The following is a 72089-nucleotide window of genomic DNA, read 5'->3' as shown; positions in this document are numbered from 1 at the left end:
GAACGAGCTTGGCGAGAGGAAACATATTTTCGACTCTCTTCCATTGGTCAATCCTTCAATCATGCACATCAACAAACCGTTTCTACAGTCGTTGATCATTTGATGGTTTCCCACCAACAAATACTGCTCTCAGAACCTTATAATGCCCAAAATCTACATCAATTGTCATATAGTGAATGAACTAATTTTCTCTTTCTCACAACAACTATGATTTATTTCCATATTGAGAAAATCCTATAATAAATCATGAAATAAATATTTTAAACCAAGTTATATAACCCTATGATAACTATTATAAACACTAAAATAGAGGTGGTTACCATGGTTGATTTACATTACCATGATTTATTTCCATATGAGAAAATCCTATGATAAATCCTGAAATAAATATTATAAGTTATATAAACCCTATGATAAATATTATAAACACTAAAATAGAGATGGTTGGCCATGGTTGATTTACCTTCCTATAAATATCTCACACAATCCAAATGTAGTCTTACAAATAGTAAAATATCTTAGCATACATATACTTTTAATTATAATTTTTTTTGAATTTAAAAATACAAATCTGAAATTATTAAAAGATACTCCTCAAAATTTAAAAAAAAAAAAAAAAAAAAAAATCTTGATATTTTTTCAAGATATTTTAGTTTAGACTTTGTATAAATACTTCATCAATTGAAGTAATATGGGTTGGCTTTTGATGCCAAGAATATTCACTCTGTAATAAAGCTTCTGTTGTAGTTTTTCTAATGAAAGCTTTACGGCTCTAGTTTTGACATAATTTTGTGCTTCGAGTACGTTATTCCAGTTTTTCATATCTTATTTCTACATGTAATAAAAGTGTTTATAGGAAGGTCTGCAAAATCATTATCTTTGGAAAGAGATTTGTTTATTGGACTGTTTGTTCATCATAACTCCTCTTTAACTAGTTTTTGTTTTTTGCTTTCTGACAGCCATTAAAAGAGATTAGCTTATTAGGTTATTTGTCTGAAATAGATCCTCTTAGAATTGGTTTCAGTTTGGCCATTATGTTTCCCTTTAAATATGTTTTGTTGGGTTGTAGAAATCTTCTACACGCATCCAAATCTTCCTAGTGGTCAAGTAATCAGTCCGGCTACTCAATTATTAGGAATCTCCTTACATTCTTCTACCAAATTCTTATACAAATCAAGTCGTTCTATCAGGCTAGAAGTTGACACTTTCAAAAGGAACCTTGGGAGAGAGCCTTTAAATCATGAGCAGGGATTATCATTGATCGCCAACCACCCCCAATTAAAACCATAAATCTGGCCATTGTGCTTCAAAGGTTGTTGTTCAATGATAGGTGAACAACGTTAAGCAAAGTCTCGTAACAACTGAGAGAGACCCCTCTAGTTCAAGGGCCAGCTTGAACCTAAAGTTTGGTTGAGTTGGTTTCTTGGCGTAGTTTTTGCAGCCAAGGACTGCCTACAGGGAAAAAATACAACAAGACATAGACCAACAGGTAGCTTTATTGAATTTTTTATTTGATTGTAATTAAGGGGGAGTGTTGGAGAATCTAATTCCAACCACCTATTAGGTGTCAAAACTCTCCCTCCAGGTGTCCCAGTTCAGTTTGAGTTAAGTCTAGTTTAGTCGACTTTAACTCCAGTCATTTATTACTAATGTTTCCAATGTAATCTTATTTAAGTGATTTGTAATATTGAGAAGAGCAAGTCCTCTCCTCCACATTTTGTTCTCTTCAATCTTTGTCAATTCATGTGTAGTTTTAAGAATATTGTAAGATCTGAAAGGAGTAGTCTCTGATCAACTACAGATCAACCTAAAGGAGATAATAACTCATCATCATGACATATTGTTTCAATGTAGAAAATTTGTGATGAGTTTGACAATGGATCAGTGAAGGCTTCATTGGGCATGCACATAATGCATTTTTGATGGGTGTGGAAGTGGGCCAGTGCCAAAAAGACCCATCTATGCATAACATCTACAATGGATGATATGGATGTCTTATTGTGAGGATGCTGCAAAAGAATAAGTCGGAAGCATGTATTCTGGAAAATCAAGGCAGACTGAAGAAAATTGATAAAACCCACATCAACATCACATACCTCATTCAAATATGATTCTCTATGTTATTCTCTTAACTTTGATGATGGATTTGATCTAGCTTATTGTTAATTTTAGGTATGTTCTATGCTTAGAGCAATTTATTTCAATTTTCACAGTTAGATCAATATCGTTTCCAGATTAGCAATCACATCAGCATTAAAGTAAACTGCAAATAGAACATAAACATAAATCGCAGAAGACAAGCCAAGATAAGAGGACACAAGATGTGGCACTAGCCAAGGACAAACCCCAATGTGGGGAAACCCTTGATCAATTCTTCTTATATGTTCTTCAATAGTTCAGCAGAGAGAGAGAGAGATAGTGCGTTTACAACGGAAATCAACACTTTGACTTAGCTAGATAAAAGCATAGATCATCTCTAAGAAGATTATACATGAGATCAGTTGAAGACATGCTGCTTCAACTGATTCTCCAAGGTGACTCCTTCAGCTATTGTTGTGTTGCATTTCGTCATCATGCTGCACCTCACCGTGCTGCACCATGTTGCACCCATCATCACTATGCTACATCTCATCATGCTCCATTAATCATGACTGTACCCATCACTGTACTGCATTATGTGCAATTGCTACACCATGTTTCCATACTAACCTATGTGCTGGCTACATCTTGCTTGCTTGTTTTCCCTAGCTTTCTTGTTGTCCCTAGCATTCTTGTTGTCCCCAGCTTTCTTATTGTCCCTACCATGCTTGTTGTCCTTTGCATGCTTGCTGTTGCATGTAGTTAGAAAGTTCCCGGCAGTTCCGGCTTTTGCCCTCTGCGTCAACTTTCCCGCTTGTTTCGGTAGTTCCGGTTGTTCCCGGAAATTCCGGCTATTCCCAACAGTTCCAAAAATTCCGACTATTCCAAGAAATTCCGGTAGTTCCGACAATTCCAGATTTTCCCAACAGTTTTGGCTTTTCCTGGCAGTTCTGACAATTCCCGGCAGTTCTGGTTTTTGTCGGCAATTCCGGCAGTTCCGGCTTTTCCCGACAGATCCGACTTCTGCCCTCTGGATTAGGACAGCGTTATCCCTTAAGATCTCCCCTCCAACTAAAACCCAAAGACAATTAGAGAGGAAGATATCCCAAGTGTGTTGAAATGACTTGAAGGCCACCTCTATTTATACTAAAACGTTGAGCACAACTAGGGTTTAGTTGGTTGCTGGCCGACCTTGACGAATTGTCCCATAACACAAATGAATTCATATCTCCATGAATACTTATCGGAATCAGATGATCTTTAGATCAATCCGACACCTCTCGATGAGAGGGATCCAAGAAAAATATCAGCTTCCATTAATAAGATGACCCACATTGAGTCTGGCCCTAGTTGGCAATTTTAATAGTCCCTCTCAACTAGGGAGAACTCCATCCACTGATCCATATGTCTGATTGTACTATCTTTGCCATTAGTGCCCTACACTGCTCTTCTTTTCTCTACTGAACCATGAAGAAGAAGAATTAATTGAGAATGTCTCATACCTTTCTCTACAGAACCGAAGTCAATTTCATTTGAAGAGAGTGTGTCACATCACTCTTACTGACCCAAAGTCAGTTTTATTGATCCTAGATCAATATCAGAAGAGAGTGTCTCAAACCACTCATACTGATCCTAGATCGGTTTCATTGATCCCAGATCAATGGAGGTCATCCTAGCATAGGGAGTATAGTAGATACATCGATGCATCCATCGATAGTACTACTATGGTACCTAACCCCATTTTCCTGCTCATTAATCAAATGAGAGGTACTTCCCATGAGTCACAGACTACATGGGTAGGATGCCTCAGCAGGAGAACTAAGTATCATATCCACAGGAGAATGAATCATCCTACCCCACAATTGCCACGGGAGAACTAATCGTCCCAGCCCACAGGAGAACTAATCATCTTGTTTCATAGTTTCCATGGGAGAACTAATCGTCCTGGCCCACAGGAGAACTAATCATCATGTTCCACAGTTACCACGGGAGAAATAATCATCATGTTCCATAGTTTCCACGAGAGAACTAATCATCCCGACCCGCATGAGAACTAATCACCATGTTTCATATTTGCCACGGGAGAACTAATCATCCCGGCCCACAGGAGAACTAATCATCTTGTTCCATAGTTTCCATGGGAGAACTAATCATCCCGAACCACAAGAGAACTAATCATCCTGTTCCACAGTTTCCATGGGAGAACTAATCATCCCGGCCCACAGGATAACTAATCTTCCTATTCCACAATTGCTACAGGAGAACTAATCATCCCGGCCCACAGGAGAACTAATCATCCTATTCCACAATCACCATGAGGTATCACAGGAGAAGGTTGAACCTGTCATCTTGTACATAGCGCACCACCAGGGGAGGGTGAGTCACCATGTGGTCATATGTTGCTCCAGTAAGTACCCCAAGCCCCCCAGGCTCCCAGAGCTCAATGCATGCAACATGCAGGACCCTTATAATAAGGTCTCTCAATGACTCCAAGTCGTTCGGGAAAGTCACAGATTTGACCTTTCCCCAGATCTTTAACAAAATGTTTGCGACCTGTAAATCAGTGTCAATACGATGGAGCCTCCTCATTCATCAACTTACCATATCCCAGATAATGCAATATCCGATGTCTATATGTTGGAGCAATCATCGAATACGGGATTCCTCAATAACGGAATCCCCCCTCTGGTTGTCACAAAGAATCACAGTGGTATTTATCATGTGTAAAAACAGCTCACTTAAGATATTTTGCAACCATGCAGCTTCACACGAGATCATACTCATAGCTATGTATTCGGTCTTGATGCTGCTTATAGCAACCGACTTCTGCTTCCTGCTCATCCATGAAATTGAAGAAGAATCCAAAGAGAATCAGCACTGAGAAGTGCTCTAATGATCCTCCACACTACCCGCCTAGTCAACATTCGAATAATCATGCAGTTTCATATTTCCGACAGTGTATCTCAATCCATGAGAGATTGTGCCACAAAGATATCTCAAAAGATTCTTCGCACCAATCTAGTGAGGCTCAACCAAATATGAGCTTAGCATGCTAACTGCAAAACATATATCCGGATGGAAATTCACAAAGAACATCAACGCGAATGAGTTTATGAAACTCATAGGCATTTCCCAAATCTAGTCCGAAATCACTACCATATAACTTCTGAAAGTTAAGATCCTCAAGGTAGTCACAGGCTTGCAGTTTATCATTCCACATCCGGAATCCAACTCCCTCTTACTTCTGCAAATGAGAGGGTCTGCACATGTCAGAAATAGGTCGTCCTCATAAGGTATTGGTATGAGAGGTCTATCATCCACAACCTTCAACCAATTGTTTGGATCGGCTTCACTCTTACTGAATCTCAGCTTCATCTGACAGCTATCAATCCTCTCATACTACGCCGAGGGAGTTTTGCTTCAAGCCATAGAGGGATTTCTTCCACCTGCATACGTGATATTCCTAATCATCAATCTCAAACCCCTCGGGTTGTTCCAAACCTGTGGACATGCTACATGAGGGGAATGGTCCCCTTGTAAGATTTTTCTTCGGTACATCTCAAACATGTACTTTCATGCTCTTTTTGATTTCAGGTATCCCTGTCACCATCTGACTCATAGACCTTCGGTGCTATGTGTCAATGGACATGGTCCCTAGTGGACTACTTGCAACTTGGTACAACCATGAACTCAAAAACATCTTTGAAAATTCTATTTTCAAACACGTACCTTTCCATCGATGAGTTCCACCTTGTAACCTTTGACTTCCATTGCTAAAATGGACACCAAGCTCTTCTTGCGATCAGGTACATAAAAGAGATTTTATAAATGAATCGAATTACCCTCATTCAATTGAGGGGTAACATTCCCTACACCCTTTTCGGGATAGGTGGCATCGGCTCCAAGTATAATCCCACGATTGTTTCCATCTCTACCAAATTAGAGAGTTCACCCTTCTATCCGATGAAGTTCCTTGAAGCACTACAATCAATAAGCTAGATTCCCAAAGAATCTGAAGGAGAGGGCCAATACAAGATAGCACTTCTTTATCTTATCAAAAACAACATTTGATTCTTCATACCTGGGGTTCCTTGCTTTCTTTGAAGAGTTGGCCATTTCCTTGATGACCTACATTGCCTGTCATTCCTTTGATCATTGAAGATGCCCGTGGAATGATTTTTATCTTCATCAAGAGATGCGTCTCTACCATTCAGACACTCCTTCGCATAATGGCCGAACATATTGCAACCAAGGCATATGTCTTTCCTTCCACCCTTAGATCCGGACTTCCCAATGAAGTGATCTTTAGGTAGGCCATCAGAAACTTTTGTTGTGCTATCCTAATAATATTCTCTACTTCGACTTCACCCTCAGTGAATTTGAAGAGGGATGAGGAATCCACTAATCCTTTTATCCTTTCCCAACTGTCTCCGGTGATTGCTCTTTCACTCTTGTTTGGGCATTTTCTTCACCTCATCTCTGATACCATGTTAATTTTAGATATGTTCTATGCTTAAAGCAATTTATTTCAATTTTCACAGTTAGCTCAATATCTTTTCTAGATTAGAAATCACATCAGCATTAAAGTAAACTGCAGATAGAACATAAACATAAATCGTAGAAGACAAGCCAAGACAAGAAGACACAAGATGTGGCGCTAACCAGGGACAAACCCCAATGTGGGAAAACCCTTGATCAATTCTTCTTATGTGTTCTTCAATAGTCCAGCAGAGAGAGAGAGAGATAGTACGTTTACAACGGAAGTCAACACGTTGACTTATCTAGATAAGAGAATAGATCATCTCTAAGAAGATGATACATGAGATCAGTTAAAGACATGCTACTTCAACTGATTCTCCAAGGTGACTCCTTCACCTATCGTTGTGCTGCATTTCGTCATCATGGTGCACCTCACTGTGTTGCACCATGCTACACCCATCATCACTATACTGCATGTCATCATGCTTCATTACTCATGACTGTACCCATCATTGTACTGCATTATGTGCCATTGTTGCACCATGTTTCCATACTAACCTATGTGTTGGTTGCATCTTGCTTGCTTGGTGTCCCTAGCTTGTTTTTTGTCCCTAGCATGCTTGTTTTCCTTTGCATGCTTGTTGTTGCATGCTAGTTTGGTAGTTCTGTCTTCTGCCCTCTACGTCAACTTTCCTAGATGTTCTGGTAGTCCCAGGTAGTTTTGGTTGTTCCCAGCAGTTCTGGTTGTTCCTGACAGTTCCGACAGTTCTGGCAATTCCGGCTATTCCCGGTAGTTCCGGCAGTTCCCAACAGTTTTGGCAATTTCGGCTGTTCCCGGAAGTTCCCGCTTTTCCCGACAGTTCCTACAGATCCCGACAGTTGCGGCAGTTCTGACTTTTCCTAGCTGTTCCCAATAGTTTCGCCTTTTCCCGACAGTTCTAGCAGTTCCAGCTTCTGCCCTCTGGATTAGGGTAGCATTATCCCTTTGGATATCTCCTCCTACTAAAACCCAAAGACAAGTAGAAAGGAAGAGATCCCAAGTGTGTTGAAATGACTTGAAGGCCACCTCTATTTCTACTAAAATGTTGAGCACAAGTGGGGTTTATTTGGTTGATGGCCGACCTTGATGAATTTTCCCATAACACAAATAAATTCACATCTCCATGAATACTTATCAGAATCGGATGATCTTTAGATCAATCCAACACCGCTCAATGAGAGGGATCCAAGAAAAATATCATCTTCCATTAATAATATGACCCACATGGAGTTTGGCCCTAGTTACCAATTTTAACACTCCCTCTCAACTAGGGAGAAATCCATCTGTGATCCATATGTCCGACTATACTATCTCTGCCATCAGTGCCCTGCACTACTCTGCTCTGCTGAGCTTTTCTTTGCTCTGCTCTACTCTACTAAACCATGAAGAAGAATAATTGATCGAGAATGTCTCATACCATTCTCTACTGACTCGAAGTCAGTTTCATCTGAAGAGAGTGTGTCACATCACTCTTACTTGCCTGAAGTCATTTTTATTGATCCCATATCAATATCACAAGAGAGTGTCTCAAACCACTCATACTGATCCCAGATCAATGGAGGCCATCCTAACATAGGGATTATGGTAGATACATCGATGCGTCCATTGCTAGTACTACTATGGTCCCTAACCCCATTTGCCTGCTCATTGATCAAATGAGAGGTACTTCAATGAGTCCTAGACTGCATGGGTAGGATGCCTCAATGGGAGAACTAATCATCCTATTCCACAATTGCCACGGGAGAACTAATCGTCTCGGCCCATAGGAGAACTAATCATCCTATTCCACAGTCACCACGGGAGAACTAATCATCTCAGCCCATAGGAGAACTAATCATCCTATTCCATAGTTGACACGGGAGAACTAATCATCCTATTCTACAGTCACCATGGGGTATCACAGGGGAAGGTTGAACCAATCATCTTGCACATAGCGCACCACCAGGGGAGGGTGAGTAGCCCTGTGGTCGTATGTTTCTCCAGTAAGTAACCAAAGCCCCCCAGAGCTCCCAGAGCTCAATGCATTGAACATGCAGGACCCTATTAAGAAGGTCTCTCAATGACTCCAAGTCATTCGAGAAAGTCATAGATATGACCTTTCCCTGGGTCATTGACAAAATGTCTGCAACTTGTACATCAGCCTCAATGCAATGGAGCCTCCTCACTCATCGACTTGCCATATCCCAGATAAGGCAGTATTTGATGTCTATCTACTGGAGCAATCATCGAATACGAGATTCCTCAATAATCAAATCCCCCCTCTGGTTGTCATAGAGAATCACAGTGGTACTCATCATGTATACAAAAAACTCACTTAAGAGCTTCTTCAACCATGTAGCTTCACACGAGATCATACTCGTAGCTATGTATTCGGTCTCGGCGGTGCTTATAGCAACCGACTTCTACTTCCTGCTCATCCATGATACCAAAGCAGAATCCAAAGAGAACCAACACTGAGAAGTGCTCTAGTGATCCTCCACATTGCTTGCCCAGTCAGCATTCGAATAATCATGCAGTTTCATATTTCCAGCAGTGTATCTCAATCCATGAGAGATTGTGCCCCAAAGATATCTTAGAAGATTCTTGGCACCAATCCAGTGAGGCTCAACCAAATATGAGCTCACCATGCTAACTGCAAAACATATATCCGGACGGAAGTTCACCAAGAATATCAACACGAATGAGTTTATGAAACTCATAGGCATTTCCCAAATCTGATCTGACATCACTACCATATAACTTCTGAAAGTTAAGATCCTCGAGGTAGTCACAGGCTTACAGTTTATCATTCCACATCCGAAATCCAACTCCCTCTTACTTCTGCAAATGAGAAGGTTTGCACCTGTCAGAAATAGCTTGTCCTCATAAGGTGCTGGTATGAGAGGTCTATCATCCACAACCTTCAAACAATGGTTTCGATCGGCTTCACTCTTAGTGAATCTCAAGTTTATCTAACAGCTATCAATCCTCTCATACTATGGCCGGGGAGTTTTGCTTCAAGCCATAGAGGGCTTTCTTCCACCTGCATACATGATATTCCTAATCATCAATCTCAAACCCCTCGAGTTGTTCCAAACCTGTGGACCTGCTACATGAGGGGAATGGTCCCCTTGTAAGATTTTCTTTCAGTACATCTCAAACATGTGCTTTCATGCTATTTTTGAATTCAAGTATCCCTGTCACCATCTGACTCACAAACCTCCGGTGCTATGTGTCAATGGACATGGTCCCCAGTGGACTTCCCGCAACTTGATACAAACCTGAACTCAAAAAATATTTGAAAATTCTATTTTCAAACACGTACCTTTCCATCAATGAGTGCCACCTCTCAACCTTTGACTTCCATTGCTGAAATGGACACCAGGTTGTTCTTGTGATTAGGTACATAAAAGAGATTTTGTAAATGAATCGAGTTACCCTCATTCAATTAAGGGGTAACATTCCCTACACCCTTTCCGAGATAGGTGGCATCGGCTCCAAGTATAATCCCACGATTGTTTCCATCTCTACCAAATTAGAGAGTGCACCCTTCTATCCAATGAAGTGCCTTGAAGCACTACAATCAATAAGCCAGATTCCCAAATAATCTGAAGGCGAGGGCCAATACAAGATAACGCTTCTTTATCTTAACAAAAACAACATTTGATTCTTCATACCTGGGGTTCCTTGCTTTCTTTTAAGAGTCGACCATTTCCTTGATGACCTGCATTACTTGTCATTCCTTTGATCATTGAAGATTCCCCTGGAATGATTTTTATTTTCATCAGTAGATGTGTCTCTGCCATTCAGACACTCCTTTGCATAATGGTTGAACTTAATAATTGCAACCAAGGCATCTGTCTTTCCTTCCACCCTTAGATATGGACCTCCCAGTGAAGTGATCTTTAGGTAGGCCATCAGAAACTTTTGTTGCACTATTATGATAATATTCTCTACTTCGACTTCACCCTCGGTGAATTTGAAGAGGGATGAGGAATCCACTGATCCTTTTATCCTTTCCCAACTGTCTTCAGTGATTGCTCTTTCACTCTTGATTGGGCATTGTCTTCACCTCAGCTCTGATACCATGCTAATTTTAGATATTTTCTATGCTTAGAGCAATTTATTTCAATTTTCATAGTTAGCTCAATATCTTTTCCAGATTAGCAATCACATAAGCATTAAAGTAAACTACAGTTAGAACATAAACATAAATCGTAGAAGACAAGCCAAGACAAGAGGATACAAGATGTGGTGCTAGCCAAGGACAAACCCCAATGTGGGGAAACCCTTGATCAATTCTTCTTATATTTTCTTCAATAGTTCAACAGAGAGAGAGAGAGATAGTACATTTACAATGGAAGTCAACACTTTGACTTATCTAGATAAGAGCATAGATCATCTCTAAGAAGATGATACATGAGATCAATTGAAGACATGTTGCTTCAACTAATTCTCCAAGGTGACTCCTTCACCTATCATTGTGTTGCATTTCGTCATCATGGTGCACCTCACTCTGCTTCACCATGATGCACCCATCATCACTTTGCTGCATCTCATCATGCTTCATTAATCATGACTATACCCATCATTGTACTGCATTATGTTCCATTGCTGCACCATGTTGCCATACTGACCTATGTGTTGGCTGCATCTTGTTTTCTTGTTGTCCCTAGCTTGCTTGTTGTCCCTAGCATGCGTTTGTCCTTTGCATGCTTGTTGTTGCATGATAGTTCGACAGTTCCGAGCAGTTCCGGCTTCTACCCTCTGCGTCATCTTTCCCAGCTGTTTCGACTATTCTCGGCAGTCCCAACAATTCTGGAAATTCTGGCTATTCCCGGAAGTTCCGGCAGTTCCCAGCAATTTCGGTAAATTCGACTATTCCTGACAGTTCTGGCAGTTCCAGCAATTTTGGCTATTCCCGACAGTTCCAACTTTTCCCAACAGTTGCAGGCAATTCTGGCTTTTGTCGGCAGTTTTGGCTTTTCCCGACAATTCTAGTAGTTCTCGGCAGTTCTGGCTTGTGCCCTCTAGATTAGGGCAGCGTTATCCCTTAGGATCGATCCTCCTACTAAAACCCAAAGACAAGTAGAGAGGAAGAGATCCCAAGTGTGATGAAATGACTTGAAGACCACCTATATTTATACTAAAACGTTGAGCGCAAGTGGGGTTTATTTGGTTGTTGGCCGACCTTGACGGATTGTCCCATAACACAAATAAATTCATATCTCCATGAATACTTATCAGAATCGGATGATCTTTAGATCAATCTGACACCTCTCGATGAGAGAGATCCAAGAAAAATATCAGCGTCCATTAATAAGATGACCCACATGGATTTTGGCCCTAGTTTCCAATTTTAACACTCCCTCTCAACTAGGGAGAACTCCATCCGCTGATCCATATGTCCGACTATACTATCTCTGCCATCAGTGCCCTACACTGCACTGCTTTGCTTTGCTCTGTTGAACCATGAAGAAGAATAATTGATCGAGAATGTCTCATACCATTCTCTACTAACCCAAAGTCAGTTTCATCTGAAGAGAGTGTGTCACATCACTCTTACTGGCCCGAAGTCAGTTTTCTTGATCCCAGATCAATATCACAAGAGAGTGTCTCAAACTACTCATACTGATACCAGATTAGTTTCATTGATCTCAGATCAATGGAGGTCATCCTAGCATAGGGAGTATGGTAGATACATCGATGTGTCCATCGATAGTACTACTATGGTCCCTAACCCCATTTCCCTGCTCATTGATCAAATGAGAGGTACTTCCCATGAGTCCCAGACTGCATGGGTAGGATGCCTCGACAGGAGAACTAATCATCCTATCCACAGGAGAACTAATCTTCCTGCCCCACAGTCGCCATGGGAGAACTAATCATCCTATTTCATAGTTTCCACAGTAGAACTAATCATCTCGACCCACATGAGAACTAATCATCTTGTTCCACAGTTTCTAGGGGAGAACTAATCATCCTGGCCCACATGAGAACTAATCATCCTATTCCACAGTTTCCACGAGAGAATTAATCATCCCAGCCCACAGGATAACTAATCATCATATTCCACAGTTGCCACGGGAGAACTAATCATCCCTGCCCACAGGAGAACTAATCATCCTGTTCCACAGTCACCATGGGAGAACTAATCATCCCGACCCACAGGAGAACTAATCATCCTATTCCACAATTGCCACGGGAGAACTAATAATGCTGGCCTACAAGAGAACTAATCATCCTATTCCACAGCACAGGGGCTTCATTGAATGAACCTCTAACATATCACGTGCGTTCGTGGCATACTAAACAATACCCTTAATTTGACAAAGTATTTGAAAATACCTCTAAAAATCACATTATTTAACCCCCTACCAATATGAACCCAATACAACTTCCCAATTTCAAAAACTCCTACTTTCACTAGATATTGTAGGTTTCCATTTTTTCATTAGCATTTTTTATACCCCTTTATATTTTTTCATTAACTTTGAGCTCCATTTTTTATACTTGCTAATATTAAAACCCTCTAACCCCTATTATATCCACAATATATTGTGTCATTTTTCCCTCAATATATATCCCCCAATATGAACCCACGTGGTATGGTATTGCTCCCCCAGTGAAGCCCCTGTGTTCCATAGTCACCACAGGGTATCACAGGGGAAGGTTGAACCTGTCATCTTGTACATAGCGCACCACCACGGGAGGGTGAGTCGCCCTGTGGTCGTATGTTGCTCTAGTAAGTACCCCAAGCCCCCCAGAGCTCCCAGAGCTCAATGCATGCAACATGCAGGACCCCTATAAGAAGGTCTCTCAATGACTCCAAGTCATTCGGGAAAGTCACAGATTTGACCTTTCCCCGGGGCTTTGACATAATGTCTACGACCTATACATCAGTCTCAATGCGATAGAGCCTCCTCGCTCATCGACATACCATATCCCAGATAAGGTAGTATCTGATGTCTATCTGTTGGAGTAATCATCGAATATGGGATTCCTCAATAATTGAATCCCCCTTCTGGTTGTCACAGAGAATCATAGTGGTATTCATCATGTGTACAATCAACTCACTTAAGAGCTTCTGCAACCATGCAGCTTCACATGACATCATACTCGTAGCTATGTATTCGGTCTCGATGGTGCTTATAGCAACCGACTTCTACTTCCTTCGCATCCATGATATCGAAGCAAAATCCAAAGAGAACCAACAATGAGAAGTGCTCTAGTGATCCTCCACACTGCCTGCCCAGTCAGCATTCGAATAATCATTCAGTTTCATATTTCCGGTAGTGTATCTCAATCCATGAGAGATTGTGCCCCGAAGATATCTTAGAAGATTCTTGGCACCAATCCAGTGAGACTCAACCAAATATGAGCTCACCATGCTAACTGCAAAACATATATCCGGACGGAACTTCACCAAGAACATCAACGTGAATTTGTTTATGAAACTTAGAGGCATTTCCCAAATCTAGTCCGACATCACTACCATATAACTTCTGAAATTTAAGATCCTTGAGGTAGTCACAGGCTTATAGTTTATCATTCCACATCCAGAATCGAACTCCCTCTTACTTCTCCAAATGAGAGGATCTGCGCATGTCAAAAATAGGTCGTCCTCATAAGGTGCTAGTATGAGAGGTCTATCATCCACAACCTTCAAACAATGGTTTGGATCGACTTCACTCTTAGTGAATCTTACCTTCATCTGATAACTATCAATCCTCTCATACTACACCTGGGGAGTTTTGCTTCAAGCCATAAAGGGCTTTCTTTCACCTGCATACGTGATCTTCCTGATCATCAATCTCAAACCCCTTGGGTTGTTCCAAACCTGTGGAATTGCTACATGAGGGGAATGGTCCCCTTGTAATATTTTCCTTCGGTACATCTCAAACATGTACTTTCATGCTCTTTTTGAATTCAGGTATCCCTGTCACCATCTGAATCACAGACCTCTAGTTCTATGTGTCAATGGACATGGTCCCCAGTGGACTTCTTGCAACTTGATACAACCCTGAACTCAAAAACATCTTTGAAAATTCTATTTTCAAACACGTACCTTTCCATCAATGAGTGCCACCTCGTAACCTTTGACTTCCATTGTTGAAATGGACACCAGGTTCTTCTTGCAATTAGGTACATAAAAGATATTTTGTAAATGAATCAAGTTACCCTCATTCAATTGAGGGGTAACATTCCCTACACCCTTTTCGAGATAGGTGGCATCAGCTCCAAGTATAATCCCACGATTGTTTCCATCTCTACCAAATTAGAAAGTGCACCCTTCTATCCGATGAAGTGCCTTGAAGCATTAAAATCAATAAGCCAGATTCCCAAATAATCTGAAGGAGAGGGCCAATACAAGATAACGCTTCTTTATCTTATCAGAAACAACATTTGATTCTTCATACCTAGGGTTCCTTGCTTTATTTGAAGAGTCGGACATTTCCTTGATGACCCGCATTACCTGTCATTCCTTTGATCATTGGAGATGTCCCTAGAATGATTGTTATCTTCATCAAGAGATGTGTCTCTGCCATTCAGACACTCATTCGCATAATGGCCAAACTTATTGCAACCAAGGCATCTACCTTTCCTTCCACCCTTAGATCTGGACTTCCCAATGAAGTGATCTTTAGGTAGGCCATCAGAAACTTTTGCTGCGCTATTCTGATAATATTCTCTACTTCGACTTCACCCTTGGTGAATTTGAAGAGGGATGAGGAATCCACTGATCCTTTAATCCTTTCCCAACTGTCTTCGGTGATTTCTCTTTCACTCTTGCTTGGGAATTGTCTTCTCCTCAGCTCTTATACCATGTTAATTTTAGATATGTTCTATGCTTAGAGCAATTTATTTCAATTTTCACAGTTAGCTCAATATCTTTTCCAAATTAGCAATCACATCAGCATTAAAAGTAAACTACAGATAGAACATAAACATAAATCGCAAAAGACAAGCCAAGACAAGAGGACACAAGATGTGGTGCTAGCTATGGACAAACCCCAACGTGGGGAAACCCTTGATCAATTCTACTTATATGTTCTTCAATAGTCCAGCAAAGAGAGAGAGAGAGAGATAGTATGTTTACAATGGAAGTGAACACTTTGGCTTATCTAGATAAGAGCATAGATCATCTCTAAGAATATGATACATGAGATTAGTTGAAGACATGCTGCTTCAACTGATACTCCAAGGTGACTCATTCAACTATCGTTGTGTTGTATTTCGTCATCATGTTGCACCTCACCGTGCTGCACCCATCATCACTATGTTGCATCTCATCATGCTTCATTAATCACGACTGTGCCCATCATTGTACTGCATTATGTGCCATTGCTGCACCATGCTTCCACACTAACCTATGTGTTGGCTTCATCTTACTTGCTTGTTTTCCCTAGCTTGCTTGTCGTCCCTAACATGATTGTTGTCCTTTGCATGCTTGTTGTTGCATGCTAGTTCAGCGGTTCCCTATAGTTTCAGCTTCTGCTCTCTGCGTCAGCTTTCTTGGCTGCTCCGGCTTTTCCCGGCAATTCCGGCTATTCCCGGAAGTTGTGATACTTCCGACAATTCTAGTTATTCCCGGCAGTTCCGATAGTTCTGGCAATTCTGGCTATTCCCGGAAGTTTCAGCTTTTCCCAGTAGTTCCAGCAGTTCGTGACAGTTCTGGAAGTTTTGAATTTTCCCGGTAGTTCCATATTTAGCCAACAGTTCTGGCATTTCCAACTTTTCCCGGCAGTTCCCAGCAATTCTGACTTTTTCTCTCTAGATTAGGGTAGCATTATCCCTTAGGATCTCTCCTCCTACTAAAACCCAAAGACAAGTAGAGAAGAAGAGATCCCACGTGTGTTGAAATGACTTGAATTCCACCTCTATTTATACTAAAACGTTAAGCACAAGTGGCATTTATTTGGTTGTTGGTTGACCTTGACGAATTGTCCCATAACACAAATAAATTCATATCTCCATGAATACTTATCGGAATCGGATGATCTTTAGATCAATCCAACACCTCTCGATGAGAGAGATCCAAGAAAAATATCAGCTTCCATTAATAAGATGACCCAAATGGAGTTTGGCCCTAGTTGCCAATTTTAACAATTATGCCCCGCGTTTAAGTGAAAGTCTTGGTGGAAAAACAATACAGGTCGTGAGATACCCCAAGCATGTTTTTAGTGTGTAGATCCATACTTGTTGCTATTCATTATTTTTTAATGTTTATGATGATGAAGGTTACTGCTCTCAGTTTTGTTCATGTATGGTATAGCCAGATGTAGACTATGTGATGGGATAGCTATTTTTTCATATAAGCATGTGGAAGTTAAATTTTAGTGCCTCTGGGGAACAAGGGTCATCTCCCTGAAAAAATACTTTGTACAAAATTTTGAGGATCCAGCCAGCGTAGTTTTTCCTGAAGAGATTTCCAATAATAAGCAAGAAGAAATAGTTGTGTTATATAACGCTTCAATAGGGAGAAAAAAATGCTTCATTTGGGTTTTTATCATCTTTTCAGTGCGTTGTTAGTGTAGAAAATACATCTACTACCTTATATTCATATCATTGTGCCATTTATTAAGGAGAAGATTAATATCATTAGAGATTCAACTTAACCTTTATGCACTGAGTTAATTAGGTATTGAATTAATTTGTGATGTATTAAGTTTTGGGAGAGTAGGCCCGTAGGGTTGAATTTTTATTTATGTTCATTATTGGTTAAAGACTACGTCTAGTTCAAACAACTTTCTGTGGGATTTTTTTTCTTAGAATTAGTCCAAGTTAGATGGATATGAAATTTATTTTAGTTTTTAAGATGGAATTTAAAATCATTTTTATTATAAATATTTTTTTAGTTTTGTTTAATTATTATATGCAAATTTATATTATGAATAAATTATAAATCTAATTTATATTAAGTTGTAAAAAAGGTAATAACATGAATCAAGATAATACAAAGAATTAGTTCATGGATTGCATCTATATTGGTGATTGATTGCATAGATTAAAGAAACTCATAATTCTTTCAAATATATGTAATCCTCTTCAACATATAATTTTTTTTATTGGAGTTACGATGATCTTAAATGGAGTTTCAAGAAGATGCTTGAGGTGTTCCTATTCTATTAGCCTTTAAACCATTTTCGAAGTACCCACTAATGCTCCATGACATCTCTACAATTTAAGGAGAATTATAGCATCTATTCATCCTTGAGGTCAAATTCGAAAATAAGAAATGTGTAGCATAAGTCTCACGTAGATGTTTGGAGTGAAGTTGTGGCTTTTCCATTGGTGCCCTAAATAAGAATGTGATCAATGTCTCCATTGCCAATGATTTAATAAATGGTGTCCTAAATAAGAATGTGACCAATGTCTTCCTTGCCAACGATCTAATAATGCTCTTTGCATAGAGGAATATATTAGAAAGTAGCTATTTTATGGAACTATGTGTCTCATGGATTCATAAACCTCTTCATTTAGATCAGTTTCTCAAGGAAGACATGACATTTTTATGGTACTCCCAAAACATCTAGTATAGGTCACCACACTTGAACCCATTCTGTAGAATGCTTCATGTTGGTATAGGTTGGTATTGTGGTGCAATCCAACATCAACTCAATTACAGGCTCTTTCTTCTTCATAGATTTCCTATAAGTCATATTGAAATATTGCTGATTATCCATAAAAACAATAACATAGATTAATAGTTTTACCCTAAAAACAAATAAAATGCATACATGGAAATAAACCTCAAATTTTGTTTTACCAAATCCAATGATGCTTTAAATGGACATGTTACAAGTTGTGTGTTAATGATGCATGATAGGCATATCTATGAGAAAAATCTCAAAGGTAATATTTTTGTTGTGATCATATGCATATTTCACTACATACTAATTAAAAAATTTAGATAGTGATTAATGTTATCACCTACAATTTGTGGAATGCATATATTCTAAAATAAGGATTAGCAATTATTTTGTCTATCATATTTTTTTGAAAATGATATTATAGGTTAAGTAGTAGCCATTGTATATGACAACATAACCATAATTTTTCAAGTTTGTATGTGAAGTTTTTTTCCAAACATGTTGAATTTAATCATTGTTAAATATTGTAGAATATATGCTTAAGTTGGAGAAACACAATTGTGAAACTTCTATAAGTGAAAGAAAAAGCTATGTTGGATCAATTTTGCGATTAGTTCAAAGATTGTAGTTCCAATTATTTGAGATGTGCAATTATTGAAAGTCTCATCCTTCAAAAAGAGCTTCAATAGATAATAGAAGAATGATCTAACTAATATAGTCAAATCTAAATTTTATAAGCGATAATTCCACTAATACCTCTCATATAAGAAAAGAAATATTTTTAAATTTATAAATGAGACATTTCATATACTTCTAATATAAGTATTTATGTTTTGTCATATTTATGTTCTTGTGTCATTCTCAAGATGTACTAATCTCTATATGTTTATTTTTGGTTCTTATTTTAGACTTTTAAAAGAGACAAATCACTAGTATTTTTGTTTCGTCATATTTATGTTCTTGTGTCATTCTCAAGATGTAGTGATATCTATATGCTTATTTTTGGTTCCTATTTTAGACTTTTAAAAGAGACAAATCACTAGTAAAGTTTGAAAAAGTTTGATCTTTTAGATCTCTCACAAGAAATGGGGTATATTTTGAATTTTTTCTATATGTAACAACTTTTTATTAACGCAAAGATTGCTATTTTTTTTTTCTTTTTGAAAATGAAATATAAAGATAATATATTATTTTCAATTGAAATACATTTTTTTAAGCTTTTCATTATGGAAGGGAAACATGAATATATGTCCTTCTAATTGAAATTAAGAACAACCCTTCAAATTTGATCATTGATCGTGGTACGTGTTTTTTTCAAAGAAGAAAAAGCACCATCATATATTATTCAAACAGAGGATGCTTGCAGAGCATGGATTTAGAATCCCTGAGTCAAAGAACATGAATAAGGATGATGGATTACATAGGAAAGATTATGTGGTATAGAAATAGCCAGAGGCAGCTAGCAAAAACTCCCAAAAATGGCAGCTATAGTAGAAAGGAAAAACAGAGATGAGTAGATTATCCATAGTATCAAAACTATCGATGCAATGAAATAACCAACTCCACATCCAATATCCGAACAAGAAGGAATTAAGCCTCTAGTGAACATGAAGCAAAAAGTAGCAGCAAGAGAAACCGCCAACAATTAAAAAATGTTAATGGCTAAAGAGCAGGAGATCCAATTCAAAAATGGAACAAAAGAAGAGATAGAAGGCGATCTATCCTGAGTGAAGAAGAGAATCTAAGATGAATTCCTGGGAGTGGATCAAACTCAGGGAGGCAAAACATCTGCTTTTGGACAAAATATCATCTTCCTTGGTGTATTCATGATAGATGTGAGAGGAGATCTGAAGGAATTATTATGACAGAGCTTTGATCCGTTGTTGCCAGGAGAGAAGATTCAAAGTTTGGAGATTACATCTGTTGTTGACCCAATAGATAATAAATTTAGAGTCCCCAAAGATGGGAATGCTTGTTAATACAATCCATGAATAATAGTAGAGAGTACCCCATAAGGCCAGAAGTTCGGCCCTAGTATTCAAACCCTTTCCACTGAACCAAAAGAATCTGAAGAGGTGATCGCAGTCTAGATAAATGATCATTTTGCAGCCGCATGATCCAAAGGAACTGGCTCCATCAAAGAAGCCAACAGGAAAGGAATACAAAATATTAAAGGAGGAGAGGGAGGAGTGAGGAGAAGGGGAGGGTTCAGGAGAAAATTCTTTAAAGTAGGCCACGATCGAAGAGTTGGTTCTATAGACAGTAGGCTAGGTGGAATCGAATATTAGTACATTACAAGCTCTCTAAATGCCGCACAAGAGAAAAAAGGGAAGGGCCCTGAGGGTTTTATGCATAGAAAATCAGTGATGCAGGTAGTCAAGGATGTGATCCCAGATCAAGACAGTTGAGGAATCCAGGATACTAAGCACCTCAAACCATACTGATCTATACAAAAGGAAAAGAAGAAAAATATGACAGACCTCCTCACTGTGTTCCCTGCATAGAAAACAATGTCACAGACCCTAGAACCCCCTCTTAGAAAGGTTATCCCAAGTCAATATTCGATTGTGTTCCGCCAACCATAGGAATCATTTGAGCTTTAGGGGAACTTGCTAGCACAAAGACCTGGGGAGCTATGAAAAGGGCAATGGCAACTCTGATTGTTGGCCAGTGATTTGATAGGCTTGTTTAACATTGATTTGTCCATTGTGGAAGCCTTCCTTCCAAATTAGTTTGTCCTCCTATTGAGATAGAGTGATCCCAGAAAGTTGGATATTATGAATATACGTTGACCATTCAAGAGATAGATGAGCTGGAATGTTCAGTGAATGGGCATCCAACCAATGTGATGTGAAGGAACCTACTTCCGTAAAAATTGTTATATATTTGAGCACCTGAATATTCACACCATGGAGAAAGGAAATCAATGGAAAAGAAAGAGTGAGAGGACCATCCATACCAAAGAAGATGTCAAGGCCGATTTTTGCAAAAGATCAGTTGCCAATGTTACAAGATAAATTTGCTAGGAACCAGTGTTTTGAAAGGAGCAGAATTCTCCATCATTGAGATATCTTTGTCGGCATAGGAGCACCATTTTAGATCCACCCCACCAGTTTCTTGTTATGAAGGTACTTTTCTTTAATAATCCTTCCCCAAATTTCATCACCATTGACAACCCTGCCAAGATTATTTACAAGAAGAGCCAGATTGAAATTTTATGTGTTTTTGAGGCCCCATCCACCATTATCAACCAGTCTAGACATCAAATCCAACATAAAAAGATGAATTTTATTATGGTCTCCACGAGATCCAACCCAAAGGAATTGAGAAAAAATGTTATTAATCTTATGGATGACGCCCTTGGGGATTTTATAAATGTGCATCCAATAGATTGATGTGGTCTGCAAGACTGATTTTATGAGGATGAGCCTTCCACTTAGGGAAAGCCATTTGTGTGACAAAATGAAGAGTCACCGCTCTAGTTTGTTAATCGGCCAGGACCAGTTTTTGTTCCCATATCCCAGTGGTTTCAAAGCAAAACCCAAGTAAGTGAAACCCCCATCCAAGGGGTTGGAATGGACTCCAAACATCGCTGCAATTTCTTTCAGTCTTTCCCCTTCATAGTCCAGCGATATTAGGATAGACTTATTCTTCTTCATGATAAATATTGTTGCCTATCCAAAAGTAAGGAGAATGTCATGCAATACCATCCACTCACTAATGTTTGATTTTCCGATGGCCAAGAAATCGTTAGCAAACATTAGGTGAGAAATTGCTATGTTTGTTGTGATACAACAACCAAAGAATCTTCCTTGTGTCTTAGCTACAACAATGCTTTTGCTCAGGCCATCGATAACCAAAAGGAAGAGAAGAGGAGATAAGGCACATTCATGTCAAAGTCCTATCGATGCAACAAAGAAATCTATGGGACTACCATTGATCAGGATGAAAAATTGGTCGAAGAGATACACGATTTTTCCAATCTGACATGATTGGCCCAATGCCAATCTTAAATAGAATCATCCATAATAATTCCTAATAAACACAGTTGAATTCTTTGGAGACATTGATCGTCATTAGGCAAGCATCAATATATCGAGATTTGATGGAATGGATGCACTCTTGTGCAATGCCATCTGCATCGTGGATCTGGAACTTCTCAAGGAAGCCAAACTATTCCAGAGAGATGTATAAAGAAAGAAGTGGTTTGATCTGGATGGAAATTATTTTGGAAATGAGTTTATATATCATGTTGCATAGAGAAATCGATCGAAAATCTGAGAAGGATTCCATATCTTTGGATTTTGGGATTAGGGTGATAAAATTTGTGTTCACCACCTAAGAGACCCTACCAAGTCCTCTATAATCCTCCACTAAGTCAGTGATTTAATCGATCATTATTTCCTAAAAATGTAAGAATAGTTCTATGGTCCAACCATCTGGGTCAGGGCTCTTGCCTCTAGCCATATTTAAGAGTTGGAAGAATTTTGTCTTTGATAACAAGGCATTCCAATAGAGAGGATGTCTCTGGATCAACCATTTGGGGGAATAGGTAAATGAAGTCCATATATTTTACTGAGAAAGAAGCATCTCTAGCTCACAAGGAAGTTTGGAAGTATCTGAATGCTTCTTTTTTAATCTCATTTTTCTCATGGAGTGTTTCCCCAGCGTCATTCTTGATTTTCGAGATTGAATTTTTCTATCAATTCCTAGAATTCAGCCTGTGAAAATGTATGGTGTTTTTATCCCCTTCATCGACCCACATCTCTCGACTCTTCAGTTTCCATTCCTCTGCTTGACACAAGAAGATTTGTCTATTTCCCTATCCAAATATGCTAATTTCTATTTGGAAGACTCGAAGAAGTAGTCAGTGGATTAAGGATCTTCCAAAGATTTTATTCGAGCATATATTTGAATTATTTTTCTAATCCTGGTGAATTTCTATTGATGGGCCCATCTTCAAACCACATGTTTAAGCTTTTTCATCTTGCGTCAATGGTTGTCCATGGCCGAATTGTCTACACCCTGATTGTATTTAGTCTAGAAATCCCTGACCAATGTGGTAGATTCTTGTTCTTTCAGACAAAAATGATTAAACGTAAAGGGAGTGGGATTCCCTTTTGTTATGTCTATCCAAAACAGGAAGATTGGAAAATGATCAAACGTTTGTGAGGAAAGACTCCATGTGTTCAGTGTAGTGAGGTGGGTTGCTAGACCTTTCTTCACCATGAAATGATCAAGTCTTTTTGAAATGCATTTTGAGCCCCATCTGTCATTCCTCCATTTCGAGCCAAATATGTCAGGCCTATTGTCTGAAAAAAAAAAAAAAATTCGAGAGAATAGAACCTTGAAAGTTGTTGTGAGAGAATATGGCATGCTCTAATCTCCCCATACCTCTTAATTATCTGTAGTGGGGTTAAAATCTCTCTGTGGTGCAAGTAAATTCTCAGTGCGGACACAAACAATTATTCTAGCCTAAAAGAGTGGGTCTAGCCACAAAAAAACAATTGATGGAAAATATCCTTAAGATAAAATCAATTAAGAGGGCCTACCTTTTAGAAAACTATTCTGCTTGGTAATGATCTTGCTTCCTCACTCCATCTATCTTCCATTTCCTTCCTTCGAATACCTGAAACAAGCAAACAACGACAACAAAAAATGTGATAGCATACAATATTGTATTCAGACTACTTAATAGGTTAAGGAACATTAAGCCATAAAGATGTCAAATGGCACTTCATGTAGGAAATCAATTAATAGTTGCATTCATATAAATTAGAAAGAGATTACAACAGGTGCTTTGACATTGCTAGTCTCCTCCGATGTATCTGGGTTCCCACACTTCTGCTAGCACTTCATGGATAGCCCCAACAATGGAAGTTTTAAGGCCTCTTCCATCTAGTCTCAAATCAAACCAAAACACACTATTCTCCCTCAAACATACACTAGAAAGCTACAAGCTATAGATGACTTGTTGATCATTCAAACTCACTCCAAAACTAGTTTAGCTTGGGAAAATAGAGGTTTATATAGCTTGAATGGATGGGAGATGGTTCCTCTCATCATGGGAGAAGGTCATATCTCTTGAGTTTGTTCCATCCTAATAGGTGCAAGGATCCCAAACTAACTTCCTCGGCTCCATCCAGCCCAACCATCTACCAGACTTCCGTTACGAAGCTTCTAGAGCTCGAAGCTTCGACACCATATTTAAAAAACTTGCCAAAAGAGGATCGACGCGAATGGAAAAGGGCTCAGTCGCTCTGAACGGAGCTAGGGCTAGTTTTAATCTCTGCAAATTAACATGAGGAGGAAACTGGTCAGTAGCATCGATCTTGTAAACTGGGATAAAAGGAAGATTCTTGGGAAATGATGCAAAGGGGAATTATTTTTATCATGAAGAGGTACATACAGGGAGTTTCTTCATGATGGGAAAGCATGTCAGGTTCACTATAGAGGTCCTCCAAGATCGTGGACAGGGAGTACAGGGACAATGAAAAAATTATGTGTAACAGATGCCCCCTAAAGAATGAAGCCTAAACTAGAGTGGGGTGAAATAATTTACAAGTGGATGTGGGGAACCGGAGTCCATCGTCGGAAAACCTACAAGCAAGCACAGATACATATACATCACTGAAAACTCTGACTAATGATACATGAATCGTGGTATGGATGCAACCATCTAGAGAATGATCATGTAAATGGATCCAAGACATGGGTGCAACCACCCAATAGAAAGGGTCATAATGAAACCAAGGTATGGTCGCAGCCATCCAATAATGAGAAGGATCACATATAACAACTCATGGTATGGTCGCAACCATCTATCTGAAAGAGACCTGTATATCAATATGATCATGTCACATTGCCTCACAACCAAGACTAGTGTAATCTAAGCCCAAGGTCTTGCACTCCAAACAATCCGATGACAGTAAAAATCCTAACATGTGAATGAACATGTTGAAGTCGAACATGCTAGAAAGTCGCTTGATTATTGGTCAATGATGTGAACAGTTAACAATCGTGAGAGAAACCACCAATAATGACAATGGATCTCAAGGTACCAGCAGTATAGTTCATGGAATGTGAATAAAGGAACTGATGTCGAACACCCGTGAAATCACTCGATCGAAAGCCAATGATGTGAGCTTTTCGTCGAGTGCGAAGAACTTGCCATCAGGGCATGCAAGCTCTAAGGTACTGGAAGGGAGTCTCTCGGCCAACTTCCTGGATAATGAGCTGAAGTCGACAGGAAACAGCTGTGTCGAAGGAGGGCCATGATGTATCCCACACCATTGACATGAGACAAAGGGATGCAAATGATTTCAGATGATACAAAGAATCAGGAGTAAGTGTAACTATAGAAGGACTAACTCTTGAACATATCGGTGACACAACTTTGGAGTTTGGCAGCTTTTGGATACATTGGATTGATGGTCATAATGACGTCTAGCGCACGTAGTTAACTGGGGGTTAGAGTGGGGGCAGAGCCCGCCATTCGTTGTGCCGATTATGTAGTGGGCGGACAACAGGGCCCCCTGTCCAAGGGGTTTGAGGGGGGCGGGTAGCCCCCCTCTATGGCGTCCAGGGCAGCGCCTCGGGAAATTTTTTTTTTGGACCCTATATTAGGTTGGGCGAACCTACCTATCATTTTGTGCATGAATTTCACACATGGTTTTGGACGCAATGGTTTTTTGGTCCATGGTTTTGGACGTGATGGTTTTTCGGTCCATTGTTTTGGACGCGATGGTTTTCGGTCGATGGTATTGGATGCTTTGGCATGTATAAATATGTATTGTAACATTGAAAGGAACATAATGAAAAATCAATTTGGTAGTCCCGGTTTTTGGATCCAAGGGAAAATCTTTGTGTATATGTGTTTTATGTGTTATGCTCTCGCATTGTTTATTTTCTGTGTTTTAGAATTCATATGCAGGTAATTTTTGTACGGGGTTAAAACCTACATATGGTATCAAAGCTATTTTGGCTTCAAGGAGATGCCTTTGTCACTGAGCGGTTTCGCTCGGGCCTGTGGTAGACCCTGTTCAGTGGGAGACCTGTGGGATCGATTCTGGTGGTGAAAGAAGATGGCGAGCAGTGGAAAGATAGAGATCGAGAAATTTAATGGTCAAATTTTTGAGTTGTGGAAACTCAATATGGAGGATCTGTTGGTGGATAAATATCAGTGGATCACGGTAGATCTGGGTACTAAACCAACAGGGGTATCCAATGAAGAATGGAAGAAGTTGAATCGGAAGGCAAAGAGCACAATACGATTGTGTGTCTCGGGTTCAGTATTGCTTAATGTATCAGGGGAAGCTACGGCTAAGGCTTTGTGGGACAAGTTAGGGACTTTGTGCCAATCTAAGTCTCTGGTGAATAAACTGTTCCTACGGAAAAAGTTTCATAACCTGAGGATGAAAGCTGGAGACTTGGTGACAGAGCATATGAACGCATTTAATACTATGGTAAGTTAGTTATTATCTATTGATATTAAAATTTTAGATGAAGATAAGTGCATTATTTTGTTGTGTTCTCTACCAGATTCATGGGATAGTCTGGTTATTGCAATAGGTAGCAATGCAACTTCCTTGCAATTTGATGAAATAGTCTCATCCTTGCTGACGGAGGAGATGAGATGGAAAAATATGGAGATCCAGAATGGTGATGCCTTGTCTATACGAGGATGGTCCCAGAATAGAAACAAAAACAAGTCATCGAGTGGTTGATCTAAATCTAGAGGGAGATCTAAATCTCCAGGAAAACCTGTAAAGGTGGCTTGCTGGAAATGCGGAAGGGCGCTACAAAAGGAACTGTAAATCTAAAGCTCTTGACAAAGGAAAGGGATCTGATGATGCTCCTTTTGCAGAGGCAAAAACCACCTCAGATGAAGGTGGGGATGTGTACTTGGCTTCTTCAAGTACACACATAGATAATGAGGCATGGTTGATTGACTCAGGTGCATCCTTTCACTTCACTCCCCATAGAGAGTGGTTCTGAGAGTATGAGAAATACGATGGTGGTGATGTCTTCTTAGGGGATGATATGAAGGCTATAATCATTGGTCACGGAAAAGTAACATTGAATTTGCAAGGTAGAAGGGTTAGAACACTTTCGAGTGTTCTGCATATTCCTACATTGGCCAGAAATCTGATTTCTGTAAGCAAGTTGGATGATGCAGGTGTAAAAATAGTGTTCAAGAAGGATACCTGCAAGATTGTTCGGGGAGCACTGGTATTGATGTGTGGAGTTAAATTTGAAACTTTGTACAAGCTGCAAGGTAGCACTGTTGTTGATGGGTGCAACAGTTTTATGGTTCCTGAAAGTGGAGTAGAAAATCTAGTGGTCTCTGGAGAGAAGACCATGTTGTGGCATCAAAGGCTTGGACATATTGGAGAGAAGGGCCTTTGAATACTTCATGGTAAAGGTATGGTAGAAGGTATGAGTAATAGCTCTTTGGATTTTTATTTATGTGAAAATTGTGTATATGGGAAGCAGAATCGGGTGAGTTTCCCCTCTGGTGGTAAGAGGGCGAAATAGATATTAGAGCTTATGAACAGTGTTGTGTTTGGACCTATGAAGATTCCATCATTAGGTAAGTTTGTGTACTATGTATCATTTATAGATGACTTCTCAAGGAATACATGGAAATATTTCCTTAAGAAGAAATCTGAAGTCTTTGACAAGTTTAAATAATTTAAGGCTCTAGTGGAAAACTAGACAGAGAAGAAGATAAAGGTGTTGAGATTAGATAACGGTGATTGAGGTTCAAAGAGGAGAAAAATGTTATTAAACATGAAGTCCCATCAAAGGAACCTGAAAAGATAGAGTTTGAGCTAAAGGAGGAAGAATCAGACTCTATAGCAGAAGAGGAATCAGAAGATGAAGAGCCACAAACTCCGATTGTAAGAAGATCAGTTCGAGAAAGAAGGCAGCTAGAAAGGTATAGTCCATCTGCTTTTTGTTCAAATTTTTCTTTATCTATTACTGATGATGATCCGAGAACTATGAAGGAAGTAGTAGATTCAGAGGATGGAAAACTCTAGAAAGAGGCCATGGTTGATGAAATGTCATCTTTGCACAAAAATGAGGCTTTGGATCTATTGGAGTTGTCGGCAGGAAGGAAACCCATTGGAAAAAAATGGGTGTTCAAGAAGAAGACAAATGCAGAAGGAAAGGTGGAGAAATACAAAGCTCGGTTGGTGGTAAAAGGTTATTCCCAGGTGTCGGGAATTGATTTTGGTGATATTTTTTCTCCTGTTGCCAAGGTAGCTTCTATTAGATTACTTTTATCTGTTGTTGTTGATTTTCATTTTGAGGTAGAAAAGATGGATGTGAAGACATCATTTCTTCATGGGGATTTGGAAAAGGAGATCTACATGAAGCAACCCGAAGGCTTTGCAGTGAAGGGTAAGAAAGAAATGGTATGCAAGTTAAAGAAGTCTCTGTATGGGCTAAAACAGTCACCAAGGATGTGGTATCAAAAATTTGATACATTTATACAGGGACTTGGCTTCACCAGAAGAAAAGCAGATCACTGTGTGTATTTTAAATTAATTGGTGACTATGTTATTTATCTGTTCTTGTATGTGGATGATATGTTGCTGGTTGGAAATGACAAAGAAATTATCCAGGATTTGAAGACCCAATTGTCCTCCAAATTCGACATGAAAGATCTTGGTGCTGCAAACTATATTTTGGGCATGGAAATTAAGAGAGATCAAGCAAAGAGGAAGCTCTGGTTAAACCATAGGACGTATGTCAAGACAATATTGCAAAGTTTTAATATGCAGGATAGTAAACCGGTGAAGGTTCCTATTCCTGTAGGTGTAAATTTATCTGCTAAACAGTGTCCCAAGACACAAGAAGAGGAAGAGGATATGTCCCGTGTTCCATATGCAAGAGCAGTCGGTAGCCTGATGTATATGATGGTCTATACTAGAACAGACATTGCACATGCAGTGGGAGTATTGAGCAGGTTTATGTCAAAACCAAGGAAGGAGCATTGGACAACAATGAAGCGGGTTTTCAAGTATTTGTGTGGCACTAGTGATTATGGTTTGTGCTACCAAGGAAGACCATGATTGGATAGAGTTTTGGATATTTGTGGCTTTGTTGACGCAGACTAGGCTAGAGATCTAGATCAGAGAAGATCTACAAGTGGGTATGTTTTTAACCTATTTGGAGGTGCAGTCAGTTGGATGAGTAAGAAACAATCTGTAGTGGCACTATCAACTATAGAGGTAGAATAAATGGCAGCCACTCATGCAAGCAAGGAAGCAGTTTGGTTGCAGAGATTGTGTTCAAGTATGGGGTTAGTATAGGGAGATATAAGGATAGACTTTGAAAGCCAAAGTGCAATTTACTTGGCAAAGAACCCTGCTTATCATTCAAAGACAAAGCACATTGATGTTCAGTATCACTTTGTGAGGGATATGATAGAAGAAAAAAAGGTGTTGCTGGTAAAGGTGGACACTTTGAAGAATACTGCAGATGCATTGAAAAAATATGTGAGCTCTAAGAAGTTCTCTTGGTGTAAAGAAACAATGGGTGTTGCAGGGCTAGATAAATGACTAAGCTCTTCTATGGCCCCCAGTGGAAAGAAAACAACACGTGGGAGAATGTTGGGTTGTGTTATATTCTTTCCATGACTAGCCCACGTAGTTAACTAGGGGGTTAGAAGGGGGTTAGGGGGTTAGAAGGGGGGTTTTCGCACATGGTTTTGGACGCGATGGTTTTTTGGTCCATGGTTTTGGACGTGATGGTTTTCGATCCATGGTATTGGATGCTTCAACATGTATAAATATGTATTGTAACATTGAAAAGAACATAATGAAAAATCAATCTGGTAGTCTCGGTTTTGGGATCCAGGGGAAAATCTCTGTGTATATGGTTTTATGTGTTATGCTCTCGCATTTCTTATTTTCTGTGTTTTAGAATTCGTATGCAAGTAATTTATGTACGGGGTTAAAACCTACATACTGGTCAATGATGTGAACCGTTAACAAGCGCAAGAAAAACCACCAATAATGACAATGGATCTCAAGGTACCAACAGCACAGTTCAAGGAATGTGAATAAAGGAACTGATGTCAAACACCCGTGAAATCACTCAATTGAAAGCCAATGATGTGAGCTTGTCGTCGAGTGTGAAGAACTTGCCATTAGGGCATACAAGCTCTAAGGTACTGGAAGGGAGTCTCTTAGCCATCTTCCTGGATAATGAGCTAAATTCGATAGGAAGCGACTGTGTCGAAGGAGGGCCATGATGTATCCCACATCATTGACACGATACAAAGGGATGCAAATGATTTAAGATGATATAGAGAATCAGGAGTAAGTGTAACTACAGAAGGACTAACTCTTGAACATATCGGTGACACAACTCAGGATTTCGGTATCTTTTGGATACATAGGATCCGTGGTCATAATTACGTGGCATAGATCAAATGGAAGTTAAAAATGAGCGGCCCAACTGATGGAGGGAAATGTTCCCCTAGGGCTTTTTGGGTTGAAACCCTAGTAGACTGAAAGTTGTCTATTCAAAGAAGCACACATTCACACATCCATTATGCTATTATAAGCAAATTATTTTGTAAAGGGTACGTACCTTAGGTCCTATGTTTGAGAAGGTCTTTAGGGTCCAAACCCTTCTTGGAGTTCCCTTCTTCTCTTTTGTCCTGTAAAACAACCAATTCAAATAACACAACAGTATATGGACAAAACCTTATAAAGGAACCATCTTCATGTTATAAATAAAGGTAGTTAGTTATGAAATCCAAACAACCATTTACATATGAATTCTAAACATGACTATCATTAACATAAAGAAGATTCATTTCGGGAACCAAGACATGTGTTTCTTTTATTATAGACAAATTAAGTACATAAAAAGGAATATTTTCACCTGAATCACCTTCAGCAAGCTCCAAGCAAAGCTTCCTTCCGGATCCGTTCCAGCCTCAAGCCTTTAACAAACTCCTTCCATGACTCTCTCCATGATGTCATAAATGGTGGATGAACATCAAAACACAAGGAAACAAAGGTTTCCTGGACAAATGGGGGAAGTTCATAAGGCACAAGGGACTTCAGACCTGGTCAGGGGAAAAATCTTAGCATAATAACCTTTCTCTCTCTTCTCTCCTCCTTTAGGCCTTCCCTTTGAGGTCTTTTTATACCTCTCCCAAAGTAGTTTTTTAGTTGGGAGTTGGTTGGGAACACTTGGGCCACGGGCACTAACAGGTGATCAGCAGGTAAAACCCGCGATCTCCGCCCGAAAATAAGGAATTTCATATTTTTTTAAGTGTTTTAATACATATACGGGTGTTGGATATACACAAACCCACGTATACACGCGTTTAACTCAGGGCAATGTCACGTATAAGGGATAAAACATTGTTTTTTAAATTTTAGGACTAGGTCTAGAAGGAGGGGTTGCCCTAATCCATCAGTACAACATCACAAACCATAAGAGTGAGATTTGGAGCTATAACACCAACCCACAAAGTTCAATGATGAAAAGGAGGATATCCCAACCTGACAGGAAGCAGAAAGTGTCATGTTCAAGAGTTAGCTTCCAACATGACTGATAAGATTTCCATTTTCCCCCCACCACAATTATTTTTTATCGTAATATTGAAGGGGATAGCATCTGCTTGCACTGTAAGTTAATCCTTTAGATGAATCTGACCTAGTAAGTTTAATGAGCCCTAGGAAGGAGAATCTCATGTTCTTCATGGCGACGAATCTAATTCCGTTTAATGTTTTAACGAGTACGAGAAAGGTGTAACTCAATATCTTTTTCAAGTTTAGAGAGTTTGAAAAAGACACGGAAAATAAAACTCCACATGGTCTGTTTTCTTACATTTGTGTCTCTCAAGCCCGAGAAGGTAGAAAATAATACTTGAGAGAACTGCTTGACCATTTCAGTTAAGGAGTACCTTTTTCATAAATAGTTCATCCCAACCCGAAAAAGTGGTAAATCTATACTGGGTAAACAACGTTTCACAACCTTTAACGAGTCAAAAAAGAGACAAAAATACTCGGCAATATTTTCATCTTTTACGAGTCAGAAAAGAGCTTAAAGGTGACTCATCCTGGAGGAACGAGTGGTATAAAGGGTAGCAACTGGTTCTGGAAATGGAGTAACTACTCAAAACATGTAATGGTCAAGAGGCTGGCTAATAAAACCACTCATTGGTGCGGTTCCTCAGGAAAGGAAAAAACAACCAAGTGAAAGCATATAATCGGCCAAAGAGATGGTGGTGATGGAATAGAAAAACCAAGGCTCATATAGCAGAAATAACCTGATTAAAACGGAAATCACGAGATGTAAATTAGGCATGGGTTCATTTTTACACAAGCTTGAACCATGGAGAACTCTGCTTGGATTTAGTTTCATGTTTACACAAGCTTGAAACGAAAAACTATGCTTGAGATAAGTTTGCATGCCCCCATCATAATGACTCAATTCAAGGTACATGCCCCCCAAGCTTCACTTCATTCAACTAGGTGAATGGATTGAAGGTTCACTTTTGAGATCCAAGAAGGAATTGACTGGGATTTTATGAGACCTTAATCAAAGACTTGACTTGGAAAAGGGAGTTGCTTCATTTTTTAATGAGGTTGACACAGTAAAAGAACAATCCTCGGACATCTGTTTCATTTTTTAATGAGGTAGATACAGGAAGCAACTATCCTCGGACATCTATATCATTTTTTAAACAAGGTTGATACAGTAAGAAACTATCCTCAGACATCTATTTCATTTTTTAAACGAGGTTGATACAGGAAGAAATTGTCCTCGGACTCCTTGATTCATTTTTTTAACGACCTTGACACAAGACAAGGAACTATGATCACATCCCTTGTCCCATTTTTTGAGCTTGATACAAGGCAAGGAACTCTGCTCCAACTCTTGTTTCATTTTTTAAGGAGGTTGACACAAGACAAGGAACTCTGCTCTAACCTTTGTTTCATTTTTTAAGGAGCTTCACACAGGAAAAGGAACTCTGCTCCATAATCTGTTCATGGACCATACGAGAACATTGCTCCCAAGAGGTCCTCATTATATAGGATAACCACACTCTGGGAGAAATACATGTCAATTGGTCCCAAAGACAGACTAGGTTCCAATGCCCCCAATACATAATGTATTATACTATTTGTGTGATCAGCAGCAGATGTGGAGACGTTATGGGTAGCCACAAAATTGACCTGTGGCGGGGAGGGTACTGCTTGTAAATAAGAACCAATAGGGGATGATGGTTGCATAGGAGGCACTTGGTGACCAATGAACAATAATTGATTAATGGTCACTATTCTCCCTTCATGTGGAAAACAAACCACATGGAAAAGCGAAGAAACAAGAGCTCCCATGACATAAACATAGTCACGTATAAGGAGAAGATTGAAATCTAAGGGACCTTGGACTACCATCACGTCTATATAGATGGTCTTTCCTCATAAATTAATAGGGAACTTTGGAAGGATCCATAGGGTTAACTGGTTCCTCTGTTGAAAGCCAACATATTCTGGGTGACAGACACAAGTTGTGGGGAACCCAAAACTTTCCAAGTAGTAGAATATATGATGCTAACAAATGCGCCTTCATCTAATATAGAGCCACGTACTACCATATTATAGGCTTGTATTGTGATCTGGAAAGGCACATAAGATGGAAGGCAGAAAGCAATTAATTTACTCCAATCAAAAGAAATGACAAAACTACTTGGTGGGGGTATCATATGATTTCCCCCATGCCCTATAGGAATAGAAGAAAGACTCTCCTAAATAACTGGGATGGGAGGGCCACTCTTCGATTCATGAGAACCTAAGGAGATGAAAAGAACATGAGCAGTATGATTACTACTCTCTTCGGGAACAGAGTGAACAACTGAAGGTGGAGCCAAGTCGACACTCTTTTCGACCAATGGTCGATCAAGAACAGACACAAGAGTGTCATGCTCAAGAAGAGCAGGACATGCAAGAGATGAATCCAAGTCAATCTCTTTACCAACTAGGATAGGGTTACAAGAAAGCCTCTGATAACCAACGGGAATTTGGGGTTGAGGAGCTGCAAGGTTTTCCAAAAATTTGGAAGCTTTATTCATAAGAGAACAAAGGTGAAGAAGATGTTGTTATGAAACCAGCTCACAAAAAGATAGAAAAGAGAGATCAACGCCTTAGAATTCACCCTCTTCGAGGGGGCAACCCCCTTTACATTACACAAATGAACAATTCTTGGATCATACAAATGAAAAGACCTCCTTTCTATATATAGGAGTCTAAGGGGTCATAACATAATCAAATCCGACATAACAATAATAATGTAAGGGCACAATATTAACAATAGTGGGCTTCTATGGGGGACAATAGTAACAATATGGGCACTACATGGGTACATCAATATAATAAGGGGGTTGTACTAATAACAATAAGGGGCTATACTAGTAGTATAGGGGCATAACATGCCCCTCTCCTTCAAAAAGTGTTGTCCTCAATGGTTGAGTATTTCTTGATGCTTCTGTAGAATATTCTTGTCTTCCCATGTGGAATCTTCAGTGGGTAAGTTCTTCCACTTGATGAGATACTCTGAAATTGATCAATTTCGTAGCTATCGGGTTCTTGTTTCTGTGACTACTCCAAGTTCCAATATGATTTTTCCTTCCTCTTCAAGTTCTGACAATATTGTTTGAATTGGGATCTTTTGCAACTTTTGAATGAGTGGCCACACTTCTTCATCCTTCTTCCATTCATCCCTTGCTTCATTTATCTAATCTAGTTGGATAATAGAAATAGCACAAAACAATGCTTCCACATCCTCATCCTTTCTTGAGAGTGCATCTGCAACAAAAATTTTCTTCCCTTTTCTATAGATGGTGTCAAACTCATAACCCAATATATTTGTGACCCATTTTTTCTGTTCTTCTATAGATAATATTTGTTCTAAAAAGTATTTAAGACTACCATGATCCATTTTTACCTTGAAGTGTCTTCCCATTGGGTAAGATCGCCATTTCTTAAGTGCATGTAGTATTGCCAACATTTCCTTCTCATAAATAGCTTGCTTGAGATGTAGCTATAAAAATACCCAATCACCTACATCAAAACATTTTTCACTGTGATGTTGATCTACCAGTGGTTTCATTCGATTCTGCACCAAAGTGGCATTATCGTTTAAAAGTTGGAGAACTTGTTGTTGATGCTCAATGTGATCTTTCACTGCTTGAACTTTTTTCTTCTTGATATGTCCTTCTAGCTTTAGGGTTTAAGGAGTGGTAATTTCTTCCAATGCTTTACAAGATATGGTCGGATTCATTTCTTTATGCTCGATGTGATCTTTCACTTCTTGAACATTTTTCTTCTTGATATGTCCTTCTATTTTGAGAGTTTGAGGAGTGGTAATTCTTGCCAATGATTTACAAGATATGGTCGGATTCATTTCTTCTTTATCTAGGGTTGGTTCCTAGTGTATATACTCTTCTTTTGATGTTTCTTGATCCTTTTCTTCCTCCTCTTCATAATCTATGTAAAATAATTTCTTCTCAACACACTTATGACCTTTAGTGCATTTGCTATCACAATTGTAACAAAGCCCTTTTTCTCTTTTTTCTTCCAATTGTTGTGGTGTCACCCTTGTAGGTTGTAGAAGGCTAGGAGAAGAAAAACTTCCATAATTATAGTCGTCAGTGGTTGGATTCCTTGTTTCCATAATTTCGCTTTCAATTTTTCTTTCCCACTTGAATGCCTTCTCCAATGAATCAGGTTCCCAAAGAAGAAGCTCACGTTGAATGTTATCCTTTAAAGTACCTATGAAGACATCAATCCTTTGCTTCTCTGGAATATCATTTACCCTTATATTCAATTTTTGAAATTTCTAAATGTGATCTTCCATTGAACACTTTTTTTTGAGATTTATCAATTTGCTAAACAAGGTGTTTCTCTTTGTATCCTCATAATGTGCTATCATTTCCTCCAAGAAAATTGACCACGTAGCTAGTGGTTTACAAGAAAAAAGCCCTTTATACCATAAAAATTGATCTGGTTCTAAATATAAAGATGCAATACATACCTTTTGTAACAGTGGTACACCATGTAGATCAAAATATTTCTCCATTTGTAGTATCCAATTTACTGGATCCTTTCCATCAAACTTCCTCATCTCTCATTTTCTTTATTTTAGGAGCTCAATCTTGAAACGACTGTAACTCTGTACTTTCGAATCTTCCAATTCTGAAATTGTGATCTATAGCATCCCTATATGTCCTCTTTGCAATGCCACCAATCTGATCCAAATTGGATTCTCCAAGGAATACTTATGCACAATCTCCCAAGATGACCCGATTATATACTAGTTCAGTAGAGCGAAATTGTACGACGTGCCACGAGTCACTGTTTTGACCTTTGGATCTAAAAAAGATATACAATAAACTAAAGTTTGTATTCTTTCTGTACCTTCTTACGAAATTTCAATCTGATGCTCAGAGAGAAAGTTATGATGATTTTCCTCAGGTCACCTGTTTGGAATGTAATTAAAGCGTTTGCAAAAAGACCAACTTCCTCAGATCATATCTACGCAAATATAGCGCGAAAAGCTCTGAAATTTGGACCCAAGACTCAGCGTGATTTCTTCTCAAATGGGTTTTCGTTTTAGCTTCTGAAACATCACAAAAAAAAAAGTTATAGCGAAAATGCCACAATGACCTGTTTGGAGCAGCGAAACCCTAGAATCCAAAGCTTTGATACCAAATGTTATGAAACCAACTCACAAAAAGATAGAAAAGAGAGATCAACGCCTTAGAATTCACCCTCTTCGAGGGGCAACCTCCTTTATATTACACAAATGAACAATTCTTGGATCATACAAGTGAAAAGACCTCCTTTCTATATATAGGAGTCTAAGGGGTCATAACATAATCAGAGCCAACATAACAATAATAATGTAAGGGCAAAATATTAACAATAGTGGGCTTCTATGGGGCACAATAGTAACAATATGGGCACTACATGGGTACATCAATATAATAAGAGGGTTGTACTAATAAAAATAAGGGGTTATACTAGTATTATAGGGGCCTAACAGATTCCCTCCTTCATATAACCTACAGGGGAATCTAATCTTCCCTTTCTTCTTACCATCGCTAACAGAGGGTGCAACATCGGCACGATCTCCAGGGGTCGATGGGGATGGTCAATCTAGATTTTGAGACCATACCTCTAAGACTTTGGGAGTGTCAAGACAATCTCGAAGGAGACGGTCACCCTTACACAAATTGCAAGGGAATCTGACCTTTCGTGGAGGATTGGAAGGTTTGTCGATAGGAAGTGCATTTAGAGCAATATATGCATGATTGGCCTCTCGCTTATCTGACTTCTTCTTCTTTGTCTTCTTCTTCTTCTTCTTAGCCTCCTGGTTACTAGATTTGAAACTTTCACCAGGTGAAGTAGAAGAGGAGGGTGAAGAAATAGGGGAAGAAGGGGAGAGGTCAACCTTAGAATCATTGAGATGTGATTCAATTGAAGGAGATGGCTAGGCAGGAGTTGGGACACTCGGGACCACCGAGGTCGAAAATAACCAGATAGGTAAATCAATGGTTAACCCAGGGAGGGATAACGTTTCCATATGAGCACTAGCATTTCTAAAAGAAGAGAAAGGACCAGGATTCCCATCCGAGGGAGGGTCCTTGATCGGTAGACTCTGGAAATGTTGCCATTGGAATCGACCCTAAAGAATTACTAAGGAAGATAAATTTAACCAAGAATATTTCGTGGGAAGTTAATTTTAAAATACTGAAACAAAACTTTGCCCTTTTGTATTTTAAGAGTCGAGAAAAGGGCGAAAGGTGACTCTAGTCACTTTCGGAGTTAATGAGCCCGAAAGGACAAGTTCTCGATGATCTTTTAAGTTTAAAGAGTCAAAAATACCAAAATGACTGCTCAGGATAATCTAGGCAAAAAGATTACCAGGTAACCGTGAATGTGGAGTACTAAAAAGGTATGTTTTTGATGATCATTTCAGTGGCTTTTCAGTAGAACTTGTAAACCTTTTTGCATCATGAACTTGGAAAACGATAAAGAATTATAACAAAACATGTGAGATTAATATGCAAGACTTAATCGCTGACAATTGTCATTCCCTCATGTAGGAAGGGGTGAAAACGAGGAGTTGTTGTTCCAAAGGAAAGGACAAGGATGAGGTAACCGCTATCCCTTTGACGGGAGACCGAATGCAAACAAGGCTAAGCAGATTAATGCAAATCGGCCCTGAAAAGGAGGTGAAGACACCAACTCGGTGTAGGAGGGAAAAGAGATGATTAAGGATTAACGGTTCAGCAAATCCCTTACGATCCTTGATCCTGAGGGATCGTTGCATTATCTATTTTTATACTTAGACATCTCCGTTGTCACCCATATAAAAGGGACAGCATTGTTAGCTCGGGAGAGAGTTCGACATGATTATGCTTTTATGTAATTTCTATTAATATCAAAACTTTGATCATTGAGTCTCGATAAGAACTGGTTTATTGTAATTTTGTTTCATGCATTAATACAAACTTGGTGATTATTTCATCTCTGCGTCTGGATTAACCTCAAGCGGTGTACCCCTGGAGGCTAAGGGCCCGGCCCTGGAGGACACTTGCTCCTTTATTATTACGATTTGATTTCTACGTGGTTTGCTTATCGTCATTATTTGGTAATCTGATATTATTTATAAGTTTACATCACATGCTCTGTTAAGTTTAATTCATTAAGATTTCTACGAACAAAACTATTGTATTGACTCTGCATCATATTATTGTTCCTTTCAGAGTTGATTGAATATTATTAGTCTTAACTAAGTACTGTTAGTATCTTATCACAGAGCTTTTGTGCTGTACATTCATGTTACAAGATTCATCTTGAAAGTTGTGTTCTTTACGATTGTTGGATTCAGAAGCAATGTTGTTCCATTTTGAAATGCAGTCGTATTCCTTTTAATTGGGACCGATGCTTAGATCAGATTACTAGCTACGTGTGTTGTGTGTGTATATGGTTTCCAAGCGTTGTTCCATAACTTATCAGTAATCAGTGTTGTTCCATTAGTGTGTGTTGTTTGATCTGCCTTAAGAGTGAAAGATTGTTGTTTGATTACGATTAATGCATTTGAGTTAGTAGATTAAGTTTGATTACTGCTTGAGAGACATAGTTGTTTAGCTGTTGTTCCTTTTAAGAATTGTTGTTCCATTTCAGAATTGTTGTTCCATTACAGATTTCCTGTTCAATTTCTTATTTGCCATTCCATTTTCTTATATGTCGTTCCATTAACTAGCATTTGTTGTTTTGGTGTGGGAGACGATCTAAGGTTGTAGTGAGCCTCGGCATTTACTATCTAGTTCCCAAATCCGTGGTTTGTTCTCTAATTTCCTTTCCATCAGTTTCCAAAGGGATGGGTTATCGTTGCTGAACTCTTGACTGATAAGTTGCCTAGTTTGCTGAGTGTGTGATTTACTCGTTTGAAGTAGCTTAGTTGTAGAGAAGCATCTGTTTACTCTTGTATTTCTGAACGCTATACTACTGACAAATGATAGCCTCAGACTGAGACACTCTTTGAAATAACAAAATGCTCCCGGATTGACATATTAATGTGAGGTAATTAGAGGTGAAAGAGACCCTTTTTATAGCTCTACATTTTGGCGTCGTTGCCGGGGAAAGAGTGTAGCCATTTGTCCTTTTTTGCAGAGTAGTGTACGAACCTGCTAGGGAAGAGTTGGATTTTAAAAACGGAAGGTAAGAACCTGCGTACAGAGCATGTAAAAGCCCTACTCCTCTGTGCACTTTCCTAATAGATTTGTTGTTGCTTTGTTTGAATAGAATTTAGTAGTTCATTTGAAGCGCATGACTAAGCAGAAAAAACCAGAAAAAAAATACCAAACTTCCACCCAAGCCTGAAAAATCTAAGGGGCCGATGACCCTTGGCCGAACGACCTTCATAGACAAAATCTACAAGAAAGAAGAATCTCAGCCATCAGTAGGACCCAGGAAAATCATTTCTAAGCAACCTACTAGTTCCCTTCAGGCCACAGGATCACCATCTGTAGCCTTTGCTGAGGTGCATAGTCAAACTGAAGAGCAGGACTTTCAAGAAATTGAAAATTCTACTCCAGAACTATTGCAGGAAGGGAATTTCAGCAATATTTGTGAAGGAGAAGGAGAAACAGGGGAAACCGAGGAACCAAGATCTCCTATTGGAACAAATCAGCCATTAAATAGCCCAGACAAGGGGAGTGCTGCAAACATCATTGTTGAAGGAACCCAATCTCCTCAGACATCAGGCATTCTCATTATCCCAGATATAGGAAGTGTTATTAAAACTATTCATGTCAAAGCCATTCCCTCTCAACCTAGGAATACTCTCCTAGATATCCCAGAAGGTTATTGGCATATATTCGACCCTATGGCTCAAAATCAGCCAAACACTCAAACCTCTACATTACAATACCCTATAGTGGATTCTGCAGCAAATGCACCTATGAAAGCAATCCCTCTTCATCATATCCCTACATTTCACCGTCTCACATCGGAAGACCCAGATGCTTTTTTATTTGAATTTGATGTGTTGTGCAGGGGATATGATTACACCACCGAGACCCAGAACTAAAATTATTTCCCTCTACATTAAAAGGGGCTGCTTTAAGATGGTTCATGGGATTAGGTGGTGGGGTTATAAATAACTGGGATCAAATGAAAGAATCTTTCCTAAAAAAATATCAGGATTATTGCAGGTCTAGAGAACTGAAGGATGAAATATTCCAAATGACAGCTAGACCAAATGAAACATTGGAGGAGTATGTGGAACGTTTCCAGTACAATCTACAAAGATCTCCTTATGCATCACTACCTTTACCTGATAATGTGTTAAAAACTGCATTGATAAGGAGCATGAAGGAACAATGGATCGAAACATTAAACATCATGGGAAAAGGGGATATTTATCAAGAGAATTTTGCTGACATTATTGATTTATGTATCAGGAGCTCGAGAGGTAGCACAAGAGTAAAACCGACAGAACATGATCGGTTTGTAAGAGATAATAAAATTTCAACAGAAGGAGTAACACGGGTAGAAATTGGAAATTTATTGGAAATTTTTAAAATTGATATCCTGGGGACACTAACTACACAACTTGATATTATGCAGGCTAAACAGAAGCAAATGGAGGCAGAACAAAATTTGGCAATCTTCTGTCCCCAATGTAGGAAAAAGCATAGTCACAAGGAATGTCCACTGGATACAGTCCAAACATGCGCCATCTGTACAAAAGATCACCTTACGAAGAGCTGCCCCTCACTTCCGGGATTGAAAGCGGTATATAAGGAAGCGGAAGAAGAACCAGAATCGGTGTACTTGATCAACCAGTGCCGTCAATGGCAGCCGAGACAATATGGTATGTTTTCAGACCCAACTTCTTTTTTTCAGCTCCCACAATATAATGCTCAACAATATAATATGTGGCAAAGTCAATTCCAACCTCCATTTCCAAACTCGTCACCACAGTCGTTTCCTTCTCAAACCCATGGCTGAATCAGGCAAACCAATCTGTTTGGCCGAATTTCCCTTACACTCCACCATATTGGCAAGGTAGCCCATACCCTCCATAATGGACTTGTTATCACCCCAAGAAACTCACCTAGGTTGTAAATCAGTGATACTCAGGAACATTAAAAATTCAACGATTATGGTTGGATAAGATGATGGATAAATGAAGATATGATGCACATTTAAACCAGATAACCACTCCTACTATAACTATCGCCAGACATGGGTGAAGACCCCCAAACTACAAGGCTTTCAACTACAAACTACTCACAGTTTAAGATAAAGGTGATGATGGAGAAGACTAATTACACCAGTAGATACACAGGACCCTGTGATGGCCAGCTGCAACCAGTTAGAAGATCTATAGAACTATTGTTTAATACACAGACGAGATGACAGCTCCCTGATGTTAAACAACAGCAATCTGCAAGCAATTTTAATGAACCACTAAATTATAACATAAAGGTGGGATGACAGCCCCTCTGATATTAAAATCCACAGCAAATCAAACAAATGCAAGCAAGCACAACCTAGAACAAGAAAGATAAGTGGAAAGTGAGCAAATGACAGCAAAAGAAGCTTGTATTAGTGAAGATCAAGACCAAAAGCTGCAGGTCTCATAGTATTTACAGTCTCCAGAAGTTAAAGGCAACAACAGAACTATCATTCATCAAACACTCATCAATCCCACTACCTCGGTTTTTCAGTATATATGGTGTCTCATTACACAATCTCTCTGTTAGCTATGTGTGGAGGAGCCCATAAATGGCCACCAACCACATTTACATTCAAGAGTGGGCCTCTGGTACAAATCTGACTATGCTGTAAATGGATTTGACCCCTCTATTGCTCTGCAGTCCTCCTTTGAGCAGGTGGCATGAAATACCAAAGGAGCCATAACCATTGAATGCATTGATCTGATAAACGGTGTCCTGCTTCCTCCTCGGACATACTTTTGATTAATGGTAGCTTTTGAATCATTAAAACGGCTCAATCATGACGATTTGGCTTTAAAACAGTGAAACGCTGCTACACTATTCATTCCCGCCCATCATTTCTTCAATCTTGACTTTTAAAGGTTCGGGCATGGTTCAATCATCTATCGGGTCCGCTTTTCGGGTCGCAATGCATATCTTAACAAGCCAATCCTCTGTTTCTTTATATTTCCTTATACACAGAAAATGCGCCCAAAACCATTGAAAATGGCTTAAGCGCGGATTTGAAATTTTATAAGAAATGATTCATAAAATATCGGGTCCGAACCATCGGGTCCGAACTCCATTGCAAACGGCACTAGCCCAAGGCCTCCTTTGTAGTTTCTTTACACAAAGAAAATAACTTAAAAACATTAAAAACGTGAAGGGCATGGACCCGAAATAATATGAAATGGAGTGTTGTATGGCCGTCGGGTCCGGCCCTTCGCATCGCAACATAACTCCTGTTAAAGCCTGCCCCTTTGAAAGCACCAATAGCGATATTGCCGCAGACCCGATAATCTATCGGAAGGAATTAACACCACCGTCGGGTCCAGCCCATCGGAGATCGCTCATATATATGCCAAAGGCCATGCTCCATTGGAAACGCCGATGTGATATCGGCGATCGCTCATCGGCAAGGTCTCCTTTGTCACTGCCACTGCCTCCCCCGACTTGCAATATGCCGACGTGATCTGGACCGTTGATCGACCAAATCCAACAGCTGAGATTAAAGCGGATCCTTAAGCCTGTAACTTTGATTTTTACATGGTTTTGGGGGTATTTCCACCTCCCGATAGTGTATTTCTGCCCTCCAAAGGGCTTTCCCCTTGCAATTTTTTCCACTGGTGGAAGACTTTTAGCCATAATTTGAGAATTTGAACAGCAACCATGGATCCTTTGGCATATTTATAAGTGTAATTGCAGCCTTTGAGAGTGTTTGAATCCATTTTTCATAGTTTTCACAACAAATCTAACACTGGCTCCTTCTGGGGATGAGATCCTCCCTGTGAGGTCTCAAGAACCTGCAGATCAATGCCTTTCCAGCAACAAATAGATTAGCCAAAATTCCTAGTGTTCCATTGGGCATGGAGTCTACTACAGCTATACTAAAAACTGATAAAAGCAAAATATTTACAGCTTTTAAGGCCAAAGACCTTAAATCACATAGTTTTTCAAAAACTACCCATTGACTGGGGCATCAAAGACTGGTTCTCCTCCCATACTTTTTAGTATGAAGCTATTGTTCCCTTGAATCTTTGAAATGATGAAAGGGTCTGTCCAGAGAGCATCAAACTTCCCATGATTGCCTTTCTTTTATTTAAATGCATCCCATTTCATAACCAAATCCCCAACCTGCAAATTATTCCTTTTTGCCTTCCTGTCAAAGAGTTCCTTGATCTTTTGCTGATGTGTTGTAGCTTTTTCAATCAACTGCTCTCTGATCTAATATAATTTTGTTAAATCATTGATTTTATTGGCCATAACATCTTCTTCATTCTGCACTGTTTGGAGCAACTTTTCCACAGGGAGGGTAAGTTGAATTGGACAAATAGCATCAGTACCATATACCAGCTTAAAAGGAGAGCAGCCTGTAGATATTTTGATGGTCACTCTATCTGCCCAAAGTGCATACTTGAGCTTGGCATCCCAATTCTTCTTATTATCTTCTAACAGCTTCTTAATAATCCTGATCATACTTTTATTAGAGGATTCTTCTAGACCATTCCCTTGGGGGTAATAGGAGGTGGAATGGACAAGCTTAATGCCCATTGAATCACACATTCCCACCAACTCTTTTTCCTTGAAGGCTGTTGCATTATCTGTTATAAGCTTATGTGGGCAACCAAATCTGTTGAAAATGTTTTCTGGCAAGAATTTCATGACCACATTATGATCAACCTTCCTTGTTGGAATTGCTTCAATCCATTTTGTAAAATAATCAGTGGCAACTAATATCCACCTGTGATGGCCACTGGAGTGTGGGTTGATTTCACCAATGAAATCCAAGCCCCACTGCTGAAAATGTCCTTTTGCAATTATTGGCTTTAGGGGCAGGGATTTCAACTGCTGCTTACCTTCAAATCTTTGGCACCTGTCACACGATTTAACAAAAGCAAATACATCAAAAAATAAGGAGGGCCAATAGTACCCAGCTCTGAGAATCTTATGGGTTGTAGTTCTCCAATAATGATGTCCTCGACACATCCTGTTATGGAATTGCTGCATAACTTCTATTGACTGTTCTTTGTCCAGGCATCTTAAAAGCACTCCAGATGGATCCCTCCAATAAAGCAAGCTATCATTGATGCAATATTTCGTTGCCTTGAGCTTTAACGTTCTTGCTTGACTTTGAGAAAATTCTGAAGGAACTTCTAGCTTTAGAAGGAAATTAATTATTGCAGCATACCAGCTACATGAAGCTAAGTTCTCGGCCACTGACTGTCCTCTCTGCGATTCAGCTGTTTCATGCTCTTCTATTTGACCATTTTCTGCTATAGTGAACAAGAAATCAATGTCCAAAGACCTGCAATTTTCTTCAGCCAACAGTTTAGCAAGCCCCTGACCTCTTACCAGCTTGGTGGGCTTCAGCTCTATGTTGAATTCTATCATTTTTGCAATCCATTTCGCTCTTTTTCCATCAGCATCAGGCTGCGTTAAGACATCCTTTATTGCAGCAGAAGGCACATATGCAACTATTTTGGAATGCAAGATGTATACTCTGAAATCTTTCAAAGATTTGATAAGAGCATAAGCCTGCTTTTCAATAATATCATACCTCAGTTCAGCATCCCTCAGATTCTTGCTAAAAAAGGCCACTGGATGCTCTTGACCTGTTTCATCTTGCTGCAACAGGACAGCTGCAATGGTATCCTTAGAGGCGAATGAAAATAGGTGAAACTCCTTGCTATAATCAAGGCTTATTAAAGTAGGAGCTTCCACAATAGCAATCTTAATGGACTCAAAAGATCTTCTAGCCGCATCAGTCCATTTCACCTCTACTCCCAAATAGCTTGAAGCTTCTGCAATTCTTCTTCTTATTTGTACTCCTGCTTCTTTTTGCCCCACAACCTGAGATTCTGGATGATTCTTTTGAACATATCTGGATGGAGTCTTTTCTTCTCTTCTTGTCTGCTCCTCTGGTTCTTCTTGAGGTTCTTCTTCTTCTTGAGGTTCTTCTTCTTCATCATTTTGCCTTTGAGGGTAGCCTTTATCTTCTTCAATGTCTTCATGATGAACTTGCCTAGGAATATATCCCTTCTCATCAACCACTACATCAATGCTGTCAACAATTCTGCCAAGTCTTTTATTGTAGCACTTGTATGCTTTGCTATGTGGAGAATAACCAAGAAGAATGCCTTCATCTGCTCTTGGTTCAAGTTTGCCAAGTTGCTCATCAGTATTCTTAATATAACATTTGCTCCCAAAGATTTTGAAGTGCTTCACCGAAGGAGTCTCACCACTCCAGAGCTCATGAGGTGTTTGAGTGTTGTTTACTCGGACATTTGTTTTGTTAAGAATAATAACCGCAGCATGTACAGCTTCACCCCAGAAAGTTGCGGGAGTACCTGATTCGTCACGCATAGCACGAGCCATTTGTTGGATTGTTCTGTTCATTCTTTCCACAACCCCATTTTGCTGAGGAGTTCTAGCTGTAGAGAATTCTCTTCTTATCCCACGTTCTTCACAGAAATCGAAAAATTCGTTTGAGGTAAACTCCCCACCTCTGTCAGATCTTAGGCACTTAATTTTGTGTCCTGATTCATTTTCAACCAAGGCTTTGAAGGATTTGAATTTTTCAAATGCTTCATCTTTGTGCTTCACAAGTCCTAACCAAACAAACCTGGAGAAATCGTCAATGAATAATATCAAATATTCTTCTCCTCGAGGTGTCCTTTTCCTAAATGGACCACATACATCTGTATGGACTAGCTCAAGAGGTATGCTGGCTGATCCTTCCTTCTCTGTAAAGTTAGTTCTGGTTTGCTTTCCAAACTGACAAGATTTGCATATAGTGTTGTCTGGAATTTTGATATCTGGAAGACCACGAACTGCCTGATATTTGCATGCTTTCCTTATTTGTGAAAAGCTTAGATGCCCCAACCTCCGATGCCATAGCCAGTGTTCATCATCCTTGCTCAAATAGCATTGTTGTGGTCTTTCTTCAAATATGTATAGATTATTTGGAGTCCTTCTTCCTTTGGTCACTGTTTTACCTGTATCAAGATCACGAACACAACATCCATTTGATCTAAATATTACCTCTGTTCCTTGATCGCACATCTGACTGACACTCAGAAGATTATGCTTCAATCCATCAACATACAAAACATTTCCAGCTTTGACCTTCTCTTTCAATGGAGCAACACCTTTTCCTTTTATGGCTGCAGAGATATCGTTTCCAAAAGAAACTTTCTTCCCCTTCTCTAATGCGGTATATGACTCAAGCTTTTCTTTGTCCCCTGTCATATGCTTCAAACATCCGCTGTCAATGTACCGTAGACTTTCTTGACCTTCTGCATAAAAGGCTATCCCACATCTTTCTGGTTGCGGTTCCTTTATTCTCCATGTTTTGACATTTGAGGTTTGTTCCTTCTGAGTTGTCTTCCGGAACCTGCTCCTGCATTCAGAGTCTTCATGACCAAAGTTATTACAAATAGAGAATTCAATTTCATTTTCAAGAACCGAAAAGTTTTTATAAGTCCTTTTCATGGTTCCAGTCATTCTCCATTGCTTTTGAGATTTTCTAGTCATGATTGTCTTGTAGGCAACACATTGAGCTGCTTTGTGACCGAAGTTATGGCAAGAAAAGCATTGGCCATTAAAGAAACTTCTACGATAATCAGATATATCATCCAACCGATTGTAGCTTCTATTCACATTCATTCTTGGAGCAAATTGGGAAGATTTTACCTGTGGCTGATTGTAGCTTCTGTTTGTCCTTAAGGCAGTTTGTCCCCGAATTTCTTGATGTTCTGTTCTTGAGGTAAACTGTCCTTGATTCACCTGATGACTTTTATTTGGCCTTTGCTCGCTTCTCCTTGCTGCATCAAGATAACTTTTAGAGGTAGAGGCTTGAGATGTTTCTCCATTATATCCCAGACCTGTCTTGATCAGAGGAGATCGCTGCACATTGATAATCTCATCCAAGGTTTCAGATCCTTTAACAAATTTGAGATTAATCGCTTTTGTTTTCTCAATCTCCTTTCTAAGACAAACAATCTCACATTCCAATTTTTCAAGATGTTTTTCCTTTTCAGTCAGTTGACATTGTAGAGAATCAATAATAGCACTTTTCTCTTCTAAGAAAACTTTGAGATTATTCATTTCTTCATAAAATCCATCTACATCTATAGCATCCATGTAGTCATCATCTTCAAAAGCCATTAAAATTTTATATCTATTACCTTGTTCATCTTCGTCACTATTTGAAAGACCATCACTATCTTCATGAGTGTAATAGCTTTTCTTCTTTTCATTCTGTTTCTTGTTCCATTTAACAGGTTCCTTTCCCTTGTCATTCTTATCTTTGTGAGGACATTTGGCAGCATAATGACCTACTCTTCCACAAGAAAAACATTTAAAAGGTAACTTACCTCTGAACTTTCCAGAACCCCTTTGAAGATTTCTGACAAAATTCGATTATTCTTCTTCATCTTCTGGCACATGACTTGCTTCATAATAATATTCTTTGCCTAAAGCCTTGAAGGCAGCTTCTCTTCTGTCTGATCGACCTCCCTTTCTCATTTCATAAGCGGTTAGAATTCCGTGAAGCTGAGACATAGTAAGAATTTGCAGATTTTCCTTTTCTTCTATGGAAGACACTTTAGATTCAAATTTGGGGGACAAAGATCTTAAAACCTTTTCAACCACAATAGCCTCTTTTATTTCTTCACCCAAGTTTTTCATGCAATTAACAATCTCATCTACCCTAAGGAAATAGTTAGCAACACTTTCATCATTATACATTCTGAGAGTTTCATACTTAATCCTGAGAGTTTGAAGTTTAGCACGCTTTACCTGTTCGTCTCCTTCATAGCTCGTGATAATTTTGTCCCATATTTCTTTTGCAGACTTATAGTGCATTACCTTCATGAATTCCGATTGAGATATACATCCCAATAGAGTATTGACTGCTTTCGTATTTGTTTCATATTTCTTTTTCTCGTCTTCATCTGTAGGAGTAGCTGAAGTAAAAGTGTAGCCTGTATCTACGATGTCCCAGACTTTTGTACCAAGAGATTGAAGATAGGCAGTAACTCTTACTTTCCAATAATTGAAGTTTGTCCCATCAAAAACCGGTGGCCTGATTGATGCTTCTCTCTCATAGTTGCTCATGATGAACGATCTACCTTCAAGCGATCAAGCTTCTCTGAAGGACCTGCTCTGATACCAATTGTTGGAAATAATACTGAGAGGGGGGGTGAATCAGTATTATCAGAAAAACATTTTCATTTTATGCTCAGAAACATATACGCTACTTCAATTAAGTGAAACAGCGTGTACACGCTACTGTGTCTAAAGAAACCAGTGTATAATAAGAAAACTTATGATTCAGAAGCTTATCTTCAGTAAATGCATCAGGACATTATTAACCATGATAGTAAAACAGGTGCAGTATAACAGAACAGATCATCACACAGAAAACACACACATGAACACCATGATATTAGGTGGAAACCCAATGTGGGTGAAAACCACCTGCTGCAAGTCGTCTCTATCTTTCTTTAATATGAAACTTCAGTTTACAATCTTTTGTACTGGTGCAACCTTTTACCAGTACGCAAGCTACAACCTGCTGAAGGCTTCAACCTTCTCTCGTTCTCCAAACTTCCTTGGAAGGGAGCTCCAACCCCCTTTGCTCTTATACTAGGTAAGATACTAGTACGTAGGTGTTGGCCTACAATCTTCTTTCCTTCAGGTACCACTTTTCATACATTTTCAGACTGGATATTCTTGAAGCACAATTCATTCAATTTTCATAACAGATCATTGAAGCACAAAACAACCAATACTAGCATCATCAATCTTTGAATCACTGAACCACTGAAACCCTGTCAACGCCAGTCACCAGAACACAGAGCAGACTACAGAACTCTGCAATAGCAGTCAGACCCAACTGCAACCCCAAAAATCAAACTTCAAAAGATATACGCTACTTCAATGAGAGAAACCCGCGTATACACGCGCTTTTACCGAAGACAACCTGCGTACAGATCTAAAAGTAAATTCTCTTAACTTGCAGCTGTACCAGACATCAGTTAGACCCAGAACATAACATTGCGTCAGTATGTAGATCTAGAAATACGCATAATCAACCATATCATAATAGTGCATTTCAAACCATTAGATCCCGATCTGTCCCTAGATCTAGTCTTCCATCAACCGGTGTGATCTCTCCTCAGCTTAGATCAAGCAACTCAGAACCTGCATACCATATCTCTTTCTTTTCAGATATGCAAGACTTTTCAAATTGTACTTGCCTATTGATCTTCTTCTCCTTATATAGCCTTAGGCCTTGCTCAATACCAAGGGCCAAAACCATATAAATCCAATACCATCAACTTCAAAACTAGGGATCAACACGTCTGTCGAGATACTTTGGTCCAAAGACATAGGTTCAAGTACCGAGGACTAACTACCACGGACCAAAGGGAAGCTTCTCGACATGTACACCCTTTTCTGTTCATGAAGCTGCATGTATACGCGACTTCGTATATAGCGAACCAGCGTATCCGTGACTTAGTTTATAGAGTACCTGCGTGTATACGCAACTTGGGCGTAATGAACCTACGTATATGAAATTTCTCTTCATACTTGTAGTCTGGACTGAGTTCTGTCATCAAAGAGAGTTGCCATCAAGGACAACACCTGGATCGTAGCGCCACACCTGTGCCAAAATGCCAACAATCTCCCCCTTTGGACTTGATGGCAACCCCAAGATCCTTACAATCATTCTCCCCCTTTGTCATCAAGGGAAAAGGGCTGTGCTCCCCCTGAGTACATGCTGATATCTCTGCTTGGTTGTGCTGAAACATGCTCCCCCTGACTGTAGGCAAGATCTTCAAAAGATGTTCTTCAAAAGAGCCAAGACTTATACACCATAAGGGACCTTCCTATCACCAAAAGACTCAATACATACATCCATACTCCCAACCAAGAGGGGATACATCAGAAACAACAAATTATATTACATCATTCATCCCAGGCATAGTGGGGAAACCAACATAGGCCGTTACATGACCTTGACACCATAAAAGAGATATCACAAAAAAATAAATGACATAGAGACAACAAATCTAGACCAAGACTTATGAAAGTCACAAGCAGCATCTGATAAACATCTTTTAGATCAGCAACCAAGATTTCCTTCTGAGCTCCTTCTCCTGAAACCAACAACAGTTGTGTACTAGAACCAAAAGCATCTAAATGCCAACAATGCTTTATGAGACTTTAAGCTGTTCTCCCTGAACCTGTGCCTGCTGCACCTCCTGAAACTGTGCCTGAAGAATTCTGGCATACCCATCTCAGACCTTCTCCAACCAGATTCTGCCCTTGCTGTTCAGAACTCCATATACGCGACTTCCCCTACATAAAACAGCGCATGTACGCGGATATGCTTTCTACAACATGCGCACATCATACACGCGACTTTCCCAGCATAAATCAGCGTATATACACGGATATCCCTTACGTAACTTGCGTATACCAACTTTTCTGTAGAACAGACAAGCTTCAACAGCAGGATGAAGCATCAACTACTCCCAACTTTTGTCTGAGATATTCAAAAGTTTCCCTGGGCAGTGGTTTTGTGAGAATATCAGCAACTTGTTCCTTAGAAGGAACATACTCCAACTTGACCTTCTGCTCAGGCACTTGTTCCCGAAGAAAATGGTACTTGATTGGTATGTGCTTGGTCTTTGAGTGCATGACTGGATTCTTTGAAATGCTGATTGCACTTGTATTATCACATAAGATAGAGACTGGTGAAGTGCAAGTGATTTGAAAATCCTGCAAGGTCTGCATCATCCAAAGAAGTTGTGTGCAACAAGATGTCGTAGCCACATATTTTGCTTCAGCTGTAGTTAAGGCAATCGAACTCTGTTTCTTGCTGAACCAAGATACTAATCTGGAGCCCATAAAGAATGCACCACCACTTGTGCTCTTCTTGTCATCCATGCCTCCGGCCCAATCTGCATCTGTATAAGCATGAAGTGTGAGATCTGTATCTCTAGGATACCATAATCCATAATTTTGTGTCCCTTGAAGATATTTGAAAATTCTCTTCACTGCCTGAAGATGAGTCTCCTTTGGATTTTCCTGAAATCTTCCAACTATTCCGACTGCATGCATGATTTCTGGTCGTGTACCTGTCAAATAAAGCAAACTCCCAATCATGGATCTATAAGTTGGTTTATGAACTGCTGTTGATTCATCATTTGGATGTACATACTGGCTTTGAATCTTCCATGCCATACTTCTTCAAGATCTGCTTGAGGTACTTGGTTTGAGACAAGAAGATGCCTCAAGTCTTGCAACAGGAGCAAAGGTCTCTTCAAAATCTATTCCTTCTTGTTGCGCATACCCTTTACAAACAAGTCTGGCCTTGTTTCTAATTACTTCTCCATTTTCATTCAATTTATTTTTGAAGACCCATTTTTTCCCTATGACATTTTTATCTTTTGGTCTAGGAACCAATTCCCAAGTGTTGTTCTTTTCGATCTGCTCAAGTTCTTCATCCATTTCTTTGACCCAACATTCATCTTTGCATGCCTCTTTCAAACTTTGTAGTTCAGTGGAAGAGAGTAATGCCAAATAGCTTGAAGCTTCTGCAATTCTTCTTCTTGTTTGTACTCCTGCTTCTTTCTGCCCCACAATCTGAGATTCTGGATGATTCTTTTGAACATATCTGGATGGAGTCTTTTCTTCTATTCTTGTCTGCTCCTCTGGTTCTTCTTGAGGTTCTTCTTCTTCTTGAGGTTCTTCTTCTTCATCATTTTGCCTTTGAGGGTAGCCTTCATCTTCTTCAATGTCTTCATGATGAACTTGCCTAGGAATATATCCCTTCTCATCAACCACTACATCAATGCTGTCAACAATTCTGCCAAGTCTTTTATTGTAGCACTTGTATGCTTTGCTATGTGGAGAATAACCAAGAAGAATGCCTTCATCTGCTCTTGGTTCAAGTTTGCCAAGTTTCTCATCAGTATTCTTAATATAACATTTGCTCCCAAAGATTTTGAAGTGCTTCACCGAAGGAGTCTCACCACTCCAGAGCTCATGAGGTGTTTGAGTGATGTTTACTCGGACATTTGTTTTGTTAAGAATAATAACCACAGCATGTGCAGCTTCACCCCAGAAAGTTGCGGGAGTACCTGATTCGTCAAGCATAGCACGAGCCATTTGTTGGATTGTTCTGTTCATTCTTTCCACAACCCCATTTTGCTGAGGAGTTCTAGCTGTAGAGAATTCTCTTCTTATCCCATGTTCTTCACAGAAATCGAAAAATTCGTTTGAGGTAAACTCCCCACCTCTGTCAGATCTTAGGCACTTAATTTTGTGTCCTGATTCATTTTCAACCAAGGCTTTGAAGGATTTGAATTTTTCAAATGCTTCATCTTTGTGCTTCATAAGTCCTAACCAGACAAACCTGGAGAAATCGTCAATGAATAATATCAAATATTCTTCTCCTCGAGGTGTCATTTTCCTAAATGGACCACATACATCTGTATGGACTAGCTCAAGAGGTATGCTGGCTGATCCTTCCTTCTCTGGAAAGTTAGTTCTGGTTTGCTTTCCAAACTGACAAGATTTGCATATAGTGTTGTCTGGAATTTTGATATCTGGAAGACCACGAACTGCCTGATATTTGCATGCTTTCCTTATTTGTGAAAAGCTTAGATGCCCCAACCTCCGATGCCATAGCCAGTGTTCATCATCCTTGCACAAATAGCATTGTTGTGGTCTTTCTTCAAATATGCATAGATTATTTGGAGTCCTTCTTCCTTTGATCATTGTTTTACCTGTATCAAGATCACGAACACAACATCCATTTGATCTAAATATTACCTCTGTTCCTTGATCGCACATCTGACTGACACTCAGAAGATTATGCTTCAATCCATCAACATACAAAACATTTCCAGCTTTGACCTTCTCTTTCAATGGAGTAACACCTTTTCCTTTTATGGCTGCAAAGATATCGTTTCCAAAAGAAACTTTCTTCCCCTTTTCTAATGCGGTATATGACTCAAGCTTTTCTTTGTCCCCTGTCATATGCTTCGAACATCCGCTGTCAATGTACCATAGAATTTCTTGACCTTCTGCATAAAAGGCTATCCCACATCTTTTTGGTTGTGGTTCCTTTATTCTCCATGTTCTGACATTTGAGGTTTGTTCCTTCTGAGTTGTCTTCCGGAACCTGCTCCTGCATTCAAAGTCTTCATGACCAAAGTTATTACAAATAGAGCATTCAATTTCATTTTCAAGAACCGAAAAGTTGTTATAAGTCCTTTTCATGGTTCCAGTCATTCTCCCTTGCTTTTGAGCTTCTCTAGTCATGATTGTCTTGTAGGCAACACATTGAGCTGCTTTGTGACCGAAGTTATGGCAAGAAAAGCATTGGCCATTAAAGAAACTTCTGCGATAATCAGATCTATCATCCAACCGATTGTAGCTTCTATTCACATTCATTCTTGGAGCAAATTGGGAAGATTTTACCTGTGGCTGAGTGTAGCTTCTGTTTGTCCTTAAGGCAGTTTGTCCCCGAATTTCTTGATGGTCTGTTCTTGAGGTAAATTGTCCTTGATTCACCTAATGACTTTTATTTGGCCTTTGCTCGCTTCTCCTTGCTGCATCAAGATAACTTTTAGAGGTAGAGGCTTGAGATGTTTCTCCATTATATCCCAGACCTGTCTTGATCAGAGGAGATCGCTGCACATTGATAATCTCATCCAAGGTTTCAGATCCTTTAACAAATTTGTGATTAATCGCTTTTGTTTTCTCAATCTCCTTTCTAAGACAAACAATCTCACATTCCAATTTTTCAAGATGTTTTTCCTTTTCAGTCAGTTGACATTGTAGAGAATCAATAATAGCACTTTTCTCTTCTAAGAAAACTTTGAGATTATTCATTTCTTCATAAAATCCATCTACATCTATAGCATCCATGTAGTCATCATCTTCAAAAGCCATTAAAAGTTTATATCTATTACCTTGTTCATCTTCGTCACTATTTGAAAGACCATCACTATCTTCATGAGTGTAATAGCTTTTCTTCTTTTCATTCTGTTTCTTGTTCCATTTAACAGGTTCCTTTCCCTTGTCATTCTTATCTTTGTGAGGACATTTGGCAGCATAATGACCTACTCTTCCACAACCAAAACATTTAAAAGGTAAATTACCTCTGAACTTTCCAGAACCCCTTTGAAGATTTCTGACAAAATTTGATTCTTCTTCTTCATCTTCTGGCACGTGACTTGCTTCATAATAATCTTCTTTGCCTGAAGCCTTGAAGGCAGCTTCTCTTCTGTCTGATGGACCTCCCTTTCTCATTTCATAAGCGGTTAGAATTCCGTGAAGCTGAGACATAGTAAGAATTTGCAGATTTTCCTTTTCTTCTATGGCACACACTTTAGATTCAAATTTGGGGGACAAAGATCTTAAAACCTTTTCAACCACAATAGCCTCTTTTATTTCTTCACCCAAGTTTTTCATGCAATTAACAATCTCATCTACCCTAAGGAAATAGTTAGAAACACTTTCATCATTATACATTCTGAGAGTCTCATACTTAATCCTGAGAGTTTGAAGTTTAGCACGCTTTACCTGTTCGTCTCCTTCATAGCTCGTGACAATTTTGTCCCATATTTCTTTTGCAGACTTATAGTGCATTACCTTCATGAATTCCGATTGAGATATACATCCCAATAGAGTATTGACTGCTTTCGCATTTGTTTCATATTTCTTTTTCTCGTCTGCATCTGTAGGAGTAGCTGAAGGAAAAGTGTAGCCTGTATCTACGATGTCCCAGACTTCTGTACCAAGAGATTGAAGATAGGCAGTAACTCTTACTTTCCAATAATTGAAGTTTGTCCCATCAAAAACCGGTGGCCTGATTGATGCTTCTCTCTCATAGTTGCTCATGATGAACGATCTACCTTCAAGCGATCAAGCTTCTCTGAAGGACCTGCTCTGATACCAATTGTTGGAAATAATACTGAGAGGGGGGGTGAATCAGTATTATCAGAAAAACATTTTCATTTTATGCTCAGAAACATATACGCTACTTCAGTTAAGTGAAACAGCGTGTACACGCTACTGTGTCCAAAGAAACCAGCATATAATAAGAAAACTTATGATTCAGAAGCTTATCTTCAGTAAATGCATCAGGACATTATTAACCATGATAGTAAAACAGGTGCAGTATAACAGAACAGATCATCACACAGAAAACAAACACATGAACACCATGATATAAGGTGGAAACCCAATGTGGGTGAAAACCACCTGCTGCAAGTCATCTCTATCTTTCTTTAATATGAAACTTCAGTTTACAATCTTTTGTACTGGTGCAGCCTTTTACTAGTACGTAGGCTACAACCTGCTGAAGGCTTCAACCTTATCTCGTTCTCCAAAATTCCTTGGAAGGGAGCTCCAACCCCCTTTGCTCTTGTACTAGGTAAGATACTAGTACGTAGGTGCTGGCCTACAATCTTCTTTCCTTCAGGTACCACTTTTCATACATTTTCAGACTGGATATTCCTGAAGCACAATTCATTCAATTTTCATAACAGATCATTGAAGCACAAAACAACCAATACTAGCATCATCAATCTTTGAATCACTGAACCACTGAAACCCTGTCAACACCAGTCACCAGAACACAGAGTAGACTACAGAACTCTGCAATAGCAGTCAGACCCAACTGCAACCCCAAAAATCAAACTTCAAAAGATATACGCTACTTCAATGAGAGAAACCCGCGTATACATGCGCTTTTACCGAAGACAACCTGCGTACATATCTAAAAGTAAATTCTCTTAACTTGCAGCTGTACCAGACATCATTTAGACCTAGAACATAACATTGCGTCAGTATGTAGATCTAGAAATACGCATAATCAACCATATCATAATAGTGCATTTCAAACCATTAGATCCCGATCTGTCCCTAGATCTAGTCTTCCATCAACCGGTGTGATCTCTCCTCAGCTTAGATCAAGCAACCCAGAACCTGCATACCAGATCTCTTTCTTTTCAGATATTCAAGACTTTTCAAATTGTACTTGCCTAATGATCTTCTTCTCCTTATATAGCCTTAGTCCTTGCTCAATACCAAGGACCAAAACCATATAAATCCAATACCATCAACTTCAAAACTAGGGATCAACACGTCTGTCGAGATACTTTGGTCCAAAGACATAGGTTCAAGTACCGAGGACTAACTACCACGGACCAAAGGGAAGCTTCTCAACATGTACGCCCTTTTCTGTTCATGAAGCTGCGTGTATACGCGACTTCGTATATAGCGAACCAGCGTATCCGCGACTTAGTTTATAGAGTATCTGCGTGTATACGCAACTTGGGCTTAATGAACCTGCGTATATGAAATTTCTCTTCATACTTGTAGTCTGGACTGAGATCTGTCATCAAAGAGAGTTGCCATCAAGGACAACACCTGGATCGTAGCGCCACACCTGTGCCAAAATGCCAACACCACCTAGTCTCTTAATCCATCCTCTAGACAACAACATACCAAACTTCGGAGGAACATCAGCCACCACTATATCCATCATCATACTTTTCATGGGCAGCTAGGTTAAGGTAATGGCCAGATCCTTAATTAATCCAAGGCATTTTACCTTCCTTGAATCAAAAGAGAACAAATCATGATAAGGTCTAGTGATATCAAGGCCTAACTCTTCCATGACAGTTTTAGGCATTAAATTGTGGCTGGCCCCTGTGTCTAGCAGGAAATTGTGGAGGATTTTATCATGGATAGTTAATGAAACATAGAAAGATGGAGAGCTATTATCAGCAGGTTCAATCATGGGGCTAAGCACAATAGCAGGCTTGTCATATTGCAAATTGACAAAGTCAATGGAGGTTTGTTTAGATCCTAGTTCAAGGGCTTCAAGGATGGGTTTTCTGAATAATTCACTCTTCACCAATTCAGCCAGAGGCATGGATATTTTCAATTTCTGAATATTTGACTCAAAACTAAAAGAAGAGAATACTTTATCAGCAGTTTTTACCTCTTGAACTGGAGGTTTGAGGGTGATAGGATCAGCTGCTGGTCTTCTTTGCCTGCTATTTTGTGGCATTGTTTGAGCATTTATTTCTTGTGCAACATTTTCTTTGACATTCTTTGCATTGGATCTTAGATTATATCTTTGTTGCTGCTCACCAGATTGCAGAAAAGCACCATTGTCCCACCTCTGATTGTTTTGTTCTTGCAGCAATGACTCTTCATATTCGGCCAATGTTAAAAATGCAGTGCTGCCTTTATCTTCCAAGCAGTGAATTTCATCCTCATCTTCTTCAAATTGTTCCCCCTCCATGACTACATTTTGAAAGGGAGCTTTAACTTTATGATCTTCTTTTGTTTCTTCACCCCTTTGCATAATTTGTAGCTGCTCATTTGATTTTCTAAATGGGTTTAGATTTCTTGGAGAAAATGTGTTTTGTTGCCTTGTTTTTCCTGAAGTCTGCTCAACCTTTAACTTAGAAATTTCAGCGACCAATGACTCGATCATTTTAGTCATTTTCTCTAATTTAGGCTCTGAAGTTGATGCAGGGGAAGAATAAGCCTCAACTCTTGGCCTCCTTTTTCTGCTGCCATAATATTGGATTCCACCTCCAAGGCTGCCTCTTGCATATCACACAGAGTAGCACATCGTCTTTCTCTCAACAATAAGCAGAAATTAGAGTCAAAAGCATTGGCATATGTGAGTTTGGCGGCAGTGGGGGTGGGCTTTACCTCAGATGGTATTTTACTATACATTCTATTAAATCTTTTATTGAAGTCAAGGAAAGACTCACCCTTTTCTCTTTTCAAGTTTCCGAACTCTATATGATAATACAAGTCCTTCTTATCTCCCCATTGCTTCAAAAATGCATCATCTAATGCTTCAGTATCTGTTATGGATATTTGGGGTAATTCTCTAAACCACTTCCTAGCCTCTCCATCAAGGCTTTGGACAAAAACTCTCATCCATACATCATTCTCATTTATATCTAAATTATCAGCATAACTGTAAAAGGCTTCAAGATGTTCTTCTGTTGTCACTCCCTCTGTTCCAGTAAATTTAGGCATATATTTTTTATATTCTCCCACAGGCATAGGATTTAGAGGCACAGGAAATACCAAAGGTCCATATCTAGCAGCAACAATCCTCTCAATCCTAGTAGGTGTTTGTTGTCCTGCCATGTTTGGAATATGTGGAAGAACACTAGGAGATGGAGCAGTAGGAAATAATGTAATAGACGGCAGAGATATTGGGATGTTTTGAACAGTATGGGAAGCTTTCTTTGGACTGAGATTCAAAGGGGAACTAACTGCACAAGGGGCTGAACTAATCTCTGAAAGAATTTCTTTATTAACAGTACTGGGCTCTAAGACTTCAAGCCATAATTCTTCAGTTATAAACTCATCTTTCATAGATAAATTGGAGTTTTTAGGCTTACTTGATCCTGATTCCCCTTTATGTGATGATTTCTTCGATTTAAAAACTTTCTCAGGGTCATGCAATGGTTCAACTGGAGATTTCTGCGGATTTCTTCTAGTATGCCTCACAAACTGAGCCAGAACTTCAAAGTGGAGTCACCAAAGGATGGTCTTCCACCAATGGAATTTCCAGACAGAAGATTACAACCAATAATGTGTTCAAACCTTGTCTGTCATCAAAGCTTGAAACTTTGTCGTTTTCCCAGGGAAGCTTGAACTCCAATTCTCCTCTCCCCGGCAACGGCGCCAATTAATGTTATCACCCCAAGAAACTCACCTAGGTTGTAAATCAGTGATGCTCAGGAACATTAAAAATTCAACGATTTTGGTTGGATAAGATGATGGATAAATGAAGATATGATGCACATTTAAACCAGATAACCACTCCTACTATAACTATCCCCAGACATGGGCGAAGACCCCCAAACTACAAGGCTTTCAACTACAAACTACTCACAGTTTAAGATAAAGGTGATGATGGAGAATACTAATTACACCAGCAGATACACAGGACCCTGTGATGGCCAGCTGCAACCAGTTAGAAGATCTGTAGAACTATTGTTTAATACACAGACAGGATGACAGCTCTCTAATGTTAAACAACAGCACTCTGCAAGAAATTTTAATGAACCACTAAATTATAACATAGATGTGGGATGACAACCCCTCTGATATTAAAATCCACAGCACATCAAACAAATGCAAGCAGGCACAGCCTGGAACAAGAAAGATAAGTGGAAAGTGAGCAAATGACAGCAAAAGAAGCTTGTATTAGTGAAGATCAACACCAGAAGCTACAGGTCTCATAGTATTTACAGTCTCTAGAAGTTAAAGGCAACAACAGAACTATCATTCATCAAACACTCATCAATCCCACTACCTCGGTTTTTTTAGTATATATGGTGTCTCATTACACAATCTCTCTGTTAGCTATGCGTGGAGGAGCCCATAAATGGTCACCAACCACATTTACATTCAGGAGTGGGCCTCTGGTACAAATCTGGTTGTGCTATAAATGGATTTGACCCCTCTGTTGCTCTGCAGTCCTCCTTTGAGCAGGTGGCGTGAAATACCAAAGGAGCCATAACCATTGAATGCACTGATCTGATAAACGGTGTCCTGCTTCCTCCTCGGCCATAATTTTGATTAATGGTAGTTGTTGAATCATTAAAACGGCTCAATCATGACGGTTTGGCTTTAAAACAGTGAAACGCTGCTACACTATTCATTCCCGCCCATCATTGCTTCAATCTTGACTTTTAAAGGTTCAGGCATGGTTCAATCATCTATCGGGTCCGCTTTTCGGGTCGCAATGCATATCTTAACCGGCCAATCCTCTATTTCTTTATATTTCCTTATACACAGAAAATGCGCCCAAAACCATTGAAAATGGCTTAAGCGCAGATTTAAAATTTTATAAGAAATGATTCATAAAATATCGGGTCTGACCCATCAGGTCCGAACTCCATCGCAAACGGCACCAGCCCAAGGCCTCCTTTGTAGTTTCTTTACACAAAGAAAATACATTAAAAACATTAAAAACGCGAAGGGCACGAACCCGAAATAATATGAAATGGAGTGTTGTATGGTCATCGGGTCCGGCCCATTGCATCGCAACATAACTCATGTTAAAGCCTGCCCCTTTGAAAGCGCCGATAGTGATATTTCCACGGACCCGATAATCTATCAGAAGGAATTAACACCGCTGTCGGGTCCAGCCCATTGGCGATCGCTCATATATATGCCAAAGGCCATGCTCCATTGGAAACGCCGATGCGATATCAGCGATCGCTCATCGGCAAGGTCTCCTTTGTCGCTGCCACTACCTCCCCTGACTTGCGATATGCCGACGCGATCTGGATCGTTGATCAGCCAAATCCAACAACTGAGATTAAAGCAGATCCTTAAGCCTGTAACTTTGATTTTTACATGGTTTTTGGGGTATTTCCACCTCCCGATAGTGTATTTCTGCCCTCCAAAGGGCTTTCCCCTTGCAATTTTTTCCATTGGTGGAAGACTTTTAGCCATAATTTGAGAATTTGAACAACAACCATGGATCCTTTGGCATATTTATAAGTGTAATTGCAGCCTTTGAGAGTGTTTGAATCCATTTTTCATAGTTTTGCACAGCAAAGCTAACAGGACTCCCCCTACTTCACAAAGTTCAGCCTGGCAGACAAACTGGCAGAGACCGATGCATCAGCCAGTAGGAACTATTCCACTCCCTCAACCTACACTACCAGCCTTACAACAAAATCCCCGGTCTAATCTGAGACCACAACTCCCAGCCCAACCCAACCCCAATCCAAATAACAGACCAGTCCAATCTCTCCAAATTATGGAATCACCAGAAATAGGACCCGACCTGAGGGAGTGTAATGATCTTCAGTTAAGATCTGGACGTATTATTAAAACTGAGGGAGATAAAACAGTTCATATTGAAGTTCAGTTACCAAGAGAACATCTGTTGCAACAAGAGGATGTGAAAAAGCAGCAGACTCATAATCAAGCAACCACATCCTCTCCTCCGTTCCCAGAATGATTAGTCATACCTCGACCTTTACAATATCATGATTTTGACATTCTGGGAGAATTAAAAAATATGTACATAAAAATTCCATTCCTCCAAGCCATTCAAGACATTCCCATATACGCAAAAACTATCAAAGAATTGTGCATAAAGAAACCAAGAAGGAATATAACAAATAATCCAAGAGTCCAAGTAGTCGGCACTTTATCTGATTTACTATCAGGGAAAGAAACACCCATTAAATATGAAGACCCAGGAAATCCAATTGTAACTATTCAAATTTATGGTCAGACCCTGTCTAATGCCTTAGTTGATCTAGGAGCTGCAATTAATATTTTAACAACCATTACTTGCCAAAAGCTCGGCATTACATCTGTAGAACCCACCTCTACTTTGCTAGAATTGGCTGACCGATCTGTGGTTAGGTCGGAGGGTACTCTACATGATGTCATGGTCTCTGTTGATTCCTGGGAATACCCAACCGATTTCCTGATAATCAATCCAAAAACCCGACTTGATGGACACCCGCTGATTTTAGGTAGACCTTGGCTCACCACTGCCGATGCTTACATTGGCTGCTGGCAAGGAAATATGACCATAACAAAAGGACCAAATACCAAGAATTTAGTTCTATATCCTCCAGCGCAGCCAAGTGTCACAATAATTAAAACTAATAAGCACCCTGTACCATACCTTACTGATAACATCAGATCTCCATTAACTATACAAGAGGCACTTGATTTTAAAAACCAAACAGAAGAAGATGCCATTAATAATTTTATTAGCCAAACTAGATCTTGTACACAATGTCACATGATCGAAGCAACATTTGATAATGAATTAGAAGAAGATCCTCTAAAAGATACACATGATAAAACAATACATGTTACTTCTGTTGCAAATAGTAAAATTATGGAAATTGAACCAGGAAAAACCTTAAACATTAATGCCAACCTCACACCTGAACAAGAAATGAAGCTCATCCAAAGTCTAACAAAATATAAAGAAGCATTTGAATGGGATTACCCTGATATGAGAGGAATAGACCCCCAGTTTTGTACACACCACATTTATATAAAAAAGGATGCCAGACCTGTTCGTCAAGCTCAAAGGAGACTTAATCCTCATCTAAAAGATGTGGTAAAAGCTTAACTTAAAAAACTTTTAGATGTCAATTTTATTTATCCTATATCTGATAGTAAATGGGTCTCTCCGCTTGTGGTGGTACCAAAAAAGAATGGGAAATGGAGAATTTGTGTGGATTATAGGGAGTTAAATAAAGCAACACAAAAAGACCAATTTCCTCTCCCATTCATAGACCAAGTATTAGATACTCTAGCAGGAAAGAAATTCTTTTCTTTCCTGGATGGCTTCAGTGGATACAATCAGATTCAGATTTCCCCTGAAGACCAAGACAAAACTACTTTTACTTGTCCTTGGGGAACATTTTCCTATCGAGTTCTACCTTTTGGCTTATGTAATTCTCCTGCCACATTCCAAATGGCTATCCTTAGCATTTTTGCAGATTTAATAAATGATGGACTTGAAGTATACATGGATGACTTTACACTATATGGAGATGATTTTGATCCAGCATTGGACACCCTAGAAAATGTCCTACAACGCTGCATTGCTACCAGGCTTTGCTTAAGCCATGAAAAATGCTATATGATGATGACTGAAGGACTTATCCTAGGACACTATGTTTCAGCAGCTGGCATCCAGGTAGACCCGGCCAAAATCCAAATACTTTTGCTTATTCCCACTCCTACTACTCAAACGGAGGTACGCAGTTTTTTTGGATTTTCTAGTTATTATAGGCGATTTATAGAACATTATTCGCACATTGTTGCACCTCTGTATGCACTAACTGGTAACGTTGATTTTCTTTAGACAGAAAAATGTGAACGTGCTTTCAAAGATCTGAAGAAGCTCGTATCCACATCCCCAGTCCTTCGAGGACCAAATTGGGATTTTCCATTCCAGATATCATCTGATGCCTCAGACACAGCCATTGGAGCAGTCCTCGGGCAGGAAGAGGATAAAAAACCATATGCTATTTATTATATCAGCAAAAATTTATCCCCTGCTGAATTAAATTACACTATTACTAAAAAAGAATTCCTAGTTGTAATACATGTTGTCAATAAGTTTAGACATTACATTACTCGATATCCTGTTATCTTGTATACAGATCATTCTGCCATAAAATATTTAGCAAATAAGTCTGTTAGAAATGGCAGAATAACTAGATGGCTGATTCTATTGCAGGAATTTGATATCACAATCAAGGATCGAATTGGAAAAGAAAACCTGGTAGTTGATTTTCTCTCAAGAATGCCAAAGCTAATCGATGCAGCAGCAGTTAAAGATCAATTTCTGGACGAGCATCTGTTTGCTATTGCTGTTCAAACACCCTGGTATGCTGATGTTTCCAATTACCTTGCAGTAGGTAAACTACCAAAACACCTAACCCCTAATGAGCGCAAACAAATTGTTCAGAAGAGTGCTCGATTCTCGTGGATTGGGGGCTATTTGTTTCACATAGGGGAAGACATGCACATCAGGAGATGTGTTCGGAGAAGATGAAATCTTTGACATTTTAAAAGCCTGTCATGATGGACCATGTGGTGGACATTTCGCTGAGCGCAGAACTAGACATAAAGTGCTACAGACAGGGTATTACTGGCCCACGATTTTCAAAGATGCAAAGAAATTTTTCCAAGCCTATGACAGCTTCCAGCGAGCAGGACGTCCTGGTCAATCTAACGAGATGCCTCTGCAACCACAGTTAGTCATTGAACCATTCGAGCGATGGGCTCTTGATTTCGTTGGACCTATCAACCCATCATCAAATTAGAAAACATATATTTTGGTGGCAACAGAATATGTCACCAAATGGGTTGAAGCAGAAGCATTTCCTAGAGCTACAGAGGACTCTGTCATACAGTTCATGTTCCATCTATTTGTACGTTATGGTCTTCCAAGAGAAATAATTACAGACGGTGGACCACAATTTGCTGGGAATAGATTAGCTGCAACACTCAGCAATTATCACATCCAGCATAAAATCACTACTCCATACCACCCACAAGCGAATGGACAGGTAGAAAGCAGCAATATAATAATAGAAGCAATTTTAATGAAAACTATTGCATCCCACAGACGTGATTGGGCTGCTAGATTACCTGAAGCACTCTGGGCTTATAGAACAACATGGAGAAGCACCACTGGTTACTCACCTTATCAATTAGTGTTTGGAAAACAACCCATTTTCCCTATAGAATTTGAAATCCAAACATTATGGACAGCACGGGAAGTTGGCTTAGATTTAAGCGAGGCACAAATTAATCAATTGCAACAGATCAATGAGTTGGACAAAATTAGCCTCTCTGCACTTCAAAATATTGCCCTGATCCAACAGCAGCGAGCTAAATGGCATGATGCTCTCATTAAAAACAAAGTCTTCCACGAGGGAGACTGGGCTCTGTTGTACGATTCCAAGTTTCAGGACTTCCCTGGGAAACTCCAGACTCGTTGGTTAGGACCATACGAAATCCAGAAGGTACATGATAATGGGACCCTTACTCTAATCACTATTGACGGTTTTGGATATGCTTTCAAGGTAAATGGCCACCGAGTTCGTCTCTATCGCAAACCACTCACTCGGGAGTCCTTCTACCAGCAGCTACGCCGAGACACTGATATGGAGATTCTAGGAGAGGAAGAGAAGTCTTCCTCACCTGTAATTCATTAAGGAATTCATTTCTTTTTACAATTTGTACATAAGTTCTTTTCTTTGAGTCGTTTTTTGTACATATGTTCGAACTAATGTTTTCCTGTCATTTTTGTTGTTCCTTTTTTTCAAAAGAACAACATTTTCGATTTTTTCCGTTCCTTTTCCAAAGGAATGGCATTTGTGTGTTTCTGCTGTTCCTTTTCCAAAGGAACAACATCCTTTATTTTCTGTTGTTCCTTTTCTAAAGGAACAGCATCCTTAATTTTCTGCGGTTCCTTTTCCAAAGGAATGGCATTTGCCTATTCTATTGTTCCTTTTCTAAAGGAACATCGTTTCGATTTTTGCTGTTCCTTTTTTTCAAAAGGAACGACATTTTCCGTGTGTTTGTTGTTCCTTTTCCAAAGGAACAACATATTTTTTATTTTGTTGTTCCTTTTCCAAAGGAACCGCATAATTTGATTTTGTTGTTCCTTTCTCAAAAGGAACAGCATCTCCGTGCGTTTGTTGTTCCTTTTCCAAAGGAACAACATATTTTTGTGTTTGTTGTTCCTTCTCCAAAGGAACAACATATTTTTTTGATTTTTTTGTTCCTTTTTCAAAGGAACGACATTGGAATGTTCTGCTATTCCTTTTTCAAAGGAACAACATTTTCACGTTTTTCTATTTTGAGGTCTCCTATTGGACCTTTCTCCAAAGAGCATCACTTGCATGTTTTTGCTCTCTTTATGAAGCAGCTTGTCCCTTTTGTTGATCTAAATTAAGGATGCTTATTGCTCCTGTTCTTTCAAGTCTTTTAGAATACAGCTATGCATTTATGCAATGGATACAAAATCTCAACATACTGAAATCTGCTAATCATAAATCGCTATCTTTATAAGGCTCTGCATTGGTAAGAGGACAAAAGGAAGGACACACTTATTTATCATCTTTTGCTGTCACTGTTCTACTAATTCTGCTATGGTTGTTCATCTTCATCATGACGACCCCTTTTTTCCTCTTTGATTGTTATTCAGGAATAAGAAAAAAGGGTTTATATCTTCCTATTTAGATGTTAAGACTTCTTCCACCATTCCTACTCTTAAGGAGTGTTGAACCACCCCTTGTGTATAAAAAACGGAAGGTACTTGAAAAAAAAAAATATGACATATAAAGTTGTCAAATGTAGGATAGGGGGTCTCATCAAGAGCCAGCCTACCATGATCATGAGGACGAACGCGAAGTGGCATTCCCACTATGGCCACCACACCAGGGATATGGTCCAAAAGGTATATCAAATAAACAAACCTTGGAACAGGAGGTCTCATCACAAGCCGGCCTGCCCACTTTTCGCTCCTTCCTCGTGAATGGTATTATGGTTAACTGGTTACCAAGCCAGCATAATGGCCTACATTTTGACATTACACTCCCTAACATATACACAAAGGATCATGGTTCCATGGGTGAAATAAACAACTCTGCCAAGGTTATGGACACCTGTCGGCAATAGAGCACTGTTAATGGTATCAAAGTCACATTATTTACACCAATAGGTGAGTTATGAATACCCTTTTGTTTCTTACACCTTGGTAATTGATCATATATCATTTCCCAAATTATATATAGCGCATGCAAATCTATTATCACTAATCATGGCAGAAGTAATTGACAATGACCACAGGAGATTTAGAAAGTACGACAGATGTCCTCTCCTCTTAGCCTCGCATCATATCACAGCAGCCTCTTACGTAATACGCGATCCAACTTTACGCCTCGATTTCAGTAATTTGTTGTTTTTCTAAACATGACATATTTTCATACGTTGTTCCTTTATGACTCTGTTTCAGATCGGGTGCTGCTCCTTTATTTGACGGCTGGGACAGCCTATCACATTGCGAGGGGGAGGTTAACCTCATTATTCCCTGGATTACATGTCAGCTCACTATTCAGGAAATTTGTGTACTAGGGTATGGCACGACTTAACAGCATGCTATTTTTATTTTTGTTACATGAATTGTTGTTCATAAGCCATTTCTATTGTATACTCTGTTTTTTCCAAAAAAGTCTTGTGTCTATTACCCTCTCTGTGTTTCAAACAGCACAAACAGTTGCTGTTCCATTGAGAATTCATAGTGAAACCATGGGAGGAAGAGCGATGCGAAGGGAACCGCAGGTGTTGACAGTCTTCGCTGCTGCCCAGGAAATCCTAGCAAGGGCAGGGTGGCTGACTTATCTCAACCGCTTGCAGGAGTCTAACGAGACAGTGGAAATTGAATTCCTACAGAATTTGCAGGAGAATTACTCCACAATAAGGGGGAGACAGATAACAGTCACCGATGACATAATCGCAGAAGTCTCGGGACTACCAGCCACCGAACCTATATGGACGTTTAAAAAGGAGAGATTACAGAAGATTATAGAAATCTTCCAGGACGAAGGCCAGAGCTTGGCAATTAAAGGAAAGGGAGTTCTGCCAGCAACGCTAGGAGAGCCCTGGGCAGAATTGGCAAGAACCGTGCAAAGCTACATCACCTGCAAGGGTAGAAAATATGTGGTAAGACCATGACACCTTAAACTCTTAAACAGAAATGCTCTGTAAATTTACTTGCACTTTTGAATTCGTTACTTCATGACGTTGCACGGAGCTTAAAAAAGGCACAACATGTAGAGTCAGCTGTTAGTCATCATGGGTAATTCGATTAATTGTCAGGCATAGCCTCACCCAGCAGCAGAGAAACTGGGAAGAGCTAATTGCAATGATTGAAGGGGGGTTGACAGCACCATCCCCAAAACGTAAGCATGCCACAAGCACACCTGAGCGTCCAGAAAAACGCAGAGAATTAGCAAAACAGAAACATGTCACTAGTACATCCGAGCGTCTAGAAAAACGCAAGGAATCGACAAAGCGTAAGCATGCCACCGGTACACCCGAACAACCAGAGAAATGCAGGAAATCGGTCTGGTTAGCACGAATACGAGGGAGGCTGGAACAACTCTAGGAAAACACTAGCTAGCCAGTAGAAATTGAAGATGAGCAACCCTCACGGCCAGAAGAAGAGGCTGAGCAATCTGAAGGAGAAGAGAAAGAAGAGGCCGAGCAATCTAGGGAGGAGGCCGAGCAATCCGAAGAAGAAAATGAAATAGAAGCTGAGCATTCTGAAACGGACGCCGAACAATCCAAGCAGGAGGAGGAAATGGGACAGCAGGAAGGTAGCCCACCACAGGACCCAGTAGGAGAAGATGAATTGGTCGAAGTCTTGGCCAATATGGGTGAATATGGCCAACCTTCCCGTCCATCAGATCTCCATGACAAACCCCAGGAGGAATATGCACCTGGAAAACCACATGCAAAAGAGGCAGAAGAAGAAAATCTGCCTGTTCATGATGAAGGAAAAATAAGAGATACTTAACAGGAACAATCCGTTCCTAAGACACCGGAAGAAATTCTGGAGGAAGCAGGGGCAGAAAAAGAAGTTGCCCAAGAATTGACAGAACCAGTTAGGGTTCCTACCCCAGAACAGCCAGAGTAGAACGATGAAGAAACACCCCAGGAGGAAGATCCAGGGACTAGTCACGACCCAAGCCGCAGCAAACAACCTACTATTCCTTCTAACGAAATTTTGGAAATTAGAGAATTGCGAAAGGAACAGCAGAGATTATTAAGCATAATAGCCCAGCTCCACCAGCGGATTAGGATCCTGAAAGCAAGGCAGAGGGTAAAAAAGACTGCAGGAAAGAAAAAGGTGACCACTCCAGCAAAACCCCGCAAGGCAAAAAGGCAGAGGATCAGAATTCGTCCTGCTATTCAAAACCCTGTTGAAAATCTAGCTGTTGTTCCAAATGATGCTGAAGAACAGACTGTTGTTCCATTTGAAAAGGAACAACAACAGACTGATATCCACGTTAAAATAGAAATGGATGATATGATGACCTGTGACAAGGAAATTCAGACGGAGGCACCACCCTCGGGGGTGATAAGGGTTTTGAACTCAAAGCAACGCAATAAGAAAGTTCAGGTAAAACTCCCGGCCTCCACTGCTGCATGGATACATCCAATTGCAAGCATTCATCTCATTCGAGGTTAATCAGATTAAATGGCTCAAAGCTTATAATACTTTCCAGAGGCAAGAAAACAGCCTAGATTTGTGGGTAAGGGCTAAGCCTAGGAACCCAGTACAGTTGTAGAAAGCACATAGAAACCTCATGAAGACTCTGGGTGTCATTGAAACATTAGGACCCATGCATGAGGCACTCATTCAACAAGGATTAGAATACTTTCTTTCTATCAAAGACCTTGCCATTGATGCAACTAAATTTTGGTATCAAATCTCTAATCCGAATATCCAGCTCAGGGAATCGTTTAAGTATGAGAATTTTAAATTAGCTGCCAATCGTTTGCACCTTTATGGCGAAATCATTCTGAGAGCAGGGCCATCCTGGTTAGGATATAAGTTCCAGAGTCCAATTATTTGGCACCCTGCACCCAGATACCAAGCCCTGTATGAGATGCCTGAGGGTCAAACAGGCCATTTCTTTGACTACCTAGTTACTCATCATGGTTGTAGGCCTCCGCACAAGATTCCTTCTCCAGCCTATTCTCTCACTACCTTGCATGTCAACTACAACGTTTTCATGAGGGCATGAAACAGGGTAAGCAGGGGGGTGTGTGGAGTACTAAAAAGGTATGTTTTTTATGATCATTTCAGTGGCTTTTCAGTAGAACTTGTAAAACTTTTTGCATCATGAACTTGGAAAATGATAAAGAATTATAAAAAAACATGTGAGATTAATATGCAAGACTTAACCGCTGACAATTTTCATTCCCTCATGCAGGAAGGGGTGAAAACGAGGAGTTTTTGTTCCAAAGGAAAGGACAAGGACGAGGTAACTGCTGTCCCTTTGACGGGAGACTGAATGCAAACAAGGCTAAGCATATCAAAGCAAATCGGCCCTGAAAAGGAGGTGAAGACACTAGCTCGGCGCAGGAGGGAAAAGAGATGATTAAGTATTAACGGTTCGGCGGGATCGCTGCTTTATCTATTTTTATACTTAGACATCTCCGCCGTCACCTATATAAAAGGGACAGCATTGTTAGCTCGGGAGATAGTTCGACATGATTATGCTTTTATGTAATTTCTGTTAAGATCAAAACTTTGATCATCGAGTCTTGATAAGAACTGGTTTATTGTAATTTTGTTTCATGCATTAATACAAACTTGGTGATTATTTCATCTCTGCATCTGGATTAACCTCAAGCGGTGTACCCCTGGAGGCTAAGGGCCCGGCCGTGGAGGACACTTGCTCCTGTATTATTACGATTTGATTTTTGCGTGGTTTGCTTATCATCATTATTTGGTAATCTGATATGCTTTATAAGTTTACATCACATGCTCTGTTAAGTTTAATTCATTAAGATTTCTACGAACAAAACTATTGTATTGACTCTGCATCATATTACTGTTCCTTTCAGAGTTGATTGAATATTATTAGTCTTAACTGAATACTATTACTATCTTATCACAGAGCTTTTGTGCTATACATTCATGTTACAGGATTCATCTTGAAAGTTGTGTTCTTTACGATTGTTGGATTCAGAAGCAATGTTGTTCCATTTTGAAATGCAGTCGTATTCCTTTTAATTGGGACTGATGCTTAGATCAGATTACTAGCTACGGGTGTTGTGTGTTTATATGGTTTCCAAGCGTTGTTCCATAACTTATCGGTAATCAGTGTTGTTCCATTAGTGTGTGTTGTTTGATCTGCCTTAAGAGTGAAATTTTGTTGTTTGATTACGATTAATTCATTTGAGTTAGTAGATTAAATTTGATTACTGCTTGAGAGACTTAGTTGTTTAGCTGTTGTTCCTTTTAAGAATTGTTGTTCCATTTTAGAATTGCTGTTCCATTACAGATTTGTTGTTCGATTTCTTATTTGCCGTTCCATTTTCTTATCTGTCGTTCCATTTACTAGCATTTGTTTTTTTGGTGTGGGAGACGATCTAAGGCTGTAATGAGCCTCGGCGTTTACTGTCTGATTCCCAGATCCGTGGTCTTTTCTCTAATTTCCTTTCCATCAAGTTCCAAAGGGATGGGTTATCGCTGTCGAACCCTTGATTGATAAGTTGCCTAGTTTTCTGAGTGTGTAGTTTACTCGTTTGAAGTAGCTTAGTTGTAGACAAGCATCCGTTTACTCTTGTATTTCCGAACGTTGTACTACTAGCATTACTCTGACAAATGATAGCCTCAGACTGAGACACTCTTTGAAATAACAAAATGCTCCCGGATTGACATATTAATGTGAGGTAATTAGAGGTGAAAGAGACCCTTTTTATAGCTCTACAGTGAACTGCAGAATACCTCCCAGTGAACCGAGAAGTACGGGAAGGCAATCTTCCCGAA

The sequence above is a fragment of the Pinus tabuliformis genome, chromosome X (assembly GCF_031772625.1).
Source record: "Pinus tabuliformis cultivar Carrire ecotype Pingquan chromosome X, CPIR1, whole genome shotgun sequence".
Taxonomy (NCBI): Eukaryota; Viridiplantae; Streptophyta; class Pinopsida; order Pinales; family Pinaceae; genus Pinus; species Pinus tabuliformis.
This window is presented reverse-complemented; position numbering follows the sequence as displayed.